The sequence below is a fragment of the Microtus pennsylvanicus genome, chromosome 7 (assembly GCF_037038515.1).
Source record: "Microtus pennsylvanicus isolate mMicPen1 chromosome 7, mMicPen1.hap1, whole genome shotgun sequence".
Taxonomy (NCBI): Eukaryota; Metazoa; Chordata; class Mammalia; order Rodentia; family Cricetidae; genus Microtus; species Microtus pennsylvanicus.
Window position 1 is genome coordinate 117,105,479 of NC_134585.1, and position 72,089 is coordinate 117,177,567.

General features: G+C 47.8%; 1 protein-coding gene and 1 long non-coding RNA gene across 2 annotated transcripts; one reads left to right on the top strand and one right to left on the bottom strand.

Moving 5' to 3' along the window:
* Positions 1–3,413: 3,413 nt before the first annotated feature.
* Positions 3,414–24,525, bottom strand: Gja5 (gap junction protein alpha 5). The gene is made up of 2 exons (XM_075981836.1): positions 24,437–24,525; positions 3,414–6,427 (listed from the first exon to the last, which is right to left on the bottom strand). The coding sequence occupies exon 2, from the start codon at positions 6,392–6,394 to the stop codon at positions 5,333–5,335; it is 1,062 nt and encodes a 353-aa protein (XP_075837951.1). The 5' UTR covers positions 6,395–6,427; positions 24,437–24,525; the 3' UTR covers positions 3,414–5,332.
* A 7,242-nt stretch (positions 24,526–31,767) lies between these two features.
* LOC142855149 (uncharacterized) lies at positions 31,768–48,334 on the top strand. Its single transcript, XR_012911418.1, has 3 exons — positions 31,768–31,883; positions 45,305–45,389; positions 46,178–48,334. It is a non-coding gene; the product is annotated as an uncharacterized LOC142855149 (long non-coding RNA).
* The last annotated feature ends 23,755 nt before the right edge of the window (positions 48,335–72,089 follow it).

The following is a 72,089-nucleotide window of genomic DNA, read 5'->3' on the forward strand; positions in this document are numbered from 1 at the left end:
TTGTGGTATTTAACATGGTTTGGAAGTTAGGGATCTTTTTGTTGACTTATTATAAGCAGAGAAAGGGCAGGGGCCACGTCTGCTTCATAACACTGTGTTTCTAGAACCCGGTCGGCCTCGTCAATGTGAGTGTGAGCCCAGCACTCAGGAGGCAGAAGCAGTAGGATCCGGAACTTAAGATCTTCAGGAACATAGAGCTTGAGGCTAGCCTGGGCTATGTGAAACCCTGCTACTAATGAATGAACAAAGATAAATTGTTAAATGCAAGCTTTTCTTCTTTCCAGTGAAAACAGTGATAACATTTACAGTTTCCACCAATGTCTGACGACCTTCAGGTGACCCAAGAGAGCCCACTATCCCTGTTCTTTCTGCTCATCTGTCATTGGCAAGTTCTGTTTACTCTGAGGGCTGCCTTCAGGGCTTCCGGAACCTCCTGAAAGGGGCACTGATTTTGGCATCTTCCCTCAGGCTCACTATTTTTCTCACTTGCATATTATGAAAACAATTCTTCAAAGAACCTCTAGAGTGCCTGCTCCTGTGCTTATTGGTTTCTCTGCTTCCACAGTTGCTGTTTATAACCGCCCCTGCCCAGACATACTCACACTGTGACTCAAGGAGAGATGCTAACATCTAATCATAAATAAATACTCTCTGGCCAGTGGACTGAGACCCAGTGCTAGGAGTGATCATTTTAAGATTTATTTTATTATTTATTTCTCTCTCTCTCTCTCTCTCTCTCTCTCTCTCTCTCTCTCTCTCTCTCTCCTCTCTCTTTCTCTTCCTCTTTCTGTCTCTCTTTACCCCTGTGTGTGTGTGTGTGTGTGTGTGTGTATGTGTGCACATCTGTGTGCAGATGCCTGAGGAGACCAGAAGAGGGCGTCAGATCCCCTGGATCGGGAGTTACAGATGGTTGGCAGCCACCCAGTGTGGGTGCTGGGAACCAAGCTTCTCCAAGAGCAACAATCACTCTTAACTGCTGAGCCATCACTCCAGCCAGGTAGAAATTCTTAGCTGACATTTAAGGAAGAAATTATGGAAAGGGACCGGAAGAGCCTGAACTCAGAGTGTGCTTACTGCATTTTTCATCAGCATGTGCTCTTACTGCTGAACTGTTGGAAGCTAAAGAGAAACAACCACAAGGTTGAGACGTTACACAAATCCTCCAAGCTTTGGATCTCTGAGCAGCATCTGCCCCATTCTGTAGAGAGCCATGTTCAGAAAGCGATGAGATGTGTTACAGGTCCTTTTCCACTAGGACTACTGCAGCCCGGCTGGCCTTGGAACCTTACCTGTGGACAGGGGCCAGTGAATACTGTCTCAATCCACGTGTGATAATCCGCGAGATCTCCAATAACCTTGTCTGCTGAGGCAAACAGATCGGTGGCAATGAACATGATGGTGCTTGTTTCTTTGCCCTGGCCTTTGTTTCTTTCATTAGGAAATGGTAGCCTATTTGGCAATAAAGGGCTAATATGGCCTTTGGTCCTTGTTTGGGGCAAGAATTATTTCACCATTTTCAAAGACATGTGATCTCATTCAGAGGCCAGTGAGAAACCACCCAGCTGTTGGAGAACCTTCCTGTACCTCAACTTCCATGTCTATAAAACAGGGGTGCTAAAACTGTTTCACAAAATTATCTTCGCGGTCCCCACTTTCCTCCTTTTCTTCCTCCTCCTCTGTGGGGGGTGTATGAGGAGCTATATGCGCATAAATATGGAGAAAGGACAGCCTGGCAGCGCATGCACATGTGTGGAGAGAGACGGCCTCATGTTCTTCAGGGGCCGTTCACCTTGTGAGACATGGTTGCTCACTGGCTGGGAGCTGGCCAACTAAGCTCAGTTGGCTGGCTGGTGAGCACCAGGGATCTGCCTAAGTCCACCTCCTCAGTGCTTGGGTTGCAAGCACATGCCCCCATGCCCCATTTTTTTCCTTTAAGATGCAGGATCTGTGGCTGGAACCCAGGTCCTCATGCTGGCAAGGCAAACACTTTACCGAAGCTGAACTACCGCATCAGCCAAGGCCTGAGTCCAGGTCTGGTCTCTCCCGTGTGCATTTGTTTGTTTGTGTCATATTCTGGGGACTTATAGCTCTTAGAGTCAATATTAATATTAATCAAAATTAATATTCTAATTGTATCCGTGTGTGAGTGTGTGGTATGAGTGGGTATGTGTGTGTGTATATTTGGTATATGAGTATGAGTGAGTGCTTGTGTATGTTTGTGTGTGTATTTTGTATATGAATGTTTGGTATGTGAGTGTGTGGGTGAGTGTATGTGGGATACATGTGTGTGTCATGTGTGTGGAGTATGTGTTGTGTGTGCGTATGTGGTGTATATACGTGTATGGGGGTTGGTACATGTCTTCGGATTTCTATTGCTGTGAAGAGACACCATGACCACAGCAAATCTTATAAAGGAAAATATTTAATTGGGGTAGCTTGCTTAACGTTCAGAGGTTCAGTTCCTTATCATCATGGCGGGACATGGTGGCATGCAGGCAGGAATGGTACTGGAGAAGGAGTTGAGAATTCTACATCTTGCAGGCAACAGGAGAGGGTCTGTGACACTGGGTGGTATCTTGAGCATATATGAGATCTCAAGCCCACCTCCACAGTAACACACATCCTCCAACAAGGCCACGCCTCCTAACAGCGCCACTCCCTTTGGGGGTCATTTTTTCCCCAAACCACCACAGTGTGTGACTGTGTGATGTGTGTAGTGTATGGGTGAGTGAGTGGTGTGTGTGGGAATGTATGGCACATGTATTATAGGCAGGGGGCACACATACACACAGAGAACATCAAGTACCCTGTCCTATAGACTTTTGTTACCTGCCTGAACCCGGAGCTAGGCTGGTACCTCGCAATCCTTCCATTTCCACCCCACAGTGCCAATCTACAAGCCAATGACCACGCCTAGCTTTTATGTAGGTGCTGAGGATTCGACTCAGGTCCTCACATTTGCATATCAAGTGCTCTTATCCACTGAGTCTTCTCCTGGGGGCCCCCAATTGCTTCCTTTACATGAGTTCATTTGTTCACCTTCGGTAGATCACACTGTGAGCCCCAAAAGGGGAGCTCTGGAGCCGTCCCTTAAAAGGGGAGCTCTGGAGCCGTCCCTTAACACTTCAGATTCTCAACCACTCTGTATTGAAAATAATAGCAACAGTTGCCACATAATTGTAAACAATTAAGTCTGAAATAATCTGCTCTTGTCTTCCCAAGGAGTCTCTCACCTCACAGCCTAATGGAGTAGACATCACTAGATCCAATTTACAGGGGAGAAACAAGGCCTCAGATGTGCGGGAGCTCACAGCAGGCCAGATGGACGTCAGCAGCTGAGACTCCATGCCCTCCCTCCCCATCGAGTTTGTCACCATCTTAAAGTTGCATCGAAGGACACGCAAACCAGAACTAACATATAGAGGCAGATTTTATTGAAAACAAGCTACACATATTATCTCCCGTTTCCCCTCTGAAAACCTCGCCATTCAAAGGCTGGTCTCAGAGTTTCTAATTTAAAAACACTCATTTTGGAAAACAAACACATCCCATAACTAGAAGGACAGAGAATCATAGTGAATGAAATGTGTTGGTGGGCAGGGGGGGAGGGGAGGTCGTGCTTTCCCAAGTATCCCGTCAGTTCTTCCTTCCCAAGCCTTCTTTTCTATCCACCAGTACCATCCAAATGCCAGCCGAGGGACCAGTGATGGTCAGGGGGCAGAGACTGACCTCCGAGCCTTCACCCCCCTGTACTGACTTCTCATGCCTGTCCCTTAGGCTGATGAAGTAAGCTCCGCCCTCCTGCCAGACAGCTGCAAGCGGGGCAGGAAGACCCAAACTTCTCTACACATTTCTCACTTCCTTACCATTCTTTAAGACATTTCTTCACCATCCTATAAGCATGTACACACACATGCGTATGCCCACACATATGCACACACACGTATATACATGTATGCACGCATGCGTGCACACACACGGATCTATTTTAATGCTGCAACATGTATGAGTCTCGGTATCTGATCCTGAGCATCTTTTATCTGTGTAAAATAATGGAAGACAACCTAATATGGATCTACTCAGTAGAGACCCCAGGCTAGACCCTGAGGAAGGCAGGGCTTTTCTGCAGTCCTTCCCTGGTAATATTCCTAGGGTTACCAAGGAAACATAGGAATTTAAATAAGGGCTTTGCCCAAATCAGCCCCTCCTTTTTCTATGTCCCCTTGATACCTCTGAGAAAGATTTGGGGCCTCGTTAGCTGTCACCATGCCTCCTCTTGGCAGCCAGACAGTGAACGACATACATAGGAGGGAAAATAGTTTTCTAGTATCTTCTCTCATTTTTTTAAATTTTCATTTTAACAGCAGAATTGCTTTTTCCTAGGAGAAGCACAGTGCTTTCCTTGTTTCCCCAGATGCCGGGAAACTTCCCCTGAACTTGGTGACTGAACTTGGTGATCTGGCCGGGGTCCAAGAGAGGATAGTGGCTTCTTGGACATTCCTGTTTACAAAGATTTGAGAGGAGCCCTGGGTGAGCAGCCAAGGAGGCGGGCAAGGATGGTTTCTATGGTTAGGTTGATCTGTAAAGGACCGTAGGATGACAGGGGCGGCGCTGCCAGTGCTACCTGTGTGTACAGTGACTTCCTAGAGGACTTGGCGCCCTTAGGAGCTGGGTGTCTCTCCTGTCAGAAAGGCTACATCACTACCATGAGATGCTTGCCAAAGGCACATACCAAGGCACTTGTTAAGCTGATTCTGGCAAAGGACCAAGGAAACCCCCTTAAGACGGGGAGGAGGGAGGTGTAGCCAAGGCAGCTCACGGTCAACTCAGCCCCACTTGGAGGGATGGCCCATGGAAGCAACAGATTCAAGGGGATGATACAATGCAAATTACTTGATGAACACTCTCAACTGGCTGAGAACTCTTCCAAAAAAAGAAAAAGAAAGAAGAAATAAAAAAAAGGAGGGGGATAGTACCAAAGAAGCCAAGACCTGGAGTTTCTATCTGGTATGTTGCTGGTGTTGAATCTTCATGTCTCTCCTTCCCAGGTCAGATTTGTCATGGTTCCCGTTCCTGCCTCCACCCTATCTAATTTAATAAATCACGTGAAAGGCTTCACTGTGTCCTGGTAGAGGATGAGTCCTGAGGAATAGCCCTGTCCTTGAGAAGACCCTCGAACTGTGGTTTTGAGAATGGATGAGCAATGTTATCCAGACCCGGGACCGGAAGAAGCATGGCAGTGCTGAGTGGGAGAATATACTGTCCTGAGAGACGGCTTCTTCCTGTCGCAGCCTCCTCAGATCCCTCCTGGGACTGGCCTTCCCTCAGAGGGTCACACTGACAGATCATCTGACCTTGCTTTGCTGCTGGCCTTGCTAAGGCGTCGCTTGTCAGCGCGGTAGCTCGGAGGAAGGTCGTGGCTCAGAGAGGCTCCATTGGGCTCCCCGGGCTTCTGGCTATATTGCATGTTGAAACCTCGAGAAATATGCTCCTGGTCTGGCACTTCCTCTGCAGCCAGAGTGTCTGGATTCTTCCGGGAACACATATTATGACTTAAGTCCCCCAAGTACTTCTCGCCCACTCTGTTCAGGTTGAAGTCAGGGGGAGAAGTGAGGCTCTGGGCTAGGCTGGTGGAGGCGCCAAGAAGCTGCTGCTTATCCATCCCCTGCCGGGACTTGGCAAAGCGCTGCCGGATCTTCTTCCAGCCCAGGTGGTAGAGTTCTGCTAAGCTGAGAAAGAGAGACAGTCCAGCCACGGCCATCATAAAGACAATGAAGACGTTCTTCTCTGTGGGCCGCGAGACGTAACAATTGACGGGGTGAGGGCAGGGACTCCTGCGGCAGACGTGCAAGGTGTCCAGGAAGATCCCGTAGAGGAGGTACTGGCCCACGATGAAGGCCACCTCCATGGTGGTGCGGATCAGAATGGTGCAGACATAGGTGTTGAGGAGTGTGCCCCGGAGGACAATCTTTCCTTCCACTTCATTCCAGCAGGACAGCTCTGCCTTCTCTGCCACCGGGTACTCATAGGCACCGGCGGCACGGGCCTCTTTGGTTTTCTCCGCATCCCGCAGCTTCTGCTTTTCCTGCATGCGCACTGTATGCATGGCGTGGCCCATGTAGACCAGAGACGGCGTAGATACGAAGATGATCTGCAGTACCCAGTAGCGAATGTGGGAGATGGGGAAGGCTTGGTCGTAGCAGACATTCTGACAACCAGGCTGAATGGTATCGCACCGGAAATCAGCCTGCTCGTCTCCCCAGGAGGACTCAGCAGCGGTGCCCAGGACCAGCATTCGGAAAATGAACAGGACGGTAAGCCAGACCTTGCCGATGACCGTGGAGTGCTTGTGGACCTCCTCCAGGAACTCCCCCAGGAAGCTCCAGTCACCCATCTTGCCAAGCTTAGGAGACCGACTCCGAACCTTCTGCAGAGAGAAAAAGATGTCTGTGAAGGATGTTTCAAGAAGTTTGAAGGGCCCATCATGCTCTGGGCCTTTGAGCCATACCAATGTGTTCTTTAAGAAAGTGCTGCCTTTGCTGGGTGTGGTGGTGCACACCTATAATCTGAGCCCTCGGGAAGCGGATGCAGGAGAATCAAGAGCTCAAGCTTCCTGGGGTCTCATAGAGGCTACAGTTAGAGGTTAGCAGGGCTACATGTGAGCCTGTCTCAAAAACACATATTATTTGTGGATGGTTTAAAATAAATTTTATATGTCTAAAAACTACCCTCTGATTATTAGAGCTGTTTGTGTTTTTTTGGAAGGTGACCTTGGGTCTGGAGCTCGGTTCATAGAACAGTCCTCCTGACCCGCTTTTCCACACATGAACTGACAGAGGCGGTGGGTGCATGCACAAGACAAAGTCCAGGCTTGGGTGGGGATGGGAGTCATGAAGCCCCACACCTAGCTGAGGCGCTGTCGGCAGCCTAGGACTGCTGGGCAGGAAAGAGACAGTTTTATTTAGAGGTTTGCCCTGAGAGCTACCCATGCTGCAGTAAATGGCACTTCCCCTTGTATGTACTGACAGTACTAAAGGGATTGATGTGGGAAAAAAAACAAAGAGCAAATGAAGCCTGGGAGGAATAGTGGTGGGGAGAAAAAAGAAGGGAATGGGGGTGGGGTGGATTTAGTAAATTTACTTTCTTAAAATATGAATTGAATGAGGACAGGGGCAAGAGAGCTGGCTCATCAGTCAAGAGCACTGGCTGCTGTTGCAGAGGACCCAGGTTTTGTTTCTAGCACCCACATGACAGATCACAACCCCATGAAACTCTAATTTTGGGGGAATCCTGGCCTCATGGACTGCTGCATGCATGCTGTGCACATGGATTCATGCAAGCATACACTGACACACACACACACACACACGAGGACAGTGCCATTTTCTTTAAGCTAATGTACTGAAAAGTACCCTCCCATTCAAACGTTAGAGAGGAAGTTCAAAAACAAGTCAGCGATGGCACCCCATGAAGGTTCTAGAAATCATGTGAGGTGTGTTTTGCAATGGAGCATCCATGTCTTACTCCCAGACAGTCTACTGCAGAAGGTGAAGTGTGTTAGATCCTGGCCTGTCCCTTGAAGACATCAGTCTCTCTAAGAGGGCCAGACCCCACCTCACCCCCAATCCCTAGGATGGAGAGCTAAAAAGACATGCGCTGTGGTTTAACAGTGGCCCCTAATTAATGGTCTCACCACCAGCACCTGACTTCTCTGTGCTCTTTGTTGTGTATATTATGCTGAGCTAGACCACGCAACAGGAAAGTCCCACCACCCCCAGAAGGATATAAAAACCAAATACTGCCTTCATTTAGGGATTCCTCTTTTCCGAGAGCCCTTTCTTCTGGGCCTCCCCACTCTCGTTCTATTGCAATGGTTACCCTCACATCCTTTCTTTTTAAAAATGATTTATTTTTATTTTATGTCTGGGTGTTTTTTCCTGCATGCATATGTGTGCACCATATTTGCTCCTGGTACCCAGGGAGGCAAGAAGAGGGCACTGGGTCACCTAGAACTGGAGTTATGGATGGCTGTAAGCATCTATGTGGGTGCTGGAAACTGCACCTAGGTCCTCAGAAAGAACAGCAAGTGCTTTTAACCACTGAGCCGTCTCTCCAGCCCCTCTCTCCTTTCTTTAAGCTAACCCTCTTAATGAAGCCTGTATTTTGGTTTTATACTTTAAAACTTTGTTTTATTATTTGTGTGATTGTCCTGTTCTTTTCTTTCCTTCTGTATGTATGTATATATGTGTGTATGTATTTATGAATATATATGTGTGTGTTTTGCCTATATGCCTAAGCACCATGTATATGCAATGCCTGCAGAAGCCAGAAGAGGGCATCAGATCCCCTAGACTGGGGTTACAAACAGTTGTAAGCCACCACGGCAGTGCTGGGAACTGAACCTGGGTCCTCTGGAAGAGAAGCCAATGCTCTACCTATTGAGCTTATTCTCTAATGCTCCCTCACCTCAAGGCCCAATCACGGTTTTGAGAACCTTTCTCCTAACAAAGCTAATTCCTGAAAAGGAATTGTATGCCAGCTCTCTTCCCAACCCAACCATTTCCGTTCTTCTGGCTACTGGGGTGGCCTCTTAGGAATCTGGATTTGCAACAAGGCTTTCGCATGATTCTCATGCTAGCAGTCCAGGCACTATATGCGGAGTTGGGAAACATGGAGCCTGCCATGTGTCTCTGAGCGCTTACTTAACTAAGTCTGTTTCCTCTCATTCAAGTGGAGCTGGAGGAGCTATACCAGAGGATCTGGAGGGTCCAACGGCGTGAAGAATGTGATATACTGAAATTCACACCATAAATGTTCCATATGTTTTGAATGGCTGTTAGGCAGAGATTTTTTTTTTATGACTCTAAAAGGCAAGCTGAAGTGGAGGAGGAGATGAGGAGTGATTGGGGGTAGCAGGCTCCGCTTACCCAGAGGCGTTTCTACTGACCACAATCAGCAGCCGTGCATCAGCTATGGGGAAAGACGGCAAACAAAGGCACATTGGGGTCACTTTACAGATAGCAGGGGTTTTCAGTAGGTCCCCACCTTCAACTCCCATGAGCTTCAGGCAGTAGGACAATGCTGATCTTCATGTCAGTGATACGGTATAGTCATTACAACTGTGCCTCCATTTGCTAAGAGATCTGCTTATAAAAAGTCATATAAATTTCCTTTGTCTGTCCATACTAGATTCCCAGATGCTCTCTGTGGTATCTGAATGAGAATGGCCCCCATAGCCTCATATGTTTGAATGCTTGGCCCCCAGCTACTGGAATAGTTTGGGAAAGATTAAGTCTTATTGGAGAAGCTGCGACCTTGTCGGAGGAGGTGTGGGCTTGTCAGAGGAGGCGTGGCCTTGTCAGAGGTGGTGTGGCCTTGTTGGAGGAGGTGTGGGCTTGTCAGAGGAGGTGTGGTCTTGTCAGAGGAGGTGTGGGCTTTTTGGAGGAGGTGTGGCCTTGTCGGATGAGGTGCGGCCTTATTGGAGGAGGCGTGGCCTTGTCAGAGGTGGTGTGGCCTTGTAGGAGGAGGTGTGGGCTTGTCAGAGGAGGTGTGGCCTTATTGGGGGGCGTGGCCTTGTCAGAGGTGGTATGGCCTTGTTGGAGGAGGTGTGGGCTTGTCAGAGGGGGTGTGGCCTTGTCAGAGGAGGTGTGGCCTTATTGGAGGAGGCGTGGCCTTGTCAGAGGTGGTGTGGCCTTGTTGGAGGAGGTGTGGCCTTGTCGGATGAGGTGTGGCCTTATTGGAGGAGGTGTGGCCTTGTCAGAGGAGGTCACTGGGAGTAGGCTTTTGTGGTTTCCAAAGCCCACTCCAGGCCCAGTCTCTCTCTGTCACCTGTAGATCAGAATGTAAAGCTCCCAGCTGCTAAACTAGTGCCATGCATGTCTTCAAGCCATGATAATCATGGACTAATCCTCTAAAATTGTAAGCAAGCCTCCAATTAAATGCTTGCTTTTAAGAGTTGCCTTGGTTACGGTGTCTCTTCAGAGCAGTAGAACAGTAACTAAGAAGCCTTCCTTCCAGCTACTTGTTTCATACCCTTGCACCCAAAGCTGAGTCCCCTTTACCAGCCATTGCCTGCTCTGGGTCTCCTACTCCCTCCTGCGCTACCTTGCTGATGTGCAGGATTCTCCTCCACCCAGCCCTTGTCATCTTCTCCCCAGCAGGGAGACTCTGACAGCAGACAATGCCTTTTCTTCTGTCATCCAAAGAGTGGCCCAAATAAGTGCTCAGTAGATCTGAGCTGAGCCCCAGAGGAATAGGAGGCACTGGTGCTCTGCCCAAGGGCCAGCCAACTGTTTGTTCCTTGGCTGTGTCCTGTTAGTAAGCTGAACAACCCAGACAGATGGAGCGGAGAAGTGGTTCAGTGGTTAAGAGCACTTGTTGCTCCTACAGAGAACCAGGTTCAGTTTCTAGGACACACATGGTGGCTCACTACCCAAGGGACCTGGAACTCTCTTCTGACTTCTTGTGCACATCTGCATCCACATGCACCCATAATTAGAAGTAGAATAAATCTCAAAATATGAAACCGAGAAGGGGAAGTTGGGAATGGAGAAAATAAAACCATGCAATTACCAGGAAAGAGAACACAGGTATAGGAGGTATTCAGACTTCAAATTCCTGTTGTTACATGCTGAGCTCAGACAAATCACAAGTCTGTGCTCTCCTGCCCTCACCCACAAAGTGGATTGAGAGGCCGGGACGCAGCAATAGAGAGAGTCCCGCCGGGTGACATATGAACAGCAATGGGTGCAGAGCTCAGCACAAGATAAACAAAAACCAAAGCCATCACCAACTCGAATCCAGTTAGGAAAAATAAGAGAGGGGAAAGTGTGTTACCACGGAGAAAAGAGAAGAGGAAGGACGAACAGAAAGGGAGGGGACGTGAGACACCGAGAGGAACTGAAAATAAATGCCACATTCTTCCAGGATCTGGGACAAGTATCCCACACTTAATCCTCGAAGAATTTTCTCTTGATCTTTTCATTCTGTCACTCATTCCATACAAGTCCCCAGGGAAGTATAAAAATAATTCCAGACAACGGCTGTGGCGCTTTGGTCTGGTCTGTCAAGAGGTTTGACTGCTGGGCCCCTAGTTTGTGGTCAAGGGGGTGACACCTGGAAGAAGAAATGCCTCAGTTTAAAAGACTGTTTAGAACACCAGAGACAGTGTGCTAAGAAGGCTGCCCCATAGGAGGGAATAATAGAAGTTATCTAGGGAGGTGTAAGAGTAAGACAGACCCCAGGTCTCTGGCAGAGGAAAGACGATGAAGGAACTTTCACTTATGACTTCCTTATGACCTTCAGACTATGTCAGAGCAACTCGCAATCACTGCCCTGTGCCAGCTGTTCGGGTTTCAATGCAAAATGTCCACGGCTGGAGCCAATTTTGGAGCTACATCGAGTCCCTTTGGGGCCCAGACAACCACGGCCAAAGAAGTTTGCAGATTAGCTACTAAGTGAGTTGACTGGGTGTACAGCACACGAAATGCTTCTAGATATTATCTGTTTCTTGGCAGGAAGTGTGCTGGGGGAAGGGTCAAAGGAAGTTGCCCATGCCGTGAATAAATCCAGCGCATACAATGGCAACGGCGCTCAGGCTGTGGTGCTCTCTGGCCTCCCACCACTCTGAAGTCCAAACCCAAATCCACTCATGAGACCCTTCAAGCACCGTCCGATTCTGTCTTTGCCCATTGCCTTCCTCGCATGCTCACTATTTCAGACATCCGGTTCTCCAGGCAGACACATGTACCATGCTTCTCCACGTCTCCGCCTCAGCTTCTCCTGTTTCTGTCACCTAGAATACCTTTCGTCTCACTCATTCATTTTATGGGTTTGTTTTGGAGGGGCGGGGGGAAGCGGGTAGCGCTTGCAGTAGCCAGGTCGTCTAGGCACTGGGAATTCAGCACGAAGGAGAGTCAAGCAAGGATTCTTTGCTTTTGCTTACCTTAGTTCCCCTTCTTTCCCTTACGGAGAGAAGTTAAACGCACACTCTCAGCAGAACATGTTAGTACAGGAAAGCTGAGGTTAATCCACTAAGGAAGGGCAGGAAGCTATTGCAGCATTTGATGGGAGCTCGAATCTGGTTTACTGTGTTTGCAGGGGCTCATTGGACCAGGGCCATTCAAAGAGCCATGGATAACTATGTCCCATAGCTCTCTGCAACTGATCAGATCTCTGTAATCTCTAAGCTAAAAGAGGGGATCTGTAGAACCCAAATTCTGTTCTCATCAGGCAACTCACAACTGCTAGTAACTCCAGGACCAGGGGATCAGACACAATCTTCTGCATTCCAAGGGATCCTGCAGATAGTGTGTGTGCAAGCGTGTGCACGGGTGTGTGCGCACACATGCACACACACACTTTTAATATAGTAATAAAAATAAATCTTAAAAATAGGGCCAGGGATAGCAGCGTGCATCTATAGTCCCAGCCCTAGATAAGCAGAGACAGAAGCATCTATGTTGAACATCATAGTCTAGATGAATCAGTGATCCCTAGGTTCATCAAGAGAATATGACTCAAAGAATAAGGTAAAGACAGATTGAGAAAGGCACCTAATATTGACTTCTGACCTACACACACACACAAACACAGAGATAGAGAGACAGAGACAGAGAGAGAGAGAGAGAGAGAGAGAGAGAGAGAGAGAGAGAGAGAGAATAAAAATATTTCTAATCAAGGGGGAGAATGTGTCTTGATTATGTGTGACACTATCCTGTGGACCCAGGACCTAGGGTGAATGAAAAGGGAAGAGAATAAAGTGAGTTAAGAACCAGCATTCTTCTCTCTGCTTCTTGACTGCACAAAATGTGGCCAGACCAGACAAACTCCCTGCACTGGTTCGTTTTTGTCAATTCAACACAAACTAGAGTCACTTTGGAAAAGGGAACACCAGCTCAGGAATTACCCTTGCCACACTGGCCTTCGGGGAAGTCTGTGGAACATTGTATCGATTAATAGTTGATGTGGGATGATACATCCCACCGTGAGCAAATGGTCTTGGATTGTGTAAGAAAGCGAGTTGAGGGAGCCATGGGGAGTGAGTCAGCAAGTGGTGTTTCTTCATGGCCTCTGCATCAGTTCCTGCTTCTAAGTTTCTGCCTTGCCTTCCATCAATAATAGACTGCCACTTGGAAGTATGAACCAACTAAGCCCTTTTCTTCCCAAGTTGTTTCTGTTCAGTGTTTATCACACCAACAGAGTAGTTAACTAGAATACTCCCACCGCCTTACAATCCCACCATCCCGCCATCCCGCCATCCCGCCATCCCGCCATCCCGCCATCCCGCCATCCCGCTATCCCACCATCCCACCATCCCGCTATCCCACTATCCCACTATCCCGCTATCACACTATCCCGCTATCACACCATCCCACCATCCCACCATCCCACTATCCCACCATCCCACCATCCCACCATCCCACTATCCCACCATCCCACCATCCCACTATCCCACCATCCCACCATCCCACCATCCCACCATCCCACTATCCCACCATCCCACCATCCCACTATCCCACCATCCCACCATCCCACCATCCCACCATCCCACCATCCCACCATCCCACTATCCCACCATCACACTATCCCACCATCCCGCCATCCCACCATCCCACCATCCCACCATCCCACTATCCCACCATCCCACCATCCCACTATCCCACCATCACACTATCCCACCATCCCACCATCCCGCTATCACACCATCCCACTATCACACCATCCCGCTATCACACTATCCCACCATCACACTATCCCACCATCACACCATCCCGCTATCACACTATCCCACTATCCCGCTATCACACTATCCCACTATCACACCATCCCGCTATCACACTATCCCACCATCACACTATCCCACCATCACACCATCCCGCTATCACACTATCCCACTATCCCGCTATCACACTATCCCACTATCACACCATCCCGCTATCACACTATCCCACTATCCCACTATCACACTATCCCACCATCACACTATCCCACCATCCCGCTATCCCACTATCCCACCATCCCACCATCACACTATCCCACCATCCCACCATCCCACCATCACACTATCCCACCATCCCACCATCCCACCATCCCACCATCCCACTATCCCACTATCCCACCATCCCACCATCACACTATCCCACCATCACACTATCCCACTATCCCACCATCCCACCATCACACTATCCCACCATCCCACCATCCCACCATCCCACTATCCCGCTATCCCGCTATCCCACTATCCCACCATCCCACCATCCCACTATCCCACTATCCCACTATCCCACCATCCCACTATCCCACTATCCCACTATCCCACTATTCCACCATCCCGCTATCCCACTATCCCACCATCCCACCATCCCACTATCCCGCTATCCCACTATCCCGCTATCCCACTATCCCACTATCCCACCATCCCACTATCCCGCTATCCCACCATCCCACCATCCCACCATCCCACTATCCCACCATCACACTATCCCACCATCCCACCATCCCACTATCCCACCATCCCACTATCCCACTATCCCACCATCCCACTATCCCGCTATCCCACCATCCCACCATCCCACCATCCCACTATCCCACCATCACACTATCCCACCATCACACTATCCCACTATCCCACCATCCCACCATCCCACTATCCCACCATCACACTATCCCACCATCCCACCATCCCACCATCCCACTATCCCACCATCACACTATCCCACCATCCCACTATCCCACTATCCCACCATCCCACCATCCCGCTATCCCACTATCCCACTATCCCACTATCCCACCATCCCACCATCCCACCATCCCACCATCCCACCATCCCACTATCCCACTATCCCACCATCCCACTATCCCACCATCACACTATCCCACCATCCCGCCATCCCACCATCCCACTATCCCACCATCACACTATCCCACCATCCCGCCATCCCACCATCCCACCATCCCACCATCCCACCATCCCACCATCCCACCATCCCACTATCCCACCATCACACTATCCCACCATCCCACTATCCCACCATCACACTATCCCACCATCCCACCATCACACCATCCCACCATCACACCATCCCGCTATCACACTATCCCACCATCACACTATCCCACCATCACACCATCCCACTATCCCACCATCCCACCATCACACTATCCCACCATCCCACCATCCCACTATCCCACCATCACACTATCCCACCATCCCACCATCCCACCATCCCACCATCCCACTATCCCACCATCCCACCATCCCACCATCCCACCATCCCACTATCCCACTATCCCACCATCCCACTATCCCACTATCACACTATCCCACCATCACACTATCCCACCATCCCGCTATCACACTATCCCACTATCCCACCATCCCACCATCACACTATCCCACCATCCCACCATCCCACCATCACACTATCCCACCATCCCACCATCCCACCATCCCACCATCCCACTATCCCACTATCCCACCATCCCACCATCACACTATCCCACCATCCCACCATCCCACCATCCCACCATCCCACTATCCCACTATCCCACCATCCCACTATCCCACTATCCCACCATCCCACTATCCCACTATCCCACTATCCCACTATCCCACCATCCCACTATCCCACCATCCCACTATCCCACCATCACACTATCCCACCATCCCGCCATCCCACTATCCCACTATCCCACCATCCCACTATCCCACCATCCCGCTATCCCACCGCCTTACAATCCCACCATCCCGCTATCCCACCATCCCGCCATCCCACTATCCCACTATCCCACCATCCCACTATCCCACCATCCCGCTATCCCACCGCCTTACAATCCCACCATCCCACTATCCCACTATCCCACCATCCCACTATCCCACTATCCCACCATCCCACTATCCCACTATCCCACTATCCCACTATCCCACCATCCCACTATCCCACTATCCCACCATCCCACTATCCCACCATCCCGCCATCCCACTATCCCACTATCCCACCATCCCACTATCCCACCATCCCACCATCCCACTATCCCACCATCACACTATCCCACCATCCCGCCATCCCACTATCCCACTATCCCACCATCCCACTATCCCACCATCCCGCTATCCCACCGCCTTACAATCCCACCATCCCGCTATCCCACTATCCCACCATCCCACTATCCCACCATCCCACTATCCCACTATCCCACCATCCCGCTATCCCACCATCACACCATCCCATCATCCCGCTATCACACCATCCTGCTATTCCACTATCCCGCCATCACACCATCCCGCCATCCCGCTATCCCGCCATCCCGCCATCCCACCATCCCGCCATCACACCATCACACCATCCCGCCATCCCATCATCCCACCATCCCACCATCCCGCCATCACACCACTCTTCATCACACCTTCCATAATAAACCGTATCTCTTTTAAGCTGTGAGCCAAAACAAGTACTTCCTTCCATAAATTACTTTTGTAAGGCATTTTGTCACAGCAGCGAGAAAAGTTATACAATTAACAGCATCACAAAGAGGCTCTAAGGAGTTTCAAATCTCCTTTCTGAAACCCAGTGATACAACTACCACTTTTCAGCTCTCAAAATGTGCGTCTCTGCAGTCTCCTGCCAGCTCAGTGGGCAAGGACCACGTTTCTCTGCTCAAGACTGCGTTTCACCTCCAGGATGACAGATATGCAGTTTCCTGTCAATGATGGATCCTCATACACTTTGTCCAGTGATCACTACTGCCTGTTCTGCAGAGCGGCAAACACAGCAATGAGCTGATTAAGGAAACAAAGACTAAAGAAGCAGACCCAGGGTTCCAGTTTCTGGCTGATCTAGCGCAATGCCAGTAAGTCTCCTTCCAGCTCCCCACCAAGCATGCAGCTCATCAATCTTCAGGTCTCTGCCCTTGGAACTTCATGAACTCCCATGAATGTGGGGCCACTGAGTGATTTCAGACATGAATCTGCTGGTTAGTGATAATGCCCGGGTCAGCTTTTATGCAATCAAGCAAATATTTATTATGCTCCCTTGACGTAACCTATGCTATATATAGTGCTGGGGAAAGTATGTAGGGAAGCATAATTCATTTCATCTTGAGCACTTTCTGAGTGTCTTCTTACGCTAGTCCAGTGCTAGAACTCATAGACCCGAAGGCCGATATGACTCAATGTTAAAGAAACACTGCGATGTGGAGGAGCACAAATAAACCCAGAATCAGACGAGAAACTAGATGTGATGTGTCATACGAACACGTGAAATAGCATTGCCCTCAGCTAGAAGGGAAAGCAGGCACGGGCGGGCGGGTAAGAGGACTTCCCGGAGGAGGCAGCCTTAGTAGATGTGAAGTTTATCAGGGCACAATGGGAAGAGGAGATGCAGGAGGTGTGGGGACATTTCAGACGAAGAGCACTGCAGGAAGGAGCTCAGTGGGACAAGAACTGGCATGGTTTTTGGGTGCAAAGAGGAGGGAGTCGCTGGGCAGTGGTGGTGCATGCCTTTAATCCCAGCACTCAGGAGGCAGAGGCAGGCGGATCTCTGTGAGTTCGAGGCCAGCCTGGTCTACAGAGCTAGTTCCAGGACAGACTCCAAAGCTACAGAGAAATCCTGTCTCGAAAAACAAAACAAACAAACAAACAAAAAGAGGATGGAGTCTGTCTAGGAGGCCAGCATGAGACTGCAGGAGACTTTAAAGGTCATGCCTCAGAGTTCAGAATAGTTTTCATTTCCTGCGTTCACTATGACCAGTATATGCCTTGCTTCTGAAGGCAGAGCCTGAGAAGGTTCCCTCTCAGGGAGCTCAGGATGTTACGGAATATACAAGTCACAATCTTCATTACTCCGTTAAGAATGGTTACAGCATAAACCATGTAGGCCACAAAAGGCCGGTGTCCCCCAACACACTTCTAGAATTACACCCTCAACTCTCCTGTTCAAGAATGCATATTATGAATGAACAAGCCGTTCCCAAAGGGGTAAGCTGGAAATCATCTATAGTCTTTGGTAACAATTTTGTTCTCTGGGGTCACATGTAGCAAACTTTCTAACATAATGCCTGACAACAATTTCTGTGTGTCCTCGCCAGCATCTGAGCCTTGGGATGCACTGGAAAGTCTTTGGGGGGTCTCACAAACATACTAAGAGCCGTTTGCTCCACTGGCCGTGTATTGCCTCTTTGCGGTCTCCTCAAGGAATTCCCCTCCCGTGTTGTGCCATGCACCTGGCGGTACATGGACCATAAAAACAGCAGTGGAGGAAGAATAGAATTCACATGACTCAACACGCCAGGACCCAATGGATCGAGGCTGATCTTTCTCAAGTCTGAAGAAAAGGACAAAACTGAACACAGTTAGCTCCACTTAGGAGTTATCTCCCCTCCTGGGAAGCTTTCTTAGGGACTCCTTTTCCATGACAGAACATCAAGGAGATGGAAGCCACTTCCTTCTGCCTTTGAGAGCGACCTCTGCTTGGCTAATCAGGACTGGATGTGTCTACTACAGCAGACACTATCACTGTGGGCCATTTCTCCGTGCCTCCTCCCCTCAGACTACTTGGGAAACTTTTCCAAGTTTGTCAAAATTAGATTGCAAGACCACTGCACAGAGGCTAATTCTGGACAACACACATTCTCTGGACAGTATCTTATAGATCTCCGCTTCTCAATAAAGGCTGTTATTCATGGTAATAATAGCGATCCCCCGGGGCTCTGCCGCAATCTCGCTCAGCATGCAGCGGAATGCAGCGCAGAGGAGGGTTGACTTGCTTCCCAATTAAGAGAATTCTGTCCTAAGGGGACCCAAAGGGCCTCCTCGAAGAATGCCTTAGGCACAGCATTGTGCCAGTGCAGTTTAGAGTGTGAAGTGTTTACTGAGTGACTGTGCCCTGCCAGACGGTAAAGGTGACTGTAAAGTGCCCGCAGGAATGTCGTCCCTGAGCCCTTGTGTACGGTTTTCTGATTGCTCCTTTCCTGGTAGTTTCCCCTGAAAACAAGCGGGAAGAGTTCCACGCAAGATTAGGCTAAGTTCTCAGCTATCTCAATCGTCTTTACTATCCTTGAAATTCTCAACCGCTTCGTCTAGTTTATCGAGGGTTACACACACACACACATACATACATGTACACAGATACACACCTATACGCACACACATACAACACCATACACACTGAATGTAGATGATGATGGTGATATAATCTACCGAGATATTTCTGTGGGCTGAACACCGCAGAAACATTACAGACTGTTTCTGTTTGAGCCTCACAACGGGCTGAGGAAATAGAAGTCATTCTCGTCCCCTCTTAGAGCTCAGAGCGACACCACACTACCAGTGAAGGGTGAAGCCGGAGTCAAACACCGATCATGGAACACCTGGTAGCGGAGTTCCATCTAAACAACGGTGCTATTTTCCATCAGAATTGCCTGCTCTGCCGTTCTTCGGCAAAGCCCCACTAGAAGAAACTGGCCACTTTTGTATGATGCTCATGGGACGGTTGTTACACTGGGAGCTGATTCAAGAAGTTGGAGTAAGTTTTACATTTCAGGTTTAAGTTCTCGAGGGAATGACCAGGCACCTGACAGTAGCTGCCGCTGCTGAGTTGGGCTGTGTGCTACTTCCCAGTGCTAGAGGGTGAGGAGGGGCCAGCATCCCTGAACCTTGATCGCTGTATAAGGGAGAGGAAGATGGAGGTGGGAGAAAGGAGGAAAGAGACAGGTGGATGAGATACAGTTTTACTCCTACTCAAGCAGGGGATTGACTCCTTTTAAAATCAAATTATTTTATTCTGGCAAGGACGGATTGGTGGGTTCAGAGACACCTGCTAGGCATTGTTGTTTTGAAGCCAAGAGGGTGAAGGAAGGAAGCAGAATGAAGAAAGAATTGTGTTAGGAAAAGCAATCATTCTCTTCTTGAAATGTTGAAAAGGGGTAGTTAGAAGAGGACAGTGTGTAGAAATACATTCATTTACAGCGAAATAGTGGGAGGTCCTTATTAATGACCCTACGGGGGTTGATTAGTTCCTATGCAATTAGTAAGGAAAACTCGATGACAATACTCAAATGTTTCTATTGTTCCTACAGTCTTGTAATAGATGTATAGAGCTTCACAGTGGCAGACAGAGATCTCTTAGACTCAACCTATCTTTATGAGACAACTGTAGAACAGGCACCACAAGAACATTAGCACCGAGGGCAAGACGGATTTCCATGTGCACGGCTCTTTAAAAGCTGTCATTTAAAACCCATCCCTTAACTCTCCCCGGGAAATCGTATGATTCCATTTCACAGAAGAGAAAACGGAGGTCTCAGGGTTTGGTAACTGGTCCAAAGTCCCATGGTTAGCAAAGGCAGCAAAGGGAGCTGACTTATCACTCTGATCCTAAAACCCTTTGTCTTTAAAAAGGAAAAGACAAAAACTCTTCGAACCAACCAAGTATGGCAAACCTGCATCCAGGACGCCAGTCCCAACCTGGGAACAGGGCATTGCTCACTGTAGCCAGTCCCACAAGAAGCCGGGGTCTCTTCTGTTACCTTCTGTTTTATCGGCAGAGCAGCTCTTGCTTACACTGCTTCTGGCCCTAGTCATATGTCCCGGGCCTTGGCCCACACGCTCAGAATCCCAGCCTCTTCAGCATCTGCTACTATTTGGTCAGAATTTACATATAGAAAGTTATTTCCTTTTTTAGCCAGTAAGTGCCCTAGCTTCTTACTACTAGACATCTAGCTAGCCAAGCAGCACGCTCTGAGGTCTTGTGCCTGTCACAGCATAACAAGATCAACAGAAACGGTCATAGCTGGATGATGGACTCATGGTTTCTAAGAAGAACTGGAGCTAAGCCTCCCATTTCCTTGCTCTCTAGTTGAGCGGTCTCAGTTTCCAGCCCAAAACCAAAAGGGAATGTTTAATGCTGGGCACCAAAGAGTACCTAAATATGTGGAAGCATCTGGAACTCTATTTGGCACATTGGAGGCTTTTATTTGTTTGTACATTGCTTTCTTTTCTGATATTTTCAGTGAAAACCATCAACTGTGACCTGATTTCCAGTAACAATTTGGTAGTGAACTTGAATTTGCAAGAAACAGGTTGCTGACTCCACAAGGCTCTCATGGCACTAGGTGGTACCAGACAGCAACTATCAGGGAGGACACTCGGGCACCGCTAAGATGGTTGTTTAACCAGGCATCAAGACCCTCTGGGCAAGACTGAGGAAGCAGAGAGGCGTCTGTAGGCTTGCTCAGATCAGGTCCTTTCATTCCAGAGGCATTCCTTTAGCTCCTGCGCATGCTTCATGAGATTGAACAGCTAAAGCCCTTTGAATGTGTTCATAGCTGAAGGCAAAGAAGAGTCCAAGCAGACCAAGTCTACTGGAAAGAGAGAGAGAAGTCCTCTCCACTGTGAACCGGGTATCAGAGACATCGGGACTGACTACTTCAGCCTTCTCCTAAGAACTTTCCAGGTTGGCATAGTTGGGGTTCTGGAAGTCCTTCATAGACACCCAGTGTTAGCATCTCATGAAGGAGTCTGTTTCGGACTCCAGCTGTTTTGCTGCAGCCTTAGACAGATCCTTTCCCTGAGCCACAACACACTGATCTAAAGAAAAGCAGTTAGGCAGAAGGGTTGCCTACATTGTTGCATCTGGGGAGCCTGGGACTTGCCCAGGTATGAGAGTTGATAGGTGAGTGACCAAGCCAAGAGAAAAATAAGACTCTTAGCTTAGAGGTCAATAAGGATGGGGTGTGTGGGGTGGGAGCTGTCTATAGTCATAAAAGCAAGCAGCACCTTTTCGGAATTAGGTGTCACGGCCAGGCTTCACTGAGGAAAAGGCGTTTGCATCAAATGAGATGTCATTCAGGGTCTGGGGCTAAGGACCAGGTCTGCTGGTGTCGACCTTATTGCTCTGTTGCTGGTTGCACAGCAATGATAGCCATTTCAGACGGCAGGCTGGGCACGCAGCTTAGCGGTTAAATGCTTGTACTCATGTGCCCAGATCCTGGTATTCCATGTGCAACAGTAAACAGGCTTTGTGTGATGCTTACTGAGCCTCACAGGAGACTTCCTCCTCCTGAAGCTGAGGCTCAGAGACATTAAGTAATTTGCCTGAGGTCACACAGCTAATTCCCAAAGCCTACATTTGAATTAGACACCGTCATGTCCCTCTGTGCTATCTCAATTTCTCTGATTCTGTTACCTCAAAGCTCCCTTTATTCATCAAAGTGAATGGATTGCTGGATTCCCCCCCCCCCCCCATTATTTGTCAGAAACAATTGATTCGGAAAGCAGCAGTAAGCTGTCATTCACAAGTCAGTCTCTTCCAACCATAGGAAGGAAGTAGGCGTTTCTTACAGGAAAATGGGCATCTCTCTTTTCTGGCTAGCTCAACCCTTGAGCCCCGAGCCAGGCCTGCAGGCACTCAGAGAGCTTACACAGATAGCTGCTGAAATTTCCCCTGGGGAACAACAGTCCTTCCCTGGAAGATGCGCTGGTTCGGGGGCTGCAGGTCCCCCACTTCTGGCCCTGAGTGACAGACATAGCTCACCTGGTCCCTCTGTAATTGGCAGTCCCCAGCGATGTGGTCACCAGTACCCTGGAGGTCAGATGGCACTGTAACAGCCTTGGTGACGGCTGGAGCCTGTGACACTCTGTCTGTAACCTCCAGCAGCCAGTGGAGGCAAGGAGGGGCAGACAGGAAGGCAGCGGGTGTCAGAATCCAAGACTATGGAGATGCTTAAATGCAGCACCAGGGAAGGACGGGCAACAATGAAAGAAACACAGCTAAGAACAGGGGCAGAGCAGGGTGCTATCTCCAGCAAGCTGTGTTCCTTTTCTAGGTCTTGGTCTCCTTGTCGAAGGAGTTGGACAGGCCAGTGTGAGACCTCTTCCGGTTCTAATGCCCTACAACTTTAGACCCATGCTAGGATTGGGGGATAGGAGTGAGGTAGCTAAGAGATGGGAGCAGTGACTGGTGTCAGAAACCTAGCCAGACACCGCTGGAGTTCTAAGACAGTGGCAGGGCAGAGCCTGTGGACTTGCTGGGTGACGTGGCTCTGTGAACACCACCTGTATAGGCAGCTGCAGAGTGTGGAGAGGGCCTGGAGGCACCAACAACCGCTACATAAGGGTTACAAGCTTCAAATGTCTCTCTCTGTTGCCCTAGGGTAGGGGTGGAGACCTGACAGGAAGGTAGAAGGCCAGAGTTGTCCCTAGAGAGCAGTAAATCAGTCTCTGGGGTGGGTTAAGATTCTGGGAACTAGAGAAGATGGAGGCCACCTAACCTACTACTGGGAAAGCCAGACTGGAGTGCCTACTAGCCGTGGGATGTTCGAGGAAGCTGTCTGCACACAGCGGTGCTGGTCTCTACTCTGCTGAGCATCTCTGGGTTTCAGATCTCCTGACTCTTTGTCCAGTGCTCTTCCTTCTTCCAGGACATGACTGTCTGGTCATGCTCCCCCCAAACCTTGGCCAGGAAGCACCCACATTAGTGAAGAGCTAAGGAGTCTCTATGAGGGACATGACTACGAGGCACCGGGAAGAGGGGACAGGGACCCACTGAATGAAGAATGTAAATCCTCGCGTCAAGTGATGCTTCTTAAGTGGTTCTGAGCTGCGTTGGAGCCCGTGAAATCATTGCTATAAATCGGACCAGAGAGGGTCCTTCTACTTCCAACATTTTATAGGAGAACAATGAGCACCAGGAGGAGGAAGTGTCACGCCCAAGGTCACATAGTTACTTAGGGCACCAGCCCCAGGTTTCCCACCCCGGGTCTGGGTTCTATTGCCACATGATCAGAAGCAGGGAAGGAGCTGGCAGAAGCCACCTCCTTTCTCTGCCTTCAAATAAGACGGAGTTGGCCAGGCCGCCTCGCTCGCTCGGATTAACTCTCGGATCTCATCCGTCTCTTTTACCTGACCTCAGGGGCAGCTGGGATTCCTGTACAGCGCCACTGCACAGTGGAGACATGATACAAGGCAGGAAGCTAAGGAGAGAATATTTTTAAACTGCCCAACATGGCTTATGAAAGAAAAAAAAAAGCCCAAAGCGCTCTCCTAGATGCCGTGAAAAGCATTTCCAAAGAGATTCCATGCCCAGAGAAAACACTGCAAAACGCTGCTGGTTTTTTATTTTTAAAGGGCCAATTCCCACTTCTCAACAGTTCTTGGAAGTGGACTAGTGACCCACTTCTTAAGATGCCCCAGGGCGCTGCAATTCCACAGGGGCAGACTGGGACCAGAGCGGGGCCCCGCCCCTACGCGCTTTTCAAGACAGAAATCAGTAGATTTACCAACCTTCCTATTTAATTTTGCCCGGCTTCACTATGGCCGGAACAGAGAGGGCTAGGAAGTCAGGTGCGGAGGAAGACTTGCTTCTTCTCCAGCCTCCCTCTCTGAGCTACTTCCCACTGATGAGTAGTTTAAGCTTTTAAAGTTCAAGTCCACCCTTACCTGCTTCCTCTCCTCCTCCCTGGAGTTGGCTTCTTTGGGGCTCTGGCTGCCGTTCAACTGCCCACTGTTATTCGCTCTTGAGCCTGTCAGTTGCTCCCCTCCCACCCTCTTTTAATCGCTGTCCCGAACCCTCCTCCCTCCTCCCACTTCTTCCTCCTCTTTCTCTCTCCACCCCTTTCCCCCTCTGGGTCCCTCCCTCCCCTCTCTTTTTTGCGCTCTTAGAATTTTGCACTCATTTAAAAATCGTCTGCCCTCCCTCTCCTCACCAGCCCCCGCTCCAACCCTGAGAAAGACTCCGCTCTTCTCCCCCAGCCGGCTGCCCTCCGCTGTCCCGCTTGGTGGCTGTCCTTGTCCCCGCAGTCCCGGCACTTGCTCTCTTCTGGGCCGGCGGGCTCAGGCACAGCCTCCCTGGGTCTTTTCCTGCCCACCCCTCTGCTGAGGCTTCAGAATTCTGCTTTCCTGAAGCACCCCAAGGATCATCCCTTTCCCCCATCTTTTCTCTGTCACCAGAAAAGGAGTCCCTCCACACAGCAAGCCCTCAGAGAGCCTGGGAAAAAGTCATTCTTCCAAGCCACAGTGGTTTGACACCCAGAATGGACACAGGCTTAACCAGAATGAAGGAAGACCTTGACCTGGAGCTCGAAAGGGTGGAGCCACCTTCCCCACCACCCAGAGTGTTCTCCTTCCCTCTTCTCTAACCAAAGGACGGCATCATCTGGGTGCCTGGGCACTGGACTAGGGCTTCGCATAGGTGGCCTGTTTTATTCCATCTAACCATCCAGTTTCTGATTTCACACAAGCAGGCATTTTTCTGCAATGCCCCTGAGGAAACGGAGGGTCGAAGACACTGAGTAGCATATCAATTGAGTGGCAGGTTAGGCTTCAAAGTTTTTGCCAACGCTGAAATTCGCCTCCTGGGGCCATCTAAAGAAGTATCCAGACACTCTGGTGCAGCTGAGCCAGTGAGACATCTCAGAATACGGTTTGTCTCGGGAGTGCAAATTCAGACATCATGGCGCGTCCGTCACTTCAGCCTCCACTTCCGTCTTGTATCAATTGCTCTGTTTCAGCCTTGAGCTGTGGGTCCAGTGGGGCTGTGACAGAGGTCAGAAGCAGGGGTTTCTGAAGTCAGAAAAGCCAATGACTAAGAGCCCACAGATACGACAGCTGGGGCAAAGAATCTCATTGAGGGAAACTGAGGGACAGTCTAGACTTCCTAAAAGTGTCACATACCACAGTGGGTGGCAGGTGGCAGGCAGCACACAGATCCTCCTCTTGCTCCACATAGTCATCTACTTGGCGCCTTCCTCACCCAGAGCTAGTCACAGATGGACTCGTTTTGCAGGGGTGAATAAGCTGAGGACCAGCAGGAGAGGACAGAACTGTGGGGCTTCATTTACTGGATCCAGAAAAGGGAAACAGCTCTGAGAAAAACAAATGCAGGATCTCGATTCCTTAGCAAGAAAGTGCTGTGCCAGCCTGCCTGGGTTTGAATCCTGGCTCTGCTACTCCATAGCCGAGAGCAGCACTGAGCAAGCCACTCTCCGTGAAGCTCAGGTCTTCAGGTAAACTGCGGTGACGATTTCTACTTCCCAGGGCTATCGTAAGAACTGATGACGTCTGTAAGGACGTGGGCTAGTGACTAGTATAGGGAGGGACAGTGTATGACCACAGAATACAGCTCAGTGTGGGGCAGCATGGAACCTCCTTCCTCCCTCCCCGTCATGACTATGGCTGGAGAGAGCTCAGCCCCTGAAGGTAAAATAGAAAGCCCTGGGCCCCAGTTTTTTTCCCAAATCACCCCCATACTGCGACTTTGTCCCTACTCCCCAGCTACTTCGTCACACAAGGTACTTGGAGACGTACTATTATTTCTAGCCAGAGACAGCCAGTTAAGATCCCAGAAAGTCTCACCTGGGGGTGATCTGAAGGTGGGGAGGGTTTAATAGAATATTCATTCATAGAGCATGAGACTGCCAAAGCAGAAACTAAATGCCAGGATTAATGCCTAAGATCATCATGGATACTGAGAGAGCACCATTTTCCTTTGAATACCTAGAGGGGAAGACAGGCCTAGATATAGACACACTCAAGAGGCTAGACAGTCCAGGGAGTAACAGGCAGAGACTGACGTCCTACCTGGAGACTACCTCAGCGGAGAAACAGGTGAGTCACTGGAGACTCCAGGAAGCTGTTTCCAGGAAGCCACGCACAAGGCTCAGCATGACTTCAAGATCGAGCATATGGTGACAGGCTCAGAACAAGTGATTTAAGAAGGACTTTGGAAGCGTAGTTTATTTAAAACTTGCCAGAATCCCTCTGGAGCCAAGGCAAGGACTATGACAAAGTAAGGAGCGCGTCACTCAGGCTGTAGGTCTGGAGGGGTTCTCTAAAGCACCCAGCACAGCTGTCCCCACAAACTGGAGCATCGCGAGCGGATTCCTAATGCCCTAGAAGGAGGTCCAGACAAGGCCTGGGGGAAGAACAGTTAATTCTGCTGTGTCCTCCCTCTTCCTCCCCATGTTCAGTGTGGAAGGAGGCATTGAGGGTGGCTCCACCCACTAAAAATGGTACTACAAAGCCAGCTCTATGTGGGGCCGTGATAGCACACTTGACAAGTTTTTCACTTTGAGATGTGTCTTAGAGTTTCTGTTGCTGCAAGGAAACACCACGACCAAAGAGCAAGTTGGGGAGGAAAGGGTTCGTTCAGCTTACACTCCAGCATTGCTGTTCAGCGCTAAGGGAAGTCAGGATAGGAACTCGTAAAGGGCAGGGTCCTGGAGGCAGGAACTGAGAGGACCTGCTTACTGGCTTGCTCAGCCCACCTTCTTGTAGAACCCAGGATCAGCAGTTGAGGGATGGTACCACCCACCATGGGCTGGGCCCTCCCCCAGTGATCACTAAATGAGAAAATGCCTTACAGCTGGATTTCAAGGAGGCCTTTCCTCAGTTGAGGCTCCTTCCTTTGATGACTCTATAGCCTGTGTCAGGTGGACACACAAAACCACTCATACAAGATGAAAATACAGAATAATGATCTAAGTTTTTTGTTTATTTGTTAAGATTTACTTTCTTTTTAATTGTTTGTATGTGTGTGTGTCTATGTGGAGCTATGTGCACATGAGGGCAGTGCCCATGCAGGCCAGAAGAGGGTGCCAGATCCCCCGGAGTCTGGAGTTAGGGGCAGTTCTGGGCTGACAGTCATGAGTGTTGGGAACCCAACCAGGGTCCTCTGCAAGACCAGCAAGTGCTCTTAACTACACGGAGCCTTCTTTCAGCCCATAGAAGAACAACTATGAGAAGCATCTAAACTGCACCTTTATCACAGCCTCGACAAAGACAAAGACTCGTTGGCCACCTCTTTGGACTGCTTGCTGAGAGACAAAGGCCACGAGGTTCAAGCCAGGTGGTGGTGGCGCACGCCTTTAATCCCAGCACTCGGGAGGCAGAGGCAGGCAGATCTCTGTGAGTTCGAGGTCAGCTTGGTCTACAAGAGCTAGTTTCAGGACAGGAACCAAAAAAACAAACAAACAAACAAACAAACAAAAAACTATGGAGAACCCTGTCTCGAAAATTAAAAAAAAAAAAAAGTTCAGACTCAGAGAAGCCAAGTAGCTTGCCCAAGGTTTTTTAGGACTTGGAGAAAAGGTCAGCTGTGAAGAAAATATGAACCCCGCTGGCCTAGTAAGAAAGGGACACAGGACACCCCAAGTAAGACCATGAGAAGAATGGACCCTACCCCTGGCAGGAGAGGCCGTGCCCCTTTAATTACAAAGATGACTTGGCACGGTCTGAGATTCCCACATCCTCCACCGAAGAGTTTTTTCAAGGTGGCATCTCAAAACTTGCTTCTTTTCCCCCTTTAGAAGCAAGAGGGGGGATAAGGAGACACATCTTCCATGTACCCTTCACCCAGTGACTCTCTGGTTCTTCACATTCCCCTCCCGAGACGCTGTGGTCCAGATGTTTGAACAGCTACCTCTCCTTTACAGTCTGCACGAGAAGGCGTGCGAGTAATTCTGTCAGCAGCTAATTGCAAGAGCAACGAGTCCCCAGTGCCTAATTGGAGGGTGTAAATGGGCAATCGGAGCTGCGGTTAGTGGGCTGAGGTCACACTTCTCTGCCGGCTGAGATGCAAACACCGCAGGCTTAAACCATTCCCTTTAGGGTTTCGGCTTTCCTGATCCTGGTCAGAAAAAGGGACAAGAACACTTTGTTCCAAGGTGCAGAAGGTGAAAGAAATGCTGACTGACTCACGTCACGTTTCTAATCCCCACAGACGAGTTGAAATCGTACCCTACCTACTCGGGCTTAGGGGTCCTCTGGGGTCCCAGACTTCAGAACTCTTTTGAGGTGGGTTGAGCCAACGGAGAGGAGGAAGAGGAGGCGGAATCACCATCATCACCCACACAGTCATCACCACACCCTCAATAGCAGGCACTCCCGATTCTCTCCTACTGAAGTCAGAGTATGGGGCAAATACTAGGCTCCCGAGAGCCCAGGACTGGAGATTTCACTCTATAATAAAAACGTGGGCTCTTTGTCTGGGGCATCTTGGGATGGCATTTGCTCTCCAAGTCCAGGAAATCCCTGAAACTAAACTATTAAGAATCTAATCTATTGTGCCGGTTACAGACAAGGTATAGAGATTATAACTGAAGGGGGCTGGAGAGATGGCTCAGAGGTTAAGAGCACTGGCTGCTCTTTCAGAGGTCCTGAGTTCAATTCCCAGCAACCACATGGTGGCTCACAACCATCTGGCGCCCTCCTCTGGCATGCGGGCATACATCGAGACAGAATGTTGTATACATATTAAATAAATAAATCTTTTTAAAAAAAGAGAGATTGTAACCGAGTTCCTTCCTTCCTTTCTCCCTCTCTCCCTCCCTCCCTTTCTTCCTTTACCAAGGGATGCATTCTTGCCTATCCCCTCTACCTCACAGGGACTAAAGATGACTTGCTTCTCCTTCGAGTACAAGTTCTGGTACTAGGTGGTCATACTGGTTAGTTTTTGTAAACTTGACATAAGCCAGGATTATAAGAGAAGAGGGAAGCTCAACTGAGAGAATGCCTCCATTAGACTGGCCTGTATGTAAGTCTATGGGTTCATTTGTTTTGATTAATGATTGATATGGGAAGGCCCAGCCTACTGTGGGTGGTACTACTCCTGGTTTGGTGGTCCTGACTTATAAAGAAGGCTGAGCAAGCCATTGGGAGTAAGTCAGTAAGAAGCACTCCTCCATGGCCGGGGGGGGGGGGGTCAGTTCCTGCTTCCAGGTTTCTGCTTTGAGTTCTCTCAATGATGGACTGTAATCTGACAGGTGAAATAAACCCTTTCCTCCCCAAGTTGTTTTGGGGAAGTTTTTAATCACAGTAATAGAAAGCCAACCAGGACAGTGGCCTAGTGACAAAGATCTTAAGGTACAAGATTGGACAACTTTCTGCAGTGAACTCGATGTCAGAAGAGTCACCCTGAAACCGAGGAGGACTCTTAGATGTGAATGGAGGTACAACAAACACCCTGTGCCCCCCTGAAAATATAGCCACAGATGTTCAACCCCCTACTTGAGGACAGAAGTTTTACATCTCCACATAATGTTCTAGGTTCAGCCTAGGTTCCCAGGGTCCAGTTATTCCAGGGAATAGAAGTGCTGAGAAAGTTTAGATTTTTCCCTGGTTTTTCAAAGGTTAGGCTTGCATCCAGTCAGCTAAACATTCACGATAAAATGGGCAGGACATGGGGGGCAATTGGAAGTACTGCCATTGTCTGCAGTGGTGGTAGATACTAGTAGGATTTACTGAAAAGTGCTGGCTTCCATGGGATTCGGGGAGAGGGCTCAATCCGTAAACTGCTTGCTACAGGAGTATGAGGACTCAAGGTCAGACCCCAACACATGTCTAAAAATCTGGGTACGGCGAGAGGCATAGACAAAGGAGCCCTAGAGGTTGTGGGCTGGCTAGTCTTGTTGAATCGGTAAGACACAGGAGCAACGGGAGGTCCTGTGCTTACACTCCCACCCCCAAATAGGTTAGAGAGCACTAGGGAAAGACAGCTGACATGGATCTCTGGCCTCAATACTCAGACACACATATATGTGCATGCAAATCTCCACCCACACAGAGAAACACCAAGAGACTACGGGCTTCAAATCAGAAGTGTAATTCAGTGGTAGAGCAATTGCCTCGCGTGTGTAGGGCTCTATGTTCAAACCACAATAATAATAGAAGTACGGGCTTGGGTTCCTGTTTTGGCTGAACCACTTAGCATCTATGTGACCCTCTTTTTCAGTTTTAAAATTAAAATAATGTTAATAACTGTCAAACCTATGGGCTGGCTATTGAATGAGATAAATCTTATTTGAAATGTAGCGAGCACTGCAGGGATATTCTCTTGTGTGTATGTACATATAATATGTGATATACAGACATATCCATATACACATACTGCATATAAATGAATTAGTAATAAAAATAATAAAGTCTACTTATACTCCACTTTCTAAAAAGTCAAGAAAAAGTCAGTGATGTTCAGTTTACTTTCAGGGAAAGCCTAGGGAGATCTTTTCTAGCAGAATGGGACTGGGCCATTCAGCTAAGAATACCACCGGTGCACCTGGGGTAGAAGGAAGATTGAAAAATTGCTTCCCTGTGGGCCTGATGTGGTAGCTCGTGTTATCCCAGCCCTTAGGAGGATCAGGAGTTCAAGGTCATCCTTGGTCAAGCCTAGGGTCTGAAAGAAAGATTGTCTGAAAGAAAAGCAATTCCCAGACCGGAGTCCCAACCCTACTCGAGTTCTGGGGGACAAGGAGAGGATGGGGTGTTGCCCTTGAACAGCCAGCAACGTTGAAATATGCATTCTTAGCCAGCAGCTCCCACAGAGGCTGTTTGAGAGAGCACCTAGCTTGCTGTCAGCTTTAAGATGAAAGCCCAACCCGTTCCCTGGCTAATTGTGTGGTCTCAGTGTTTCCGTCTGTAAAGTGGTCGTAACTTGCACCGTCTTTCCCAAATCTGTTCTTTGGAAATTATACACCTTAAGTATTATTATAGGCTCTTGGGTGGGGAGAGATTTCCAGAGACAGGCCAAGTCGTCAGGGTCCTTCTAATTCACATAGTCTTGCCTGCGCAACAGCCTGCCAGGTGCCTTTAAGGTCCTTAAGAAAGGGGCCCTGAGACGAGGGTATTGTGCTCTGGAGCTGGCCAGCTCAGCCCTGCCCTGGGTCCAGCACCTCAATTTGTAAAGAAGGAACTGGAGGCTATCTAAAGGGAAGTCAAATTGTTTTCAGAACACAATAGCCGAAGTAACTACAAGTCATTAGCTTCCTCCCAGGGGCCTGAAATCAAGCTTGTCTGGATCCCGAAAGGGCTGTTAGCGCTGTTTACTTAAAGACCTCTGGACAGGACCCATCAATTCATTCCTGTGCTTGGCTTTCTGGAAGAGCAGCGGGAGGTGAGTCATGAAAGCCGGAGAATGCCCAAGACTCAGAGTGATTCCTGTTTCTTTAGAGCAGCTGAGTCCCTGAGGCTGGATCTGCCTTTTCAGGTCTGTAGGTGGAAGTTTCATTAAGATGGATGTGTGCGTGGACCCTGCAGACAGCCGGGCTTTGAGTGGCTCTTGAAGAGTTTCTTCTCAAAGCAAAAAAAAAAAAAAAACCGAGGTAAAAGTGCTGGTTTCCCACCCTCCCCCTAAGGCTTCTGGGAAACCAAATATTTCTCAGACAGATACGCAAATGCCCCCTAGAAATCCCTGAACAGAAATCTTGGTGACAAGAGCGGACCTGACGAGCCACGTCTTCTCAGGGTGATCTCTCAGAACCACAAATGCTGGAACACTAGGAGCAAAGAAAATGCCAAGATGAGCTGGGCAGACCAGGGCCCCGAAGCCCTGACAGGCTGAGCAATTTGTCTAGGAACAGAGTCAGCTTTCTCAAGGAATCTAGGAAATCTGGGGACTTCCCTGAAGGCTGAGCAGGGCTGGTAATTGGTTATAGATCCTCCTACATCTGTTAGAGGACTCAGCTCAAAGCCCCTGAGCTTAACCTGCTAACAGTAGAGAGAAGAGGCTATTTCTTGATGTCTCTTGGTCTTGAACAACTTGACTCTATGAACGAATGAACCGTAAGCTTCTGAAAGAATCAGAAAAGAGAGGTTGTAACCCTTGTCTGCTGTCTGCTCTCCCCCGGGAAAATCAGAGCCTGAGCTGCGGAGATGGCTCAACTGGTAAAGGGTTTGCTGTGAAACCCTTAGTTCAGGGGCTGGAGAGACAGCTCAGTGGTTAAGAGCACTGACTGCTCTTCCAGAGGACCTGGGTTCAATTCCCAGCATCCACATGGCAGCTCACAACTGTATGAAGATCCAGTTGCAGGGGATCTGAAACTTCACACCAATGCACATAAAATAAAGTTAAATAAACCATAAAAAATATTTTTTAAAAAAGAAACCCTTAGTTCAGATCCCTACACTCCACACAGAAAGCCAGGCATGGTGGCGCATCCTCGTGATTCCAGTCTGGGGAGACGGGCAGGTAAGTCCATTCTCTGGGCTTGCTGGCCAGCCGGCAGAGCCTAGTCAGGAAGCTCCGAATGTCAGGGAAAGACTCTACCTCAGCATACAAGATGGGCACACTTAAGAAATGACGTCTGGCCTCTGTGCACATGCACAGAAAATCACAAGAATCTGCTGCATATAAGATTTGGTGTGTAGGCCAGAGGAGCTTCATGTTACATATGTGGACCTCTTAAACATGTAGGCATCATGGAGTATATAGAATCCTACCTAAATCACAAACGCTCCTGACCCAGAAAAGGTCAAAGTTCATTGCTCCAAATTTAATTAATCAAGGTTATTTCCCACAAACCTCTAGTTAGTGCAATGGCTACACAGTCTACAAAATCAGTGTGGCCGCAGCCAGCGTGTTCTGCCTCTTCCTTGACCTACAGGCCTCTTAGCAAACAGGTTGGCATCTGTCCCTTAATACGATGTGAGTCTTTCTGTCAGACGTGGGGAGACCATCTCAGATCACGGGTGAACCTTCCTAGACTTATACAACCCAACAGGACCAGCACCCAGCTCTCCTCACACTTTTCTAGAAAATTCTGAGGTTTCTAGAAAAACCCCTAAAACAAAAACGCCTTTGCTTAAACTTATTCCCAGCAACACACGGGAAGGAAAGCAAGGCTTAGGAGCAGCAGCAAGGAAGATGCAAAGCAGCCGTGAGAGCCACCAGGTACCAATATCTAAGGCCCCCACAGTCTTGAGAACCCTATGGCGAGGAGACAGATTAACCGACGAGGTACAAACCAGAGGTCTTACCCCATATTTGTGATCTACTACAAAACACTAGGGCTTGGTGTTTTGTTTTGTTTTTAAGTGGTTAATGAATAAAGTTTGGACCAGTTCGTTCTCCAAACCAAAAATGGCCACATCCAAAAAGCTCCAGTGTAAACTGGTGTTGTGAAGATCAGAGCACATTTTTTTTTCCTGCAGAAATAATGTCAGGAAAGATAATTAGCTTCCCAGGCTAGGCCCTGAAGACTCACTTAAGGGAAATTGTTATTTACCAGTAGGGTTGAGAGAACTGGAGATGCTACCCGCTAGTCTGCATTGGATCAGAAAGAACTGTCATGTTGAGAAACAGCTCTACGGATACATGTCTCTCTCGAGTTTCAGATGCCAGAGCCTTCTGCCCACACCCACAGTGAGGATGCCCCCTTCCTGACTCCCTCCCTCTTGATCTAGAAAAGGGAAATACGCTCATTATCCACCTGAAATTCCTGATGCCAGGATGGAACCTCTCGGCAACGTCTCTTTCATAAAGCAGTCTCCCAGTGCAGGCACGGCAGAACTGCTGTCTTTGATTTTTAACTCGTGGAGGATTTCCCAATTATGAAAATACCAGCGGGAGGCTGTGCAAATGGCTCAGCGGGCAAAGCATTTGATGTGCAAGAGCAGGACCTGACTCTGGATCCCTGGCACCCACATTAGGGGAGGAAGGGAGAAAAGGGAGAGAGGGAGGGAGGGAGGGAGAAAAAGAGGGAGGGAGGAAGAAAAGCTAAGCAATTATAACCCCAGTGATGGAGGGAAAGAGGAAGGGAGAGAGCAAGAGCTAAGCAAATTGTAACCCCAGTGTTGGGAGGTATACACAGGAAGATCCTGGGGGCTCCCTGGGTATGCTCCAGATTCAGTGAGAGACCCTGTCTCAAAAAATAAGGTGGATAATGATAGAGGAAGGCATCCATTACGGGCCACTGGCATCCACAGTTGCACATGTACATATATAACACAGACAGACACACACACAATAATAGTGTGCTAAATGACAAAAGATTAGGTAATACAGAAAAATCCAAGTAGCCACCCATCAACACTGTTAAAAAATTACTAGATATTCTTCCACCATATGTTTATGCTTGTAACCTTGTTGTTAACATATTTAGGAATGTATTGTGATACTTTTTTGCACTCTGATATTGTTTTTGGTTAGAAAGTCTCAGGGGCATTTTTAATGTCAATAGTGGCGTCCTTTTGACTAATGATTATCATGGGTGTACCCAGAGGAGACAGCGTCCAAAGACAGTAAAACATGTCTGTGCCTCTACTGTCTACAAGCACATTACCACTCCACTAGAAAGCCAGCATCCAAAGATGAACACAGGAAATATATCACATCCACCCTTTGCCAAGCCCTTGGGTGACATAGTTTCATGTCTGCAGATTTATCAGAACTCATTCAGCAGCTTTTTTTTTAATATTTCAGTTTTCAGTTAGCAAACTAAACAACTTTGGAGACAGGCAGTGACCTCTGATTTTCTACTACAGAACAATTTCTCTCTTTGGCCCAAGTAAGTTAGTCCATAGGCTGTGAACCCTCCTTTCAAAGCCTTGCAATAGCTTGTGGGAAAAAGCAGAGATGCTGAACAGAACTATTCAAAGCAAAACAAAAATGTTAGCTTCCCCCATTCAACAAACCCCTTCCCCATCAACCGTACAAGACGTGAAAGGAAGTAGGCTGGGTGAAAGGTGAACTTCTGGGAGAGATAAGAGTGGCCTTGGCAGACCCTGGGAAAGCGCTTCACGCAGCCGGCGGTGGGGGTGCCTCTGGGTAAGCAGAGGTGGAAGTTTAAATCCGGAGGAGCTAACAGTTTGCAAAGCTCAGCCTTGCCATTGAGCCTGCTAACACTGTGCAGCTTGCTCCCAGTCCTGCTTGGTTTCTGTGGACTCCCACAATTCCCTGGGGCTAAGACCCAGCTTGTCACTTGATGGCAAGGCCATGTATGAGAGACCATGGTTGGTGGGGCAGTGAGAGGCCAGGAGGAACCAGGAGAACCAGGAGAGACCTGAGGAGAGCAGAGCTCAGGGTCTAATGGACATACAGTGAAGCAGCCTTGATAGTTACCCTTTGGCCTCTAGTTTCCGTCTTGGTCAAAGGGAGAGCTAGGGGTTAAATTCCACGGACCACTCATTGCAGTCCTAACAGCCCATGTGTCTGTGATTCTGAGTTATCAGGTATCTCGATACCGAGCCAAATCTTGAAAAAAGTCCAGGTTCATCTTAGGTACCCAACTGCATTTGCTCTTGCTCTGGGGATGTGTAAAGGATGTTTCCAGGCTACTATTGTTCCAGATAGTAGCACAGGATTAAGTCCATGAGGATACAGGGGGGAGGAGAACACAAACGAGCCAAGATCCGCAGCCATGTGTCAATCAGAGGGCAGCAGAGAAAACTCAGGCAGAGTCAGGTGGAGTCAGCCAACCACTCCGACCCTCACCCTGTGGTGTGTACCAGGTGTGTTCAAGCTAACAGTAATGCGTGGCCCACTTAACTTTCATTAAGTTGCCCAATCTGGTCTTGAACTTCTTCTGTAGCCTAGGCAGGAGACCTTGTCTGAGGGCACATAACTGATCTGTTGTTTGCTTGTCTGAGTACTGATGTACTCCAGGGACTTCCGTGTGCTAGGCAAGGGCTCTACCTCCAAGAACTGAACTCTACCATGCTCTGACACCACCACCCCCGCCTTTTTATTATTATTATTATTAAAGAAAAACTCTTTAGTTTGAGATGGGATTTCCTTAAATTGCCCAATCTGGCCTTGAACTTATTTTGTAGCTCTGGTAGATCTCAAACTTGTGATCCTCTTGACTCAGCTTTCTAAGTGGCCAGAATTACCAACCTGTGCCACTAGGCCCCACTTAGTTTGTTGATCTGTTGCCTTATATGTGGATTTGGTTAGCCAGCTCTTTGTTTCAAATGCCCACTGGGTTTGGTATTGTTCCGTGAAGTAGATATACTACTGACTCGGACATGGCATCTGAACTAGAAGCGCCAAGCCTAGTGGTATCTTCAGCATTCTGCTCAGAATTCTCTGATGATGTCATCAGTGAGTGCCCCATAAGAGCAGCCGGATAACTAGTTAGAATAAGAAACCCTGTCTTGGCCGGGCAGTGGTGGCGCACGCCTTTAATCCCAGCACTTGGGAGGCAGAGACAGGCGGATCTCTGTGAGTTCGAGACCAGCATGGACTACAAGAGCTAGTTCCAGGACAGGCTCCAAAACCACAGAGAAACCCTGTCTCGAAAAACCAAAAAAAAAAAGAAAAAAAAAAAAAGAAACCCTGTCTTGGTTTGAAATCAGCAAGATATCTATGAGAGCACTGTCATATCTTTGGTCTGGGTTGTGGGGACTGAGCCGTTCACGCTGCTGGGGACTGTAAAGACATCAGTACCCAGCTGTGAGCTCAGGGGAGCATAGTCTGGAACTCGAGAGCCATGTGTCTGCGTCTGTTCACCCGGTGTATGCACAAGGGGCTGTGGGAACCCTCATACACCTCCAGGCCCAGCTTATTGACGTGGGTTACCACGGGCCTGACCATGGTGGTTGATGCCCAGATTGGACTCAGGTAAAGACCACAAATGTTAATGGAAAACAGATAAAGGTCTTAATAAGAATGACTATGTGCTGGGCAGTGGTCTAAGTACTTGACACACAATGGTCCACTGAACCCTTTTAAGACCTTGGGAGGTAAATATTCACAGCCCTGTTTTATGTAACTGGAAGCTGGGAAGAGAAACCTTGGCCAAGGGCACACAGCTGGCCAGTGGTATAGCTGGGATCTGAGTCCAGGCAGTGTGGTTTCAGTGTGTGTGCTTTAACCTCACAGTGAACAGCATGGCAATGTGATAATTGCTGTAGCAAGGCAAGAGCAGAATCTGTAGGAACTGAGGAAGGAACAAGTCAGGAAGTTCCAGGACAGGCCCCGCAGAGATGACATCGTGGTGTGCCTTGAAGGATGAGTACAAGCTGCTGGGGCAGAAATGGAGAAGAAACAGCTAAGCTCTGGGGACAGCATGAGCAAAAGCCTGAAGACTGGAGAGTATTTCTGCACAGACGGACCCACAGGTATATGGGAGCGTGACTCACAGGGAAAGGAGAGTTAGGGGCACATTGTTAAGAGCTTTGTGAGTCATAAATCTCCTTGTAGGGGGCAAATAAGAGGTTGAGACAGGACCTTCCTACAGTCTCTAGGGATCTCCAGGATGAGTTCTCCGTTGGCCTATCCTAGATCACACCCAGTATACCATGACTTCAGCTTCACTGCAAGAGCTTGGGCCTGGGCAACTCCGTTTCTCCCTACTTGGACAGCGCGGTTCTTGCATTCCATGTGGAAGGTGGATAAAGTTTGGCAAGCTGTCTCTAAAGCATCGAGATTGTCATTTGTCTTTCAAGAAAGTCAGGACTGTGTCCTCTTGCCTGCACTTCTCCCCTGGTGGGAACACTTGTCAAGACTGGAGAGGGAGTGTCGGTGTCGGTGGACTTAGCCCCAGATTTCTCCCACAGCCCCTGCTACTGCTATCGGCTGTGTGGCTGCGATTGGGTTGAGAGGTCTGACTGAGGCTGGCATATGCAGGATCCCCGGCTGTGGCCGTACAGTAAGAGCTGAGAGAGAGAAATTCCTCAATGTGAAAACCGTACCCCTCCTCAACGAAGATGACCCATGACATCTGTAGCCTCCTGAAAGACTTCCTTCGAAACCTCAAAGAACCCCCTCTGACCTTTTCACTAAGCAGCACTTTCATGGAGGCAGCAGAAATAACAGACAACAGTACAGAGGTCACGTACCGGGCTGTCAACGAACTGCTCTGGGCCAACAGGGACGTACTGGCCTTCCTCGGGATTCCCTTGCAGAGAGTGGCTCAGAGTCTGAACACTAAGATGGATGTTGCCAATCCAGCTCAAGTCTTTGGCCCTACAATAGTTGCCCCTGCTATGCCTAGTCCAGACCCAGTGACGGTGTTCCAGGACATCAAGTGTCAACTCGAGGTGGTGGAGCCTCTGCTTTCTCTGCCCCTGGAATCCTGGAATCAGTTCACGATGGCGGAATAAGAGAATCTGCACCCGGCATGACGACGGGAGCTCAACATCATGGATACGAGCCTAACGTGAGCTGACCAGGGCTGTGACCGCTCCTGAATGCCAACTTGTCTAGCACCCTGTCACCGTGATTGTATAATCTTAAGTCTGCCACCAACTTAGGTCAACAAGGCAAATTTTCCCTGCTTCATACCTCAAGTAAAGCCATTTCTCCTAGTGTCCCCGGGGATTACTGACTGCAGGAAACACACCTGTTTGCTCTGGGACACAAAATCCACGGGTACTCTCTCTCCAGCCTGGACACCTGACCCTACCAGGGGAGAAATGAAGGGAAGAGGTCATCAGTCTGACCTTCTTGAAAGACCAAATGACAACCTTGACACTTTGGAGACAGCTTGCCAAACTTTATCTGCCTTCCATATAAAACACAAGATTTGGGGTTAATAACTGTCTTTGAAGGAAATCATACAGGCACACGCTTCTGTTATTCTGAGGTGAATTGGTCTGTCTCAGTTTTGGGCTCCAGTAGTCTGCCGTTCAGAGTGGAGTCACTATCAACAGCTTATAAAGGACCTGATTTCCTTCTACTCCTGGTCCAAGATAGCAAGGTCTCAATTACAGACAAAGCTTCAATGGGAACAGCCACTGTAGTTTGTGCAGCGATTGATTCTTTTACCTGGTCTACTCTAGAGCCATGGAACAGATTTTCTTCGCAGGCCCAGGAGGGCCATCAATGAACTGTCAGTTTTTACAATGCCTCCTCTCTCACTTCTTCATTTTGACATTCTTCACAAAAGAAGCATTCTAGTCCCGTGACTCACCAGCCTTGTCAAAGCTGGTATCTGATAAAATGAAGCCGGATTCACCAATGGCTGACAGTCTATTGTTCCCAGAATTGTCACTGGATGAAAAGAATTGCCACTTGGTTGAAAAAAGCCAGAGCTAAATTTTGTTCCCCGCTTGGCTGAAAGCTGCCAGCCAGATGTGTCGTCCACGAGGCTCTCTCAAATCAGCGGAATCGGCTGTCCCAGCTTTGCGCATGCGCCTAAACTCACTGCACCGATTCGGTCTCTCCATCCATCCACTTGATTCCATGCGTGCTTCAGCTGCACATCCGGAGCGCTCCACCAGTTCCTGCTCTCATCAACTGAAAAGCAATTTCATCACTTGAATTTCTCCAGCTAGCTCCTGGCTGGTTCTTGAACGCTTCCTCTGGGTACCTCAAAGCCCTCACCACCCAGATGAATCCAGAGCTTTCATTTCCTCCACCGATAATCTGCAACAGCTCACGAGCCATTCAAAGTCCACACCGTTACCATGGTCATATGCTTTTTTTCGAGGCTCCTGGTCCCGAGCACCCACAGTGCTCACTCTCCTACAGCTATACCCCATGATGGCTGCTGTCTGACAGTTGCACGCCTCACTACTGGCAAAGTCAAAAGTTTGTTTTTCTTACAATCTCTCGAAAGATGTTTTGGCTGGTTTTTGTTGGTTGGTTTTATCAGCTTGACACAAGCTAGAGGTCTTTGGGAAGAGGGAGTGTTAATGAAGGAATCGCCTCCACAAGCTTGGCTTATAGACAAGTCTTTGGGAGCACTTTCTTGATTAATGTCTGGTAATGGGAGGGCTCATGTTTGATGGTGCTACACCTGAGCAGGTGGTCCTGGCTTGTATAAGAAAGCAGGATTAGCCAACCTTGGGCGCAAGCCAGTAAGCAGCATCCCCCACAGCCTCTGCTTCAGTTCCTGCCTCTAGTTTTCTGCCTTGAGTTCTTCCCTGACTTCCCTTCATGACTGACTGTGACCAGGATGTGTAAATCAAATAAACCCTTTCCTCCCCAAGTTGATCTTGGCCATGATGTTATACCATGGCAATAGAAACAAGTTAAGACAAGAGATCCTAAGAGAAAGACTTTGGTTAGAAGCTCCTGTGGGCTTTCCAGTGGGAAGACAGAAAAATGATGCAACTTGACTTTCCCGAGACAAGGCTCTTTTGTTTCTCCTGCCCATCCCTTTCTCACCCAGAAACACCGAGGCCTTACCAAGTATTAAGCTGCGACTCTACATCCAAAGTTCCCTAGCTTAGAAATAGAAAGTCTGTAGGCCCTTGGGGTGTCAGTGACTGGTGTAACGGGGAGCCACTTCAGAAACAGTATTGAAACCCCTTCGGACAAAGCGTGCAATTAAGAGCCGAGGACCGAAATGCAAGCTAATTTGACTTAGTCTGAGCTGCTCCAAAGGATGGTACCAGGATCTGAATGAGCAGACACCCCTCTCTTCTCCAGCACCACTTGAAGTACCCCAAGAGGATTCCGGCATTCAGTCTCCCTCAGCTCCCATAAAGCCATTAGTATTATTATCATGCTTGACAGATGGGGAAACTGAGGCACTGTGGCTAAACAGCTCGTCTCGGGCACCAGGCAAGTAAGTGATAGAGCCAGGTGCCAGGCCCAAGCGCTCTGGTTATGGGGCCTTGTGGAGATAGAAATCTGGGCCCGAGATGAGGAAGGACTGGGAAGCAGTTTATCAATTCACAAGAGGAGGCTGTTTTATGAAGCACTTAACCCGAGACTGAGGGGCCACTTTCGGGGGGTGTTGCCTTAGTAAATGTTCCTTGGCAGCAAGTTCAGAAGCCAAGCCTGACTAAGCTGAAAAGGGAAGATGAGAAGGGTGGGGGGAGGAGCGAGAAGGTGGGGAAGTTTGTAAAAGAGGGGTACAGATTTTTTTTTTAAAATATAGCCAAAACTCCAGATTGAGGAAGGAAGAAGGACGCCCCGGATCAGCGAGCAGAGACCAACAGACGATTTCTGTAGGGCCAAATGAATCCGTTCAGACAGACTCCTGTCTTCTAGGCGCTCTGCTCAGGAGCCAAGTTCCAGGGGGAGAACATTCCCTTGGCCCAGCCCTGGGAAAGTGTGACAATAAAACCACTGATATTTACGGTGTGTGTATTCTCCACCAGGCACAGCTGAAGTGCTGCAAGCGTGTGCTTTCTTCCCAAAGCACCCCTACAAGGCTGATGCTGGGAGAATCAGCACAGAAGCAGAGAGTCTGGAGCACCTGCCCAAACTCACCCCGCTGTCCAGCCACGGAGCTGGAATTCAAGGCAAAGCTATGTGGTATTGCAGTGGGTAATAATCTAATATCAAAAGGGAAGGGACCCAGGATGGCATGTTGGTGTGGATGAAGGAATTCTAAAGAGATAGAGAGCATGGATGCTTCCTCAAGACTTGGTCTCCCGAGGGGGTTCTCAGGCAAGGTTTCCAGCATTACCCTTTGGAGAGAGAGAGAGAGAGAGAGAGAGAGAGAGAGAGAGAGAGAGAGAGAGAACTGGATAAAGCTAGATGAAAGAGGGGAAAACACCTGCAAAAGAATGATTCGAAGCCAGGCATGGCATCACACACCTGTCCTCCCTGCCCTTGAGAGGCCTGGACAGAAGGATCCTGAGTCTGGAAGCTGTATAGGCTGGAGCTCCAGACCACATTGAGACATTCCTTTCTTTTCTTTTTCTAAAAAAATAAAAAGCATCACTGGCCGAACAACAGTAATTGAACAAAAGCAGAGAGGTCGTTTCTCCCAATGGCACCTGGTGGGAAGGAAGCTGGAGGCTCTGCTAGAACCCGTCACTAGTTCAGGGCGAGTTTGAAGTGGGATGGGGAAACTGAATCTTGCCTCAGACCGCCAATGAGAACTGTGTCATCTTCTGAAAATTAGTTGACATTTCAGAGTTGCAGCATCCTTGTCTAGTTTTAATGATGCCTATGCCCGGGGAATGTTGAGCAGATAAAAGAGTGGGCATGAGATGGTAAGCCCTGTTGGGCACTTAACTGTCAGCTACAAGCCCAGCATGGTCTCAGGACAAGCAGACAGAGCCGGCTCAGTGCTGGGAGCCTGGAACAGCCCCTGTTGGGGGCCGATAAGCAGAGCCCTCAGGACAGCAGGAATCTTGCCGCAGAGGTCAGAAAAGAGCAGTGCCAGCAGATGAAGGCCCTGAGCAGACAATGAGCAGGTGAGGAACGGAAAAGCATCCCGGAGCCTGAGAGTCTGGGGAATGGAATGTCAGAAATGAATCTCTGGAAAAACATTCTTCCTAAAATATAATTGTAAGAATTCCTTTTTGTACAGCTCTCAGAACAACCCTTTGAAGTCTCGGAGGAAGGCGTGGACAGGGCTCTGGGAAGGCAGTTGGGAGCCTGGGTTCTGGCTGCTGGCCTCTTGCTGATACCCAGGAGGTGCTGGAGCAAGTCACTGAAAATTTCAAGGTCTCAACTTCCTTGTCTAGAAGGAGAGTTACCAATCCACCTCTAAATACTGGAGGAGAGAATAAGCGAGCTGTGCGTTAAGCACCCAGTGAAGGGTGTGCACTGATCAAATGAAGACTTTCCTCCCTTCCACCTCTGATATGCGATGCCAACAGAGCAGTCAGGGAGTTGGGACAGGTGGATGGTTTTGAATTCCTCCACTCCCAGAATGCCTTACGTGTTTCCAGGGGTCTGGAATGTCCTTTTCATTTCGCCCCGTTCTACCTTGATCGAATCCTTATCTAGCAAAAATCTTTTATCCTGCAAGACAGAGTTGAAATATCAGGACCTCAAGGAATTGCTTCTGGGCATCCATTTAGCGTGGGACCTGCTCTTCAATTTCGAGTTGATTTCCCTCTTGCTTTGGGTTGTAATTAGCTCACCTTGGCGTTTATTCTATCTAGGCTATTATCACACAATTCTCTCCAGAACTTTCCTGTTTTGTGGGGACTGGGGAGTATCCTGTCCCCTGAACTCACGTCTCCATCTGGGACAACGCCTACTTCCATCTGTGGGGTCACTCCAGGGTAGAAGGAAAAGATTGTCTAGTTGGGGATTCTGGGAGCAAGACTGGACACAGAAGACACTATATCCATCAGGTGCCGTAGCCAGAGTCCTCGATGCTTGCTTTATACAGTGCACAGAAAATGCTTCAGTTTATTTAAAAATCTATAGAAAAAATCCTTTAAATCAAAGAAAATGTTTTAAATATGTATTAGTAACATTCACCTAATTCACATGACTTTATGGAAGAGGGGGCCCATGAAACAACAGTAGCCATGACCCACAAAGACACAAGGCAAGTGAGGTTCAGTCTGGTCCCTGCTCCTTCACCCCTGGAGCTGCCCGTGAGTAGGAAGCAATCTCTGCCTTACTCGGCATCAGGCAAGAGCACATCCATATGCAGCATCGCAAGGGGGCTGAGAAGAACAAAGCCCAATGTTGCTGCATGTCCTAAGCCAGGCCTTTGAACTTCGTCCCATCGGTAAGCGAGGTAATATAACATACTGACCTCCTTCTGCCTGGCTGCTTTGCCTGTCCTTCTCACTTCTTCCTAACTTGGGCAGGGAATGGGAATGCCATTTATTGGGCCCATGAAATCACCGTGTTGATCCTCTAATGATCCTTGCTGGTTAGGTCTGATCTTTATTTGACAGAAAAAATAGACATTGATGAACAGGCAGTTTAAAGAACTCTGGATTGACCCCACTTTTGGAGTCCAGGTGGAGCTCCTTTTCCATATTGCCCTGAGCAGTAAAGGCTCAGTCAATGTGTGTTGAGATAAACCAAAGCTGCAAGAAAGCATTGGCAGCCGGCACAACACTCAGGAAAATTTCCCGAAATTTTTGACCTGGCAATTATAAACTTCAGAAGCGTGATCCGATGTTTGTTATTCCTGTAACAGGCTGTTTATAAAGCTCTGAATCCATTTTCCTCCCTTGAAGAATTGCCGTCAGTTGGAATATATTTTTACATGATCTTTTGCTATCTTTGTAGGAACAGATTAGGGCGGCGGGGAGTCCTTTATCTACCAAAGTACTTAGAATAAAAATAAAATGTTTGACTTTCATGGAGACAGACTGAAATATGAGTAATCATGTACTTTTTGAAGCTCGTGTCTATCCCAGAAGGCCAAGACTCAAGATTGACCCTTTCTGCTGTCTCTGACCTACAAATCTCCCCGCCTAAGACTTGGAAAGTAGAGATGTTTTGGGGATGGACCTGACGGATGGATGTGTTTGTCCCATTATTCAGGAAGGACTCTGTTTCCTCTCAGACAAAGGCCCAGGAGATCACCGGCCATGTTTAGAGTCCTCAACTATTTGCCAGAAGAAATGTCTTGGAAGGAAAAGACTCTCTCACCCTCCTTGCTGGATGGTGTTCCAGGATTGCCGGGCAAGATGAATTAAATGATCTGAGGGAAAAATGGCCATCTTGAATTTACATGTCTTTCTATACGACCCTCAAGGAATGTTAAGCCTGGAGTCCACCATATACCCACGGGACCTCCACAGCAAGGACTCACAGGTCAGAGAAGCAGGCTCACATTTCAAGGCTAGACCGACATCCCCAAAATATTCTAGATGCAGTTGCACAGCCACAGATGGACCAGCTGGGCAACTTAGACTGCCATCCACCTTGCCTTCCTATTGGTTAGCCATGTTCCCCACATGGAATTCACTCTTCTTTCTTTCCTATGACAGTGGAAGTTTCCTATGGGCAAGGACCATGTCCGTCAAGGTCACAGACTTGAGCACTCGTGTGGTTCTGGAGAACATAAGTTTGAAGGTGAGATAGACCTGGATTTTGTAATTCTGTAGATCTGAATTTTATTCAAGTCTCTCATCTGTAAAATGGAGGCGATAATCTCATAAAACTGCCGTGAAAATTCAACGAGCTCATATTTAAGGCATTTAGCTTGAGCCCTGGCACACTGTGGGCACAGGGGTTGCAATTTGAATGAGAATGTCCCCCACAGGCTCAGACAGTTGAATATTTGCTCCCTTGTTGGTGGTGCTGTTTGGGGAGGTGGGAAGTAAGGAACTCAGTGGGGGGTGGGCTTTGAGAGTTCCAGTGCTGTGGAACAATCCTTCTGCACACTGTGGATACGTGTTGTGCTCATTGTTAATAAAAAGCTGATTGGCCAATGGCTGGGCAGGGGAGAAGGGTGGAGCTAGAGGAGATGCCATGAGATGCAGAGAGAGCAGGACAGGAACTATGTACATGAGGTAATCAAAGCCTCAGGGCAGCGCACAGATTAATAGAAATTGGTTCATTTAAGTTATAAGAGCTAGCTAAAATGAGCGTAAACATTTGTAATTAAGAATAAGTCTCTGTGTGGTTATTTGGGGAGTGGCTGGCAGGAAGAGCTGATTAGCTGTCTACATAGAAAACTCCGCCTCCATTCCCGTTTGCTCTCTGCTCCCTCCGTGTGGTTCAGGTGTGATCTCTCGGCTTTCTGCCCCTGCCGCCACCATGATGGGCTCTGTTGTTAAAGCAAACTGGAACACTTGGTACTGCTACTATGATTATAGTAAACGCTAAATGAGTATTTTCATATTTTTCTTTTTCTCAAGTGAGTGAACGCAAGTAAACATAATGCCTGGAGCTGACCTCATTAAGAATTCTGAGAAACGTGAAAAGGCCACTTCCTCCCCGTTTCCTGTTTCCTCCGTGGGATTTGCTTTCCAACCAGAGCAAATGAAGATGTCTCTGGAAAGCCGGGTGGTGGTGGCGCTCACCTTTAATCCCAGCACTTGGGAGGCAGAGGCAGGCGGATCTCTGTGTGTTCGAGACCAGCCTGGTCTACAAGAGCTAGTTCCAGGACAGGCTCCAAAACCACAGAGAAACCCCGTCTCGGAAAACCAAAAAAAAAAAAAAAAAAAGAAAGGAAGATGTCTCTGGAAGTGAGGGAACTCCTCCTTCTTTCCTTTATGAGGGCTTGTGCTGACACCGGTCTACCCTTTGACTGCAGGGTGCTAACCTCTGGTTCTAAGAATGGAGCTCTCGCTATTTCCCAACATCCATGCGGGCCCAGATGAAGTGCTTTCAGGAGTTGGCTACCCTGTGAACAGTGTGACCACGTGGTATCCATGGCTGTCCCCAGCGTCACCGTGATTCCTGCTGCATCCTCAGTACTGTCGTTTGTCACGTTATTCTGTTTGCAATTCAAGTCAAGCATATCTCAGAAACACCTAACTGCGACCTGAGATGGTCGGGCCCGTGCGCTGCACAATCAGTACCCACCTTCCTGTGATGGAGCAGAAAGCAGAGGTTTCCCTGGCAGTCCCGAGCGGGAAGAGACATGAGAAAGCTCCTCCTTCTGCGGCACCTACCTTCCAGCACCCACTGGAAACCACTGGCCCAGGGAGCTCCAGGCCTCCAGAAGCATCGTGGATCCACTAAGCATCTATCTTCATGCATCGGCAGTTAGTTCTCGCTTTCTCCAGGATAGATGGTTGGATGGTTTCTACTTTCATCCCTCTTTTAAAAGAGTCGCCGGGCGGTGGTGGCGCACGCCTTTAATCCCAGCACTCGGGGAGGCAGAGGCAGGCGGATCTCTGGGAGTTCGAGGCCAGCCTGGTCTACAAGAGCTAGTTCCGGGACAGGCACCAAAGCTACAGAGAAACCCTGTCTCGAAAAACCAAAAAAAAAAAAGAGTCTAATTTGCAATTTTAAATAAAACGGCATGCTTCCTTCATATACTCTCATTCTGAAAAAGGCTCTGTCCCTGCATAGAATCTGATTAATGAGCACATTTTTTTTCTATTAAAAAAGAATTCTGAGAAAAATGCAAGCAATGGGCCTGAGTTATGAAAGAGAATATAAGTTGTTTTGGTGGTAGATTGGTGCATAAAATATATTCAATACTAAAAGTATTCCGTTTAATGTAAAACTCCAGAGTTTTATATCAAATACCAATTCTAGATATACGTGGTAGTCTGAATGTCATTGGCCCTCACAATCTCATAGGGAGTAGCACAATTAGGAGTTGTAGCTGTGGTTAGTGGGTGTGGCCTTGTTGGAGGAAGTGTGCCACTGTAGGGGTGGGCTTTGAGCTTTCCTACACTCAGGATGCTTCCCAGTAACTCAGTCGACTTCCTGTTGCCTGCAAGATATAACACTCTCAGCTGCTCCAGCACCACGTCTGCCTGCATGTTGCTATGCTCCCCACCATGATGAACCTCTGAAACTGTAAGCAAGCCACCCCAATTAAATGTTTTCCTTTATCAGAGTTACTTTGGTCATGGTGTTTCTTCACAGCAATAGGAACCCTAACTAAGACACTATATATAAATTTATAAAGTTGCATAGATTTCGGATCTGGTTAATTTTGGTATGTGGTGTTTTGTTCATTTGCAAGGTTTTTAATAATAAACTGTATAAAAAATTTTAAATTCTCAGATCTAGACATGGTAGGTGGCACACAGTTGTAGCCCCAACACTTGGAACTCTAAGGCAAGCTCATGAATAAAAGAGAGAGGAAAGAAGGAGAAAAGAAAGAGAGGGAAGAAGAGGAGGAGGAAGAGAAAAAGTTCTAAGTAGGATATTGCTAGACTGGCTTCAGGGGTATGGTAGAAGGGACCAGAACCCTCACTTGAAGCTCTAAGGGATGAACAGGTAGTTCCCCAAAACCCTTGCTTCTCCCAGAACATTGGAACTGAGATATGCTAAGTTGTGACCCTTTGTTCTCAAGAAGAAAATGGTTCAGAGCACAGGCGACAAAGCGCCACCATGGAGGAAGTGTACCCAGGTCCCTCACCTGCCCCAGACTTGCTGTCTGGAGACTATCAGCAGAAAGCCCGCTCCAGCTTCCCCTGCTATTGTTCAACACTCACGCTCTCCAGATAACCCAGCTCTGAGAGCCACGGCCCAGATGGCCTACACTGCCACGGGCAGGAGTGTGGTCCGCGAGGGTCTTGCTGTCAAAAGAGTCCTGGGAAGAACAGACTAAAAAGTAGCAGTCTGAGGTCTGAAGTCACCGCAGCCTGCAGCAAGTCCAGACGCTGGAGGCAAAGGCAACAGGCTCTGAAGGCAGGGGGCTTGGCTACTGACTGTCCTCAGAAAAACCAGCTGTCCCAGCTCTGGACGCTTTTGAGACTCTCTTAGCTGTGGTCAGTTTAGGAAGACAGCCAAGAAGTGCTAAAATGAAATCACTGGGCAAAATACCTAAAACATTGCATTTTTAAAACATGGGTCAGAGGTTCATTGCCCTAAGAGACTGTTGGTATTCTCAGACATTTTGCCATTTTTTTCCTTTAAGAATTATATCCTCCCAGAGTTGTTACACAGAAAAGCCCTCTCTCAAAAAATTGTATCCTTATGCCAATATCTAAGTCTGTGTACTTAATATAGTCATATAGTCTCTCTCTCTTAATATAGTCATATAGTCTCTCTCTCTTAATATAGTCATATAGTCTCTCTCTCTCACACACACCCATGTGTCTGTGTGTGTGTGTGAAACTTCACATCTTTTATAGCAAATATCAATTCTAGCTATGTGTGTTAGTTTGAATGTAAGTGGCTCCCACAATCTCTTCGGGAGAGATACTATCAGGATCTGCTAGGGTTAAACCCAGAACCTTATGTATTTGAGGTTCTACTACTTAGCTGCATTCCCTGACCTCTTAATATACTTGTTTGTTTGTTTGTTTGTTTAGACAATTCGCTGTATATCCCAGGCCAGCTTTGAACCCACACTTTCCATCCCAGCCTCTCAAGTGCTAGCATACCAACAGGCACCACCATGTCCTGCCTCAATATTCTCTTCCTTATGCAACGAAGAGGTTTTTTTTTCCCCTGACTTTGTAAATAATATTCAATGTAAAATGAAAAAATACAACCATATATATGAATATAAGTATATGTGTGTGTGTGTGTGTGTATAAATTCAACCATACATGCGCCTCAGATATGGCTATGGAGCTCAGTGGTAGAGTACTTGTCTAGCATGTAGAAGGTTCTGGGTCCTCAACCTTCAGTACCATAAAACAAAAACCACAAGAAAGAAAGAAGAAAGTAAAAGATCACCTGAAAGGACCATCCCTGAAATAACTCCTATTTATAGTCCATGATTATTGTCTATGTAATCTATATATCATGGTCATGCCTATATAGACATAGATATAACTATATCTTTTCATAAAAGCTATGTGGTTTTTTTTTTAAAAAAAAAACTATGGTCATAGCTTTTAGATAATCCCAACACAAGGATCTAGGAAGTAGGTCGGCCACCCACTATGGATCTCAGGTTTATATATGACTAGATGTGGAACATAATAAAGCATTTTAAGGAGAAAGGCATTTTTATGGCCAGCTATGTTCCACGGCCTTAATGGAGATTGGCTTACATGATGTACCATATTTTGGGTTGGCATTCTATTACAAATCCCTGACTTATCAACCAATCATTATCTATGTGTGGTAGACAACGTGACATATTTGTTCTTTTAAAATGCCTGATTTGTCATTTGAAAGTTAATATAAAGCACCGAGTGACAAAGCACTGTTAGGTCCCAATACAAAGAGATCCTGTGATCCGTCTCTAAACCAGTGGCAGTGTTTGAAATTTAAACTCCCAAGAACCTAAGCCCAAAAAAGGCAACTCTGCAAGGACCCTCAGGGCCACTTGCTCTGAATCACTATACTAGAGATGACAGGTGGGTTTGGAGAGGCAGGCGATGTGTGAGGGGTCATGGAGCGACATGGCTGGCCTCATACGAAAATGTGTTTTCTTAAACTATTATCTCACTTTCCCCACCTCATTCTGTTTCCTGCCCCATGTAACATAAGCCAGAACTATTTCCCCTCTTTCTGAATCACGCTCGCCCAGAGGAGACTGGCATCTCTTCAATGCAGCCACTTTTGGAAATAGTCAAAGGTAGGAACGGGGCTTGCGGTGAGGATAGGAGCAACAATCGCCACAGCTACATACAAGCTTCAAGTAATGTTCTGCTCGTACACATGAGCATATGTGTTCATGTGGTCTGCATATGTCATTGGATCCTCAAAACAGCTGGCGGAGAAGTCAGATGGGAAACTGAGACACCCAGAAGTTAGCTATCGTCCCAGGATCCAATCTGCAAGAGGCAGAAGCAGGTTCCAGGGCAGGTGTAGTTCCGAACACACCACCACCACTTACAGAAAAAGGAGGCTAGACAAGCTATGGCACCTCAGAAAAGAGTTAGCCAGGCCTTGCCATTTTCATCTCTTGTGCTCAGGTGAGGGTACCCATGGAAGAAGGCAGGTCCCAAACAGCTTCCTAGTTCCCCGGGGCTGGTTCCAAGATGACTAGACAAAGCTTCCACAATTTGGGGGGCCCTGTTTTTGTGTAACACTTTCCCCCCCTAAGACAGGTATGTAGCTCTGGCTGACCTGGAACTTGTTATGTAGACCAGGCCTGCCTCCATCGCATAGAGATCCACCTGCCTCTGCCTGCAGAGTGCTAGGATTAAAGGTGTGTGTCATCACCCCTGGCTGTTTACTGATTTCTTATGTAAAACTCTCAGACACATGCATATCAAAAGAATCCCTATACCCAGCTCTCAGCCTTCAATAATGACCCATGAGTGTTAGTCCCTGTGGCTTTGAAAAATCGTGTATTCAATGTTTCACCTTTCTAAAATGTGGTTTTTTTACACTGTGTAATATACCACAAGTGTTAAATATCACCATACCATACATTTTCTGCTCTATGTATGAATGAACATATGTAGGCGGGTGTGCTCAGACAGAAGGCACTAAAGGAAGCACCGTTGTTGGTCGTTGGTGGTACACCCAACATGTAATGACAGAAGCACAGTGGGAATATCTGGGTTCTGGTAGCTCCATTGCTCACCGCTTCTGTGACCTCGCTCATCGCTTCCGTGACCTCATACCAGCCACATCCCACTGCCGAGTCTCACTTTCCTCATCTGTGTCACAGAAGTAGTAAGTCTTAGTTCTACCTTCCTCTCCTGTCAGTCAAGCAAGATTGGGGACATGAGACACAGGCAAACATAAGGTGTCATGGCCTCAGAAAACTGAGACCTGAGGCCAGAAGGGTCAAAGGGTCACACCAACAGCAAGTGGAGAATCCAGGGACAACAGGAGTAGCCCAGGCAGGCCTTTTTGTCCCCTTTGTCTCCTCAGGCACTTGACACAGCCATGCCCTTTTATGTCGGTTGGGCCCTATGCATTTCAAAGTTGTGGGGTGACTAAGGTCTGCAGCCTTTCTCCCCTTTACGCCCCTTCTCTGTGCAGCTTATTTGAGTTCCTTCTTCGGTTGGAATTTCCTCAAAACTTTGGCTGGGGAATTCTTTCTGCCAGCCTTGGCTCTCTAGCTGACTTTCGCCCAGTCTCCTGGCCAGGCTGGGGGATTCTGGGACAGCGCTTCTCTGTGTTCTCTTGTGTATGCCAAGTGCTTTGTCCCCCTCCAAGGACACAGAATAGACAAGACAAACCACCAACAGTGAGAGGATTCAAGATGGTACCAGGGCTGGTAAGAACACCAGCACACATCTGTGGCAACCACACTGTCTCCTAGATGGCACCCAGCCTTGGCTTTTCTCCTTTCCCCAGCCTTCCAGGAAGGTCAGGAGTGCCTTGGTCTTCATCACAGAGTACAAGGGTCCCTAGCCTGCCCAACACTTACTAGTTGATGCTAGGTTCCTAGGGGTCCTTGTCATCATGGAGGAGACAGGCAGTGACAAGTGCAGCCATTCTGAGTAACCGCAAGTCGGGAATAAATAAACACAGACAACCCACCTGCCACGCCGCACGCACAGAGGCTGGGGGTACTGAACTCGTACACAATTTGTAAACCACCCAGGGAATATTTTTAAATTGGGATATTTTTGCCCTTGAGGCACTCTGGGGACTTTGCTCCTCAGCATGCCTGATGCCTGAGAATGGCAACCTTCCAAGAAGACTCATGGATCGGGTCATAAAGGTCACATACTCTGTGCATTTCCCCAGAAACTGAACTGGTGCCCCCAAACCCCAGGGGGCTGCTCAGTGGTATGGGTTCAGGGCTCTGGGAAGCCCGTTCTTTGCCATATTGGGGCATGGGATTTCTCTCTAACGCCGAAGGGGGATTGCATATACCCTGAAATATGAAGACAGTAGCCTGGGTACTTGATCCCTGCTCCAAAGCTACAGGTGTTATTCTTATCTGTGTAGACTCTCTCGATGCGTATTTATATCTTGGTTCTTAGGACTTTATCAGGCTCTGTGCAGATGCGACATTTGGGAGGTGATGGGGCCGCCCTTTAGGACATATGGAATTAGCTGTTTGTGGCAGGGGCCATGGTTTTTCAATGTGTGATTTTCAGAATACCAATGGTGCCCTTTGGCTGCGTATTTACGGGACAGCTACAGTACTAAAGTTTGACCAAAGTTAGTGAAATATAACCCGTATTTCAAGAAGACTATGAAGAGAGTTGGGGAGATGGCTCAGTGGTTAATGGCATGTACTGCTCTTTCAGAGGATCCAAGTTCGGTTCCCAGCATCCACGTGAGGTAGCTCACAGCCACCTGTAACTCCAGTTCCAGGAGGTCTGATACCTCCACAAGGACTCGCACGCACACACGCAGAGCACATAAATAAAAGTAAATCTTTAAAGAAATCTATAGAACAAACAGAGAGATGGATCTATAATGTTAGCGCATAGAGAAAATTGCTTCAAAGGAAGTAGTAGGAAGTTTGGTTAACACGGGAATAGAGTCACCCTGAATATGTGACATACCACTGGGGCATCTGACTTAGCAGAAGAGCGAATAATGACTCGGAGCAGACACAGTGGGGAGCAGGGAGGAAATCAGACACCAAGGGATTCCTAGAAATAGGGTGATTTTGTTTAAATGTTCTTAAGTGATCTGCCTCCCTAAACTGTCCTCCCACTCCTGTTCCTGTAACAACATATCTGAGGCTGAATAACTGACAAAGAAAAGATTTATTCAGCTTGTGGTCCTGAAAGCTGGAACTTCAAGCAGTGTGGTACAGTCTCTGGCTAAGGCTTTTTGGGCGACATCACATTACAATGGATGATTCATAAAAGGGCCATGGAACAGATCAATTCACAAGACAGGAAACCAGAGAGCCACTCAAGGGTAGGACTTGGGGGCAGCGGTGTGACACAGTGGGAGAAAACCCTTGCCACCAAGCCTGCCAACCTGAGCTCGATCCCAGGAGTCACACAGTATAGGGAGAGAACTGACTCCCCCATGATGTCCTCCGACCCCCACGCATGCACCATAGCACACTGCACCCTTCCTAACACACACACGTGAACACACATACACACACACACTCACACAGTAAACAAATAAATAAATATAACTTAAGAGAAAAGATTGGGATTGTTTCTTTTAGCAACTCATTCTCTTGAAAGCTCACTAAGGCCCCCACAGAACTCCCTTAATCCTTTCTGAGATCTTAAAAAAAAAGATGTACTTATTTTTAGTTTATGTGTACAGGTATTTTGCCCACATGTATGTCTGTGACCAGAAGATGATGATGGGTCCCCTACGACTGGAGTTACAGATGGTTGTGAACTGCCATGAGGGTGCCAAGTGGGTAACAGGAATTAAACCTGGGTTTCTCTCAGAGAGTAGCCAGTGCTCTTAACCACTGAGCTGTCTCTCCAGCCATCCTCCTCCCCTTTTGAGATCTTGATTCCCCGGTGATCTAAGGACCTCCCACAGTGAGGAAAAAGTCCCCAACAAGCAAACCGAAGTGAGGTAAATGAAAGATGAGGCAAGAGACACTAGAAAAGGCCAGGTTAGGGAACCCACATGCAGTCGAGTATGCGGTAATGCAGTATTTTGTTGCTTGTCATCTCTAGCAGCTGCTAAGCTTGCCATTTCTCCAGTTAAGTAAGCACTGCATGCTTGTCCTGAAAATGTAGTCTGAAAGTCTCCTGGCTCCTTCCTTCCCCTCCCAATTTCTCTTGCATAGACTCTTCTGGGACTGTTGCTTCGCTAAGGTGTTTCCTCCAGTGTGTGAGGGAGCCGCGGTAGAACTGTTAGTGGGGCGGGTGCATGACTAAACAGGTCCTCAATCAACAACAAGTGTGAGCTTTCAGAAACCTGAACCTTTGGCCTACTGCTGCCTCCTAGGTGGCCTAAGGACAGTTAGGAAAAGGAGCCCCTTCTCCACGGTGCTCTATTCCCGTGTGTCAGAAGACTATCACAACACCCGGCTTCTGTTATAGAGACTCTTTCCTTACACGAACACTGGCATGCTGAGGCTGCGGTGGTGCACGCCTTTAATCCCAGCACTAGGGAGGCGGAGACAGGAGGATCTCTGTGAGTTTCAGACCAGCCTGGCCTATAAGAGCTAGTTCCAGAACAGGCTCCAAAGCTACAGAGAAACCCTGTCTCAAAAAACCAAAACAAACAAACAAAAGCCATAGAATGCCTGAAATGCATCTACCACCCCTTATCTGGGGTGAGTGTGTATTGCGCAACCTATACAACTGCACACAATGACTCAAGGCTCCTGGGCTCTCTTTAAGATGAGGGTGCTGGCTGGACGGTGGTGGCTCACGCCTTTAATCCCAGCACTCGGGAGGCAGAGGCAGGCGGATCTCTGGGAGTTCGAGGCCAGCCTGGTCTATAAGAGCTAGTTCCAGGACGGGCACCAAAGCTAGAGAAACCCCTGTCTCGTAAAACCAAAAAAAAAAAGAAAAAAGAAAAAAAAAGATGAGGGTACTGCCCTGTGTGGCAACACAACGCTCGAAGCAGGAGATTCATGAGTTCAAAGCAGCGGAGGAGGCTACACAGAGAACCCCATCTCAAAAACTATGTAAGCAGAACTGCTGGGCTGAGGTTCAGGGTGGGAGAGCCCAGCCAGCTGGTCCTGAAAAAGGACAAAACAAACAAATTTAAAAAAAAAAAAAACATGGACAACAAGATTTCTCTGCAGGTTAGGACACTTACTCCCAAGCCTGAAGACCTGAATTCCATCCCCAGGTACCCACGTGATGGAAGGAGAGAACCCAACTCCTGCAAGTTGTCCTCTGACCTCCGCTCACACGAAGTCACATACAGACATCTTACACACACAATTACACACATCTAGTTAATTAACTAATTAATTAAATCTAAAGACAAAGGTCAAGCAGCCAGAGGGGCCCTTTCTCTCCTGAGCGCACCAGGTGCTGAAGGCAGACTGAGGCTGGCGTCTCAAGGCTTCCACTTCCTGCCACATTTACCTCATCTCACCCCCACCCAGCCTGTCTGTTGCTAGGAGACGATCTGGTTCCGTTGTTCTTTGCTGTGATGTCACCTGTTTATTGAGGGACCCTTAGCCACCTTGCTTAAAATTGCAAAGCCCCACATCGCCCTGACAACGTCCCCGTTTACAAACCTTTGGGCACACTTCATATTTAGTTACTGAGTTTATCATCCATCGCTCCCCACCAGATTGTAGGCTCCCTTGCGTAAGAGTTGAAAAGTCTCTTTATGCCTGGATCAGCGGCTGGCACATGCTAGGCGCTCCAATACTGGCGAAACTAATGAATTACCTTCCTCTTGCCCGCCACCTCCCTGTTCTCTCAGTTCTGTTGCTTTTGGAAGCTCTTTTTCTTCTGAATCATACTTCGATTGGCCCAAGACCTTGAACCACCCCGTTCCTCCATCATCACCACATTCCCCAGAGGAAGACGCGGGAACTGATTACAATGGCCCTGGAGACAGACGACAGTGGGTTAACTTCAAGCCCATTATCCGTACCTTTGGGTGAACTGGTTGATAAGATTTCCATGGGATTTGGCAAGTCTGTAATACAACTCCTCGCTTTACGGGGAGGAGAGTGAAGTTCAGAAATGCTAAGAAACGAGCAGAGTGCTGCAGTCAAGATTCAAACGCCGAGCCACCTAAGAGCGAAGCCGACTGCCAAATAGTGTCTCTGCTCTCAACAGGTGTTGCCAGTTGAATAGTGACTGCGATTGCTTCGCAGCGGAAACTCACTGCCGACGTTCACCAAGCAGGTTTGTGTGTGTTGCACACAGTTCCGGTGATAAGTCATTTTCACCGAGGCAGATGGCTTCCCACCTGGGGAATTACAAGCAAGGAAACCAAAACAGGAGCTGTCACCACATAACTTGAACTTGAGGAAGGGATTGTGCAGGAAAAAAAAAAAACACTGCATCTGTTCAGACGCTCCTTGGGGCTATTTTCTCTGGTCAGTGAAGTGGCCAGATGGAAGGGCTTTTAGACTAGCTTTTCGTAATGGTGCACTCTGCCTAGAACCTAGCAAGTCTGTGCTGAGTTCTCTGGCTGTGTTAGTTGTTGGATTGGTGGTCTTGACTTCATGGATCCTCCTGCCACACTTTTAGTTGCTGCTTTCTTTATCGTCTAACTTCTTTAAGCTTATCTAATTCCCAGCACTCAAAAACACCACTCTTCCTGGATCTCTCAATATTCTTCACATCTGCCTTCAGTGGGTCTTAGCGGCTCAGACTGGGCCAAGTCGGGCTTGCAGATGTGGAGAAATGAACTGAGTTTCTCACTGTGGGAATATTTCCATGACATGAGAGGCCAGCCGGGCAAGCATCGGGACAATGTGGTTACCAACACACACTTGGAAATTTGACAAAAATGACTTTGAACCACTGAAGAGCAGTGGTATCGAAGCCTGCGCAGCCTCTACCCCGAGCCTGCGTGGGAAGATGAAGTAGACATGACTCCTGGGGAAACAGCAGCCTGCCACTGCTTCTCAGTCATGGTTTCTCCTGGAGAGAGCGAATGGAGGCAGGACTGGTTTCCATGGTGAAGGATGATGCACTCTCCCCTCTCTCAGAGTGTTTAAGTGAGACTCTCTAGACAGTGGCTTGGACAAGAGGTTTACATGTGGCACCTACAAGAAGGGGTGCGAGTGGGTGTCTGGCAGCAGTGTGTCCTCCATCCTGTCTGGGATGAGGGCTGGAAATGGAGGCAGTGATGTGGGCTCTGTCTCTACGCACCTGTGTGGCAAGTTCCTTAACACCCCACTCAGTTTCCTCACCTGTGAGGTAGCAACAATAGTGTCTGTTCTTTCCCTAGTAGTTACTGTTTTATTGAGTGCTTGCTAAGAACTATGCAGTCAGAGACAGTATACCTGGTGGGGTGACAGAATGAATTCTGGGTCGGAATATCGGGATCCGGGATTGGACACCATTGGATAAGTAGTTTGGGCAGTCATTTAGCCTCTCCGTGCCTTGTCCCTCTCATTCATAGCATAGATAGCACTAACATTCTCCATTCTGGCATTGATATTAGGATTATATTTCATGGTACATACTTCTGATGTCACCCAGAACACAGCACTACATAAACACTGGCTATTTTTCTAGGTACTGAACTGAATGGAACTTATACTTTGGGGGATACGTCATTAGTCAGTGAATTAGTTAATAATGCATTAGGGGGTATACCGATGACTATGGGGAATGGAGCGATGGGGTAGAGTATAATCGTTGACAGAGTGGTCAGTGTGGACCTCGTTGAGAAAGTAATGCCAGAGCAAAGAGGAAGGAGGCGAGGGAAGGAATCCAGTTATATCTGACAGAAAGTATTGAGCAGAGAGGCCAGGCGGTACAAGAGCCCTGACCTGGCAGGGGTACTGCATGCTCGGGGTGTGGGGGGGGGGGGTAGCAGTGAAGAACCTAGTAAGGGAAGACAGGGAAGGAAGGAGGAGATGAAGTCAGGGCATGCCACCAGCTGTTGTGCGGAATCCAGGTTTTATGCTCTGGGAAGCAGAGAGCCACTGCAGGCTTCTGGGGAGAGGGAAGGCACAGACCTGAGCATCTTAGAGGAGCAGCTTCTCTGTGACAATAGCCTGGGGAGGAGCAAGAGGAGGAGCAGAAAGAGCAGCTAGGAACCTGTCATAATAACCTAGGCAAGCACAGGTGTAAGATGGCGGCTCTGAGAAAGACACGGAATCCTCAAGAGTGGTCAGTTACTAGTATGTTCCGAGGTTGGCAACAACAGAATTCACCAGAGGCTGTGGATGTAGAACATAAAGGAAAGGGGGGCGGTGCAGCGGCCATTAGTTAAAATGGGAAAGCTGAGGTTTAATCGGGTTTGCTGTGGAGGATACGAGTCTCAGACTATTACTGGATGTGGGTATGTCAAGTTAGTAGATGGATATGTGCATTTTCGAGAGAGAGGTTGGAAGTCCATGAGAGTGAAGAAGAAATATGGAAAAGTAGAAAAGAGGAGCAGCGATGGACGCTGGAGCAACACCGGTACTGAGATCAGGAGACAGGGGGGCTCTCGGTGAACCTGAAAAGGGGGGGGGGGACTGAGTGTGTTATCCTAGAGTACAGACAGCATCACACGCATCCCTCACGGTCATCTTCACTATGATGCCAGCAGAGAACTAGCCAGGGACATGGCAATGTGGCGACCTGTGGATTAGCTGAGAGCTTAGCCAGGATCTCTTGTTGTCTGGTCAGTAGGCTGCACCGATCACTGACCCACGTTTACATCTACAGTCCTGTCCATGTGACCCTAGATGATAAGAAGCCTGGGTTTGAACCCTTGCAGCTGGACCCAGCAGGCACTGCCCGGGAAAGATAGGAGACCGAACCCAAAGAACCAGAAGAGGAATCTGAGTAAGTCTGACTTATAAACAGGAGATGCGCTGTCAGACAGAGAGCACATTGGCTGTACACAACAGAGGCCCTGGGTGATCGCCGCTGCTTTGGGTCTGTGAGCAAGAAGGCAGGGTTCTCACTGGCGGGGCAGTTACAAAGAGCTGGGGTAGAGAGGATAGAGACCTCCTTCTCAATCCTCCCTCTTCAAAGACAGAAAACAAGACTAAATTAGAGTCCCCCTGGATGCCTCCCTAGGCACACCCTGTGTGTCACCGGCTAAAACATCTGCATGGAACACCAACTCACTCCAAGATACACTAGGCCACAGGTCTCTTTCCCAACACCGAGTATTGTAAGACTGCTCGCCTCGGGGACATATGTCATTGGTCTGCTGTTGACGTTGTTGGAGCTGGAAGTTTCTTCCTGCCCCTGCACCTGCCTCTCCTCCTTCATCCCCCATTTTGTTCCCCATCTTGGCAGCTGTTTTTCTGGGCTTCTCCTAAGGCTGGGTCTCCTCTTTGTTAAAGCTGTCCCTTCCTTGTAGGTTGGCTACTGGTATCGGTGGCATAGCACACACGTGAACAGTGCCCAGCACAAAGCCTGGCAGACAAGAGTGTCAGGACAAGTTTGCAGGTGCTGCCAGCTATCTTCTGTTGGGGTGCAGATGCTGGTCTGGATGTACCAGCTAATCTACTGTTGGGGTGCAGATGTGGCCTAGATGTACCAGCTAATCTTCTGTTGGGGTGCAGATGCTGGCCTAGATGTACCAGCTAATCTTCTGTTGGGGTGCAGATGCTGGCCTAGATGTACCAGCTAATCTACTGTTGGGGTGCAGATGCTGGCCTAGATGTGTTCCTGGGGAAAGGAAGGCCACAGGAAATGTTCAGTGATTTGTGAGGTCCAGGTGGGAGTACACAGGAAGTCATGAGGCAATAAGGGCTGCCGGGTGGGGGTGGAGGGTAGAGAGAGTTCCAAAACAAACTACCGAAGTGGCCTGACCCGAGTGGAGTGGGGCCATGGGCAGGCACCCAGCAGTGGCTTCCTGTCTCCCCTTCTGTGGTGGGGAATCTGTGGATTCGGAATTACCCAGGAGAGACGCCCATAGGCTCGTCTGTGACGGTGTTTCCAGAGAGATTTAAGTGAGGGGGAAGATCTACTCTGAAGGTGGAAAAAGGAGATTGAAGACTTTCTGTGGCGGTGGTGGTGTGGAAGAGGAATAAAGGAGGCTTGGAAGGGGGAGGAACAGAGTGAAGCAAAGGAGCCTCGCTCGGGCTTGGGAGGCTCAGCAGGGAGTCCAGTGGTACAGGAGTGCAATTGGGGCTGTCACAGATCACTACCCTACTAGACACAGGAAAGACAGGGTCTGCTACATAATGGGCGAGGGGTCGGATGGGTGACCTTCGAGTTTTGTAATTCTCTGAGAGTGGCTTGATTTCTCCCTTGACCCCTGCTTCACCACGTATAAACCTGTACGAGAATCCCCATAGCCCAGAGAAGCGCTGGCTGAGCATGGACGTGAAGACATTCGGAAGCGCTAAGAAAGAAGTTGCCCCTTACTGGCTGGATTTTCTGCAACATCAAATAACTCCCGTGCTGGGGATTATTTTTTTCAGGTGTGTGGCTTTTGTTTCTGCTGCGTGTGTTTAACTCTGTGAAGCTGTGATTCTTTGCCTGTCTGAAACATCCGCTGGTCTAATAAAGAGCTAAATGGCCAATAACGAGGCAGGAGCAAGGGTAGGCAGGGCTGGCAGGCAGAGAGGATAAATAGGAGAACTGAGGAAGAGGATGAGCAGGGAGAGAACAAGGGGAGGAGGACATCAGGGCCCGGCCGCCCAGCCACCCAGCCAGCCATGGGGTAGGAGTAAAGTAAGGTATATAGAAATAGAAAAAGATAAAAGCCCAAAGGCAAAAGGTAGGAAAGGAAAAAGTTCAAAGACAAATGGTAGCTGGGATAATTTAAGAAAAGCTGGCAAGAAACAAACTGAGCTAAGGCTGGGCATTCATAACTAAGAATAAGCCTCCATGTGTGATTTATTTGGAAGCTGAGTGGCAGCCCCCCTCCCTTCCTCCAAATGACCAAAAACTCAAGAGAGTAAAACATTGCATAATATTCCCAAATCTGAATGGCTTAAAAACACAGATATTTAGGGCTGGTGATGTAGCTAAGTTGGGAGAGTGTTTGCCTTCATGCACAAAGCCCAGGGGTCAGGCCTCAATACACCATTGAACCAGGCATGATATCATATACTTATAATCCCAGCACTGGGGAGGCAGAGGCAGGAGAATCAGAAGCTCAAGGTCATCCTCATTAAGATTTAAGGCCAGCCTGTGCTACATGAGAACTTGCCTCAAAAACAAAACAAAACAAAATTATTTTTGAGGTCTCTGCATTGAATTTGGATCTATAGGATTCCCTTGGTCACCCTGTCGTTTGATGAAGCAAACTGTCCTTAACTGAGAAAAACAAGCTTCAAGGGGGACAGAACAAATCCCTGCCATTGCATTAAAACCTTCAGCTGTGGCCTGCCTGTCAAAGCTCTGCTCGCCCCAGTAAGTCCCCAAGTCCAGCTCCACTAGGGATGTCCACGGGACCTCCGGAGAAACACAGCACAGGAAAGCATACGTCATTGTCAGCAAGTGAGTCAGCTGCCACATGACCGCCTCCTGACCAAATGGCCTCAGGTATCTCAGAGATGCTTGCAATATTCAAGGACACAAAGGAAACACGTCACTGTCTAACCCACCCCCAAACCTGTCCCATCACGCCAAATTCCCAGGGAATAAAATTTCAGGGGTTCATAATAACTCCCTCATCTCTTACTTTTCTTTCTCTCCTTTCTCACCAGCCAATCTGGCTTCCTTATGCAGCTCTGAACCTCAAAGCACTTCAGGGCTTTTGTCCTACTGTCTGTCTGCTTGACTGTGTTGTCACATGCCTTCAGGGTCTAAGACGCTAGGGCTTCTGATACCAGCGCAAACATTATTTTGTCAGGGAGGCCTTCCCTGACCAACCTATGCAAAAAGCAAGCCGCTGTCTGAAACAGAGCTCATTTCCTGAGTCTTTGTCTCCCATAGCATAGTTTATTTTTTTACTTGCCTTTTGTCAATATATATATATATATTATATGTATATATACACACACTAGCATAGCCTGTATTTTGTTATTATTATCTATCTCCCTATCTGAAATATGGTCTCCTGAGAGCAGGGATTTGTCCATCCTAAATTTCAGCACCTACAATGTGAGTGGTGGTGTCATTAAATATTTGTTGAGTGATTGAGCTAATATGCGCCATGGACCCCCCAGAAGCTATACTATATCCATCATGTGGTTTTCATACTTAAAATGAGAAAATTAAAATCTCTCACCCAAGGACAGGCAGCTCAGGGCTGCACACTCCAAGGCAGCGGGGCCAATCCTCTCTCTAGGCTATAGATGGGGCATGGCAGCTGACTGCGTATCTTCTCTGGATTGGAGAAATGGAATGGAGAAGATGCCCTGTGGCCAGACGGGCCAAAAATCCTCGTGGACAGGCTACTCTGCTGCTGAGGATGCCGGGAACAAAGATCCTCTACCTTACTCTGGGAGGTAAGAAGGCTGCGTGGGAATGGGGTGGAAAGGAGAGCTGGTCTGCTCCCCTGGGTGGAGAGAGAGCAAGCCAACGCAGATACATGAGCCCCTGTTGACTTTAACACTTCCTCCTCACCTCTTCTGGTCCCTGAGAAGATGGCTGTGCCAACGCACTCTGTTCCAGGCTTCCCCCAATCCTCAGCCCTGTGCAGCCTTTTCTCCCTCAACCCCAAGAATGCTGCCTGCAGACCGTGTCCTTGACCCTTACTGACAGGGTTCGTTTGTGGACCAAGGGAGTTCCAGGATACAGCCCAGTAGGCCTGACTGTCCACGGCTGGTACCTACACCTTCACAGTCACCATCAACACAAGCTTCTCCCTGTTACTGTACACCTCATCCACAGCCTCGTTTGCTGGGACTTTCTCTGGGGACCAGTAACCAACAGAATACAAATGCAGGGATCACCACTCAAAGTACTCACGGCAGATACCTCATAATGCTGCCCTAGGCATTGGCAGTGCTTTCTGTGTCATGGTTGTGTGGAGTCCTGCATCATTAAAGAGGCTCAAGCCCCTCCCCAGAAGTCACCATAGGACTGTCCACTGAGGTAGGCATCCGGGGTCAACACAAGAAGGTTTTGCTCCTCATGCGTTTTTGGTTTGGGTTGTTTTGCTTTGTTTTGTTTTATAGACAGGGTCTCACTAAATAGTCCAGGCTAGATTTAAACCCACCATCCTCCCACCTCAGCCTCCCTAGGTTGAAGGGTGAACACTCAAGATCCAGGGTCATCCGGCTATAGCGGCGAAAGCTTGTAGTCTCAGCACTTAGGAGGCCACTGTGAGACAATCATGAGTTTAAGGCAAGCATAGGCTACAAAGCAAGACCATGTCTCCTGACTCCCATTATCCACAACAGACCCAGAGAAACCAAGTTGAGGCTGGGAGAATTCAGTCAGCAGTGTTCTTGAGACTGCACACTGGTATTAGTTTAACTAGAGCAGAGGGATTCTGAGCTAAGGGACCCCAGCTTCACAGGGTGAGGCGAAAGTATGGCAGGTCAAGGAAAGGGGGTTAATGCTATAAATAGATAAAATCTAACATGACCCCAAGGTCAGCTGCTGAGCCCCTGCCACTCAAGATCCAGATAAGATTGGCCTGAATCTCCGTCCCACATCCTGTGGGAAGTTCAGCGCCCTCCCCAAGCTGCCTGCCCTTTCCCAGGGCAGTTGCATTGTGTGGTCTCTCTGGTTCACCTTTTTTCCCACACACGGGGCTCCTCACCTACCAGACTTTGCTAGGTTATGAGAGAGAGAGGAGGAAGAGGAGGAGGAGGAGGAAGGGGAGGAGGAGAAGACCTGAAAGGGTTAAATGAGTTTGCGTTGACTGGCACGTTAAGCAAAGTATATAGTGATTCTAATAACAATGTTTTAATAGAAAAATATGATCCATAATGGGAACACACTAAATTCTGTAAGTTTTGACTCTCCGTGTCTGGAGGAAACCAGATGGGCAGTCCACGCCCCATAAACAGGCCTCTCTACTATTCTAGTGTCTCTTACCTTGACTTCAGAGACTGTGCCCAGAAAAGAAAAGCCAACCCACCACTGAGCTCATAATTTCGACGATTCTAACCTCGAAGGCACGAGTGTTTCTCATAAAATATGCACTTAGCTCAAAAGTTATTCTAAAAATGAATCAAATACAAAGAAAAACTCTCAAGTGAGATCAGAACATGCCGCCCTGGGAAAGGCCTCGTCAGCACAGGGGTTATTGTGAGTTGATCTTTCTGAGAAGCTACAGGCACAGAAGAGAAGTTGTTCTTTCATAAGGGAAACTGGCATCAGTAATGAAATCTCATCGAGAATAGGAAGAGCAGGATGAGGGAGTCACAAGACTCCCCAGAAAAGACACCAGTCTACACCCAAACTAATCACACTGGTTCTTGCTTTGCCTTGGGATTTCCCATTAACTAGCCTTTTCCACACTCTATGGGAAGAAAGGCATTATTTTAGTTCATGCTGCAGGTGACAGTGCACCACTGTGGGGAAGTCACAGTGGCTGGAGCTGGAGACAGCTGATTGTATCGTAGTCACAGTCAAGAGCAGAGAGAAATGAACACACATGTTTGTTAGTGCTTGACTCTTTCTCTGCACTCATGCAATCTAATAGCTCCTGCTTAGGGGATGGTGACGCCCTCAGTGGGCTGGATCAGCTCACATCCCTGCCTAGGGGATGGTGATGCCTTTAGTGGGCTGGGTCTTCTCACATTAATTAACCACTGAGAAAAACCACTTGAAGGCTTGCCTACAGGCCAACCCAATCCAGATAATTCCTCATTGAGATTCTCTTCTCTGGTGATTTTAGGTGTGTTAAGCTGACACATGGAACACCACAGATGGGAAATAAGTGATATTTAAACCTGGGTTGCAGCTATACCTTTGAGATTTTCTCATTTCTCTGGATATCTTCCATATATACACGAGGCATACAAGTTTAAATTTCTCTTCTTTCCCTCTTGTTCATTTGACCTTTGTCACAGAAATGCCTCTCATTAAAGGACTCCAAAGGGTAGAGAGAGATCCTTTGCTTCCCCTATACCTTATATTCTCTTTGAGCCTTGCCAAGCCCTTACACATTCTGTGGGCACTAATGAGGCACTGTCAAGCTGTATGTGGACAAACTGGCAGGGGAGGGCACATACATCACCCCAGATCGCATGCCTGAACCATCATCCAATCAGACTTCACATATATAACACAAGTTCAAAGATACCATTACAGAGAATGTCAGTATGATAGCAAGGGGCATTAAGTGGCAGCCAGATTCTTCTGAACACAGGGCCCAGTGTTCAACACAGGTTTCTGGATGCCCGTGAAGCCAGGCCTGGCAGGGAGTCTCAGAAAAGGCATGTCACTCATACAAAGAGTCTTTCTGCTGGGTACCGTTGTGACTGCACTTCAGAAGACATGGCAGCCCTCTGTTAGCCACGTGGGAACCAGCCTGGGGACAAAGTGACATAAGAGAAAAACAAAAAAAGTGGGTCTTACATTTACTTTGGTTTTTAGCAACAGTTTTCCATTCCTGCCAGCCTCCAACAACAACAACAACAACAACAAAACCCAACTTTAAGCTTACATCTGAGAGGAAGTACTTGAAGAGAAGCCTACTTTATTAATAAAGATAAGTGTCTAAAACTGGGGGAGGGTGATGGGTCCTAGAAGAGGTTTATGAAGTCTCTGAACTGTAGTTTCTGTTTGCACATGGAGTTTCCATTATTTGGAGTTGAAAGCAACCACACTTGGCCCCAACCTAGGAACCTGCATTTTGTCTAGTTCCCTGATGATTCTAATGCAGGTGCTGGGAGCTGGATTTTGAGAAACTCAGGTCTACAATACTGACAAGCATCACGGCTGTATCAGGAAAGCCATGTTTGTGTGAGATGGATCGCCTCAGCCGCTTGCCAGTGCAAAGTTCCTTCAGTTTCATAGTTCAGGGTTAGACACGTCATTAGGCTGTCAACTCAACTTTAGGTTCTCTCTTACCCTGGAATGCTAAATTCAGTTCTCCATTTACTTCACAGCGCTGGCCCAGCAGAACAGGTCAGACAGAACCCAGGGACCCCAAACCCTCGCTTTGCAAGAAAAGCAAGAGTAGCCGCTACATTTTTTAGATTATTTAGATCAATGGGTTTGAGTGATTAGGTGAACCCCAAAGGTCCTGAGAACTTTATACTGGGCAGTTTTTTCCATGTGGTACCCAGGAAGTAAAGCAACCTCTCACATCACCCAGAGGGAAAAACACAAAACTTCTAGCTGTTTACTTCCCACGATGTTAAGCAACCACAAACAACTTTTTAAAAAAGATCTAGCTGTAGGCACAATGTTGAGCTTCATTCCAGGGAATCCAAAACCCTCTTCTGTCCTGGACACCAGGAACACACACAGTGCACAGACATGCATGAGGGCAGAAGACCCATACACATAACGAAAACAAAGGAAGACTTGTTTGAAATTCTTTCTAACATAAGCTGCCACTTCCACCACTGGAGACTTGTTTCTTTGAATTAAGTATTGGTCTCTCTGGACCAAAGATTTAAGATGTAAAACTCTGGAAGAAATAGCATATTATAGCTCTATTAGTTTTGTGCACAAATGCATTTAGCCTGGGCTTCCCTCTTTGTGGGAAGGGGCTAGTCTCCTCTAAGGGGTGAAATTACAGAAAGAAGAAGAAGAGGGGGGAAAAACAACGAACAGAGAAGACGTGAACGTGTGGGGCGGACAAGAATGGAGTTCGGAAAGATGTTGGCTGCTCTCCGGATCTCACTGAGGTCTGGCTGAATAAAAGCAATGATAGTAATTGCAGGCGTTTTTATTGCTCATTATGTGAGACTCATTTCTTCTTGGTGAAACTCCTTTACTTGAGGCTATTATCCTTTTGTAATTAAAACAATATATTGCCTCCTCCACTTGGGATTCCTTTGAAGCAGTGTGGGTAATATACAATGGTACTCAGGAAGCTTTTATTTGGTTTCTCTTAAGTCAAAGCAGGGGCTTCTGGGAAAGATGGATCACTCCGAGTCCAGGGAGTTATCTCAAATATCTCACGTGCAAGATAATGGTAAAAATCCAAAGTTCACTTTTGCCCCGTGAGAAGCTGCAAACAAAATCTCTAAAGCGATCATTAAGCCCAAGGGCTTCACCTATGGGGGAAGGGGCAAGCTGTGACTCAGCAGAGAAGAGGGTGTCGTCCTTTCTAAGCTGACTAACACCTCAGTAATTTCCTTCATAGGTGTGCCTTGTGTCAATATCTAAAGAACTCACTAGTTTATCTTCCCCAGGATCTCCAACAGTGGGTCTCAGTGTCTGAATCTGTAATTGGTTAAGGCCCACCTCAGAGTTGGTGTGAGGACCAAAAGGAGACAGGTGCGGCCCTTGGTCAGAGGCAGGCACAAGGGAAGCTCCATGGACCTCAGCTCCCTTTTGAACTTCTTTCAGCAGCCCTAACCCCACAGTCCTAACTCATCTGGGGTGTTACCGTGACTGTGCTGTTCAATGTTTTTGTCAACCTGATAGAAGCCCTTGGCTTCAAGTGAAAACCTCAATGCCTTCATCAGATTGGCCTGTAGGCAAGTCCGTGGGGTGGTTTTGCTGGTACCGTTGTTGTTTTGTTTTTGTTTTTTGATTAATGATTGCTGCGGGAGGACCCAACCTACTATGGGCAGTGCCACCCCTGGTACTTGATCTTGTGTTGTATTAAAAAAAAAAGAAGGAAGGAAGGAAGGAAGGAAGGAAGGAAGGAAGGAAGGAAGGAAAGAAAGAAAAAAAGAAAGAAAGAAAGAAAGAAAGAAAGAAAGAAAGAAAGAAAGAAAGAAAGAAAAAGAAAACACTGAGCTTCTATCCATTTAAATTGCAATTCCGCTAAAATCAGGAACAAAACAAGATTGTCTACTCTCTCCATGTCTATTCAATACAGTACTTGAAGTGTTAGCTAGAGCAATAAGACAATTGAAGGAGATCAACAGGATATAAATTGTAAAGGAAGAGGTCAAATTATCTTTAGTTGTAGATGATATGATAGTATACATAAGAGACCCTAAAAATTCTCCCAGGGATCTTCTACAGCTGAGAAACATTTTCAGCAAAGTAGTAGTTGAATACAAAATTAACTCACGAAAACTAGTAGCCCTCTTATATACAAATGGCAAATGGACAGAGAAAGAAATCAAAAGTAAGACCTTTCACAACAGCCTCAAGTAATATAAACTATCTTGGGGGAACATTAATCAAGCAAGTAAAAGATTTTTATGATTAAAAACCTTAAGGCTTTGAAGAAAGAAATTGAAGAAAATATCAGAAGATGGACAGATCTCCTATCCTCATGGATTTGGTAGGATTAACATAGTAAAAATGAGCATTCTACCAAAAAAAATCTACAGATTGAACACAAGCCACATTAAAATGCCAACACAGTTCTTCATAGATGTTGAAAGGACAAATCTAAGCTCCATATGGAAATACACACACACACACACACAAAAAAAAAAACCCAGGATAACTAAAACAATTCTCAACAATAAAATAGCTGCTGGAGGTCTCAGCATTCCATTTGTGGTTTCAAGCTGTCCTAGAGAACTAAAGTAATAAACACAGCAGACATGCTGATCAAAAGAATAGAATTGAAAACCCAGATATAAATCCTAACACCTACAGACACCCAATTTTTGATAAATAAGCCAGAAATACACTCTGAGAAAAAGAAAGCATCCTCAACAAATGACGCTGATCAAGCTAAATGTTTGCGTGTGGAGGAACGCAAACAGATCCATACCTATCTCCTGCACAAAACCCAATTCCAAATGGTTCAAAGACCTCCGCATACAACCAGACATACCGAGCCTGATAGAAGAGAAAGTGGGGACTAGCCTTGAACTCACTGGCACTGGAGAAGATTTCCTGAACATAACATCAATAGCACAGGCACAAAGATCAACACTGAGTACACGGGAACCCATGAAACTGAAAAACTTCTGTAGGAAAGGACAACATCAATAGGACAAAGTAGCAGCCTACAGGACGGGAAAAGATCTTCTCCAACCCCACATCTGATAGAGAGTTAATATACAAAATATATAATGAACCCAAGAAACTAGATGTCAAAAAACCAAATAACCCAATTGAAAAATGGAGAACAGATGTAAAAAAAAAATCTCTCTAGATGAAACTCAAATGGCTGAGAAACCCTTAAAGAAATGTTCAGCACCCTTGGCCATCGTGAAAACGCAAATCAAAACTACTTTGAGATTCACCCTGTCAGAGTGGCTAAGATCAATAATACAAGTAACAGTTCATGTTGTTGAGGATGTGGAGCAGGGGGAAGGAACACTGCTTCATTGCTGGTGGGAGTGCAGCCTTGTAGGGCCAATGTGGAAATCAGTGTGGTGGTTCCACATAAGGATGGGAATTGATCTGCCTCAAGATCCAACTATATTACCTGTAGTGGTTTGAAAAAAAAAGGGCCCTCAAAGGAAGTGGCACTATTAGAAGGTGTGGCTTTGTTGGAGTAGGTGTGGTCTTTTGGAAGAAGTGCGTCACTGTATAAGCAGGCTTTGCGGTCTCATATGTGCTCAAGCCATGCCCAGTTTTTCAGATCACTTCCTGTTGCCTGCAAGTCAAGATGTAGGACTCAGAGCTCCCCCATCTCCCACCATGATGGACTAACCCTCTGAAACATAAGCCACCCCCAATTAAATGTTTTTCCTTTATGAGAGTTGCCATGGTCACGGTGTCTCTTCACAGTAATAGAAACCCTCAGATACCACTCTTGGGCATATATCCAAAGGATGCTTTGTCTTACCACAAGGACACTTGCCCAGCCATGTTCATTGCTGCTCTATTCATAATAGTCAGGAATTGGAAACAACCTAGGTGCCCCGCAACAGAAGAATGGACAAACAAAATGTAGTACATTTACACAGTGGAGTATTACTCAGCTGTTACTGAAAAAATGACATCATGAAATTTTCAGGCAAATAAATAAAACTAGAAAAAAAAACCTATCTTAAGTAAGGTGACTCAGACCCAGAAAGACAAACATAGTATGTATTTGCTTCTACGTGAATATTAGCCATAAATAAATGAAAGCCAAGTTACAATCTGTAGACACAGAGAGGTTAGGCATAGGAGAAGGAACCAGGGGAAACACATAGCTATTCCTAGGAGGGGAAATAGAAGAGATTTTATGGGTGAGCTGGGGCTGGGATAGAATGAGGATGGGAATGGGGAGATGTGGTTGAGAGAGGAGACATGGGGCGAGACAGCTAGATTGAGGGGTACCTGAAGAGTCGTAGGGAAACCCAGAACACTGGAAACTTCCTAAAACATATGAAAGCAATGCTAATGAGTCTCCAGATCACGAAGGAGACAGAACTCCAACCAGCCATCTCTTGTCACCAAATGAAGTCTCCAGTGCTGGACTGGGCTACATCCAATTGAGTTGCTGGCCAAGGGGGTCCCATGGAAATCCCCAAACAACCCAGGCTGTTGGCAAGACAATAGTTGCCCTCCACAAACTGACAGCAAGGCCCCATTGCTGAAGACAACACCCATAGAGCTCACTGAACATGGAGAGGTAAAGCTGGTGCCTACATAGAATCTTCACCTGTATGTTCTAGTGTCTTTGGTTTCGGGGGTTTCAGGAAGGTACTCTGCAGGCTACCAAAAGAGAAATGTACCCACACAGCCATAACACCTTTGACCCACAATCTGTCCTGCCTGCAAAATATGCCAAGACAATGGTAGCACAAAGCTTGTAGGTGTAGCCAAGCAACGTCTAATTTGACTTAAGGCCCACTCCACGAGAAGGAACCCATACCCAATACTGCTTGGGTGACCAAGAACCAGAGACTAGACAGCCCAGAGACCTAGGGCAAAACCAAATACTAATGTTGTTTTTTTTTTAAAGGAACAATAAAATGACCCCTAACGATATTCTGCTATACTCATAGATCAGTGTCTTATCCAGTCATCGTCAGAGAGGTGGTGTCTTCTGGCAGCAGATGAGAACAGTACAGAAACCCACAGCCAGGCATTATGGGGAGAGACAGAGAGACAAAGACAGAGAGGGAGGGAGAGAGAGAGAGAGAGAGAGAGAGAGAGAGAGAGAGAGAGAGAGAGAGAGAGAGGAAGGGGGGAGAGACACAGAGAGAGGTCTTGGAACACACAATTCCTCCCCTCAGGGCTCAGGGAACCCTAAAGAAGAGGAGGCAGTGGGAGTGTGGGAGCCAGAGGGGATGAAGGATCCTGGAGAATAAGGCCCTCTAAATCAACTGAGCAAAACACATTTGACCTCAGAGAGACTGAAGCAGCAAGCACAGGGCCCCCGTTGTTCTGCTCCATGTTCTCTGTGTTTATATTACAGCCTTTAGCTTAGTACTTTTGTGGGACTCCTGCTTGTGTGAACAAGTGGGTCTCTGGCTCTGGTGCCGTCTCTTGAAGTTCTTTTCATTTTGTTGGTTTGCTTTGTCCAACTTCAATGTGATGGGTTTTTTTTTTATCATACTGTATTTCATTGTGTTATATTTTGTTTTTTAAAAAAGAAAGAAAATAAGGAAAAAACAAAAACATTTTCACAGAAAAAATAAAATAAAAGTATCCATTAAAAAAAAACACACACACACAAATACACAGGCAAGCTGAGCAAGCCATGGTAGGCAAGCCAGTAAGCAGCCCTCCTCCACGGTTTCTGCCTTGGCTTTCATTGGTGATGGCTATATCACCTGTAAACCATATAAACCCTTCCCTCCCCAAGTTCCTTTTGGTCAGAGTCTTTTATCATAGTGACATAAATCAACCTAAGAGA

Bases quoted from the DNA above. Each gene is read 5' to 3' on its own strand.
- Gja5 (XM_075981836.1), bottom strand. From the start codon at position 6,394: ATGGGTGACTGGAGCTTCCTGGGGGAGTTCCTGGAGGAGGTCCACAAG.